The 54,577-nt window shown below is 46.5% G+C and overlaps 2 long non-coding RNA genes across 2 annotated transcripts; one reads left to right on the plus strand and one right to left on the minus strand.

Annotated features, from left to right (window-relative positions):
• Nucleotides 1-22,626: 22,626 nt before the first annotated feature.
• Nucleotides 22,627-44,078, minus strand: LOC140724806 (uncharacterized). Its single transcript, XR_012098190.1, has 3 exons — nt 43,938-44,078; nt 30,021-30,174; nt 22,627-24,874 (listed from the first exon to the last, which is right to left on the minus strand). It is a non-coding gene; the product is annotated as an uncharacterized lncRNA (long non-coding RNA).
• LOC140724807 (uncharacterized) lies at nt 40,172-41,422 on the plus strand. Its single transcript, XR_012098191.1, has 2 exons — nt 40,172-40,648; nt 41,153-41,422. It is a non-coding gene; the product is annotated as an uncharacterized lncRNA (long non-coding RNA).
• Nucleotides 44,079-54,577: the final 10,499 nt, after the last annotated feature.

Below are 54,577 nucleotides of genomic sequence, written 5' to 3' on the forward strand. Positions count from 1 at the left end.
GCCTCAGAATTAGCCTCATTATGATCTTAGTGCAGTGTAGACAGGCAATTTCTCTGTAGCTGTAACATTTTATTCTGCATTCTGTTATTATTTTACCCTGTTTTGCCTCATGTAGTTTTTCACTATATGCTGTTGTACGTGACAATACAAAAACAATTTACCAACGTGACTGTTTAGTTGTGCTCTATAAATACCAATTATTGCTCCATTTCTTGCACAACCTGACAGCATGAACATCGATTCATCCAGCTTCCAATAATTTTTCCCTTCTCTCTTTCTCATTTCCCCCATTCTGGCTCCCCTCTTGCCCCTTCCCTTCTCTTTACCTGCCCATCACTGGCCTCTGGTTCCTCTCCTCCTTCCCTTTCTTCCAAGGTCCACTGTCCTCTCCTATCAGAAATCCTTTTTCGTCAGCCCTTTACCTCTTCCACCCATCACCTCCCAGGTTCTCACTTCATTCCACCATCCCCGTTACCTGGTCTCATCTACCACCTGGCCCAGTTTGTAAACCTTGCCCTCCTCCTACCTTCTTATTCTGGCTTTTTCCCCTTCCCTTTCCAGTCCTGATGACGCATCTCGAACTGAAACTTCAACTGTTTATGCCCCTCCATAGATGCTGTCTGACTAACTGAATTCCTCCAGCATTTTGTGTGTTGCTCAAATTCTGTGGATATTTGCATTGATATAATTAAGGGTGAGTTTGAATTAATAAAGATTTATGTGATTATTTACATAAGCTAAATCAATTGACTGAGGTAGGGGTCAACACTCTCACAGAGACTGATTGGAGTTAGGATGCAATGTGTTATTCCCTTTCTCTGTTTATTTGGAATGCTATAAGCCGGGTTTATGAATTCCCAGAGGCTAGAAAGTATTCAGTGTTCTTTTCAGAGAATAATTTCGGATAACAATCCACAGTTGCTATAGGCAATGGAGCTGGAAGTGGTCACAAAGGGAGACTTTCCTGTGTTGTAAAGTGAGTTCTTAACACAATGAGGGGATACGGGACAAAGGAAGGGAGAACGTAGCATTTTCTCACTGCAATTTACAGTGGGTGGGACAGATTCAAAATACCGATATGGCTGGAGTCAGAATTGTCAGGGAGAGATTACTGAGTGACTCATTCATTTCCATATTTCACTTTTAAATCCTATTCTTCCAGAATACAGTATGCACAATGGCCTGGTCTGAGAACGACCCCATCAAGCTGCTTGTCTCCATGTTAATTGATTGAAAGCAATTTACAGATTCAGGTCCACAGGGATGTGTACAAGGCTGACAATTACAGCCCACAGTGAACTTTCAGTATTGGAACACCAGGTAGATCTGTTGATTCACAGCACCAGAGACCCATATTCAGACTCGATTAAATCTGATCACCTTTATTTGTCATATGTACTTCAAAACATACAGTGAAATGTGCCATTTACGCCAATGACAAACACAGTCCGGGGATTGTGCTGGAGGCAGCCCACAAGTATCTCCATGCTTCTACCACCAACATTGTATGCCCACCACGTACTAACCCTAAACTGTATCTTTGGAATACGGGGGGTGGGGGGGAAGCCAGAGCACTCGGAGGACCCGCACAGTCACATGAAAAATGTACAAACCCTTTACCAACAGTGGTGGGAATTGAACCCCAATCATTGGTGCTGTAAGTTATTAAAGTTCTAAAGTTCAAAGTAAACTCATTATCGAAGTATATATATGTCACCATGTGCAACCCTGTGATTCATTTTCATGTGGGCATACTCAAGAAATTAATATAGAGTAATAACCATAATAGAACCAGAGTGTGACTGCACCAACTTGGGTGTTCAACCAGTGTGCAAAAGATGACAAACTGTGTAAATGCATGCATATATACATACATACATAAATAAATACATAAATAAGAATAAATAGAGAGAACATGAGATGAAGAGTCTTTGAAAGTGAGTCCATAGGCTGTCAGAACATTTCGAAGAAGCGGCAAGTGAAGTTGAATGAAGTCATCCCATTTAGTTCAAGAACCTGATGATTGAGGTGTAATAACTGTTCCTGAACCTGGTGGTGTGAGACCTGTACCTTCTTCCTGATGGCAGCAGTGAGAAGAGCACATGACCTGGGGGTCCCTGATGATGGCTGCTGCTTTCCTGCGACAACGCTTCCTGTAAATGTGCCCAATGGTGGAGAGGGCTTTACCCGTGATGGACTGAACCATATCCACCACTTTTTGTAGGACCTTTTGTTCATCGGCATTGGTGTTTCCATACCAGGCTGTGATGCAACCAGTCAATATACTTTCCACTACACATCTATTCAAGTCTGTCAAAGTTTTAGATGACACACTGAATCTTAACAAATTTCTAAGGAAGTAGAGGTGCTGCTGTGTTTTCTCTGTAATTGCACTTATGTGCTGGGCCCAGGACAGGTCCTCTGAGGAATTTAAAGTTGCTAACCCTCTTCACCTCTGCTGAGGACTGGCTCATAATCTCTGGTTTCCTCCTTCCAAAGTCAATAATCAGCTCCCTGGTCCTCTTGACATTAAGCAAGAGGTTGTTCTGGCACCACTCAGCCAGATTTTCAATCTCTGTCCTATACACTGATTCATCACCACCTTTGATTCGGCCAACGACAGTTGGCAAAATGATCAGGAAACTTGAAAATGGCATTGAGGCTGTGCTTAGCCTCACAGTCATAAGTGTAAAGCAAGTATAACAGAGGACTAACTACACAGCCTTGTGGTGCACTTGTGTTGATAGAGACTGTGGAGGAGATGTTGTTGTCAACCTGAACTGATTGGAGTCTGCAAGTTAAGTTAACTACTGTGCTACCATGCCACCCTATCCTGACCTTGGCTGCCGACTGTGTAGAGTCGCACATTCTTCCTGTCACTGCTTGGGTTTCCTCTGTGTTCCGGTTTCCTTCTACATCCCAAAAGCATGCAGGTAGATAGATTGATAGCTGCTGTAATTGGCCGCTAGTGTGTAGGTGAGTGGTAGAATCTGGAGAATGGTTGGTAAATTAGTAAATTTGGTAAAACATTTAATTATTGTCACATGTACTGATGTACAGTGAAAACCTTTGTTTTGTTTACCATCCGTACAGGTAATTTCACCACATCAGCACAATGAGGTAGTAGTACAAGGCAGAACAGTAAGAATGCAGAATAAAATGAAACAGCTACAGAGAAGGTGCGGTGCAGGTAGACAATAAGGTGCAAGGCCATAACAAGGTAGATTGTGAGGCTAGAAGTCCGTCTTATCATACTAGGGGACTATTCCAACAGTTTTATAACAGTGGAGTGGAAGCTATCCTTGAGCCTGGTGGTATTTGCTTTCTGGCTTTTGTATCCCTGTCTGATGGGAGAGGGGAGAAGAGGGAATGTCCAGGGTGGGTGGTGTCTTTTATTATGTTGGCTGTGGGAGGTATAGATAGAGTCTATGAAATTCACAAAGAAAGATGAGGGGTGGTAAGGCTCTGAAAACTTGTGCCAACCAACTAGCGGGAGTATTCAAGGACATTTTCAACCTCTCACTGCTATGGCGGAAGTTCCCACTTGTTTCAAAAAGGCAACAATTATACCAGTGCCTAAGAATCCAGTCAGAGAGGCAACCATCTAATACCACTCTGTCTTCTCCCTCAAAGCCAATGTCTAATCCAATTTCCAAACGCATCTTGAATGCTGAGCAACTGAACCTTCTTGACAAACCTTGTCAAATGCCTTGCTAAGGTCCATGTAGACAGCATCCACTGTCTTGCCTTCATCAACTTTCCCGGTAGCTTCCTCAAAAAACTCTAAGATTGGTTAGACACGACCCACCAATCACAAAACCAAACTGACTATCCTTAACAAGTCCATGTCTATCCAAATACTTGTATATCCAGTCCCTCAGAATACCTTCCAATAACTTTCCCACTACTGATGTCGCACTCACTGGCCTATAATTTCCTAGTTTAATTTTAGAACCTTTCTTGAACAACGGAACAACATTGGCAATCCTCTGGTACCTAACCTATCACAAAGGATGACTTAATTCTCTCTGCTAGCCTCTTAAAGATCCAAGGGAACACCTTGTCAGGCCCTGGGAATTTATCCACCTTAACTTGCCTCTGGACAGTAAGCACCTCCTCTTTTGTAATCTGTATAGGCTGCATGAAGTTGATGCCACTTTGCCTCACTCCTAGTGACTCTGTGTCTGTCTCCTGCATAAATACAGATGCAAAAAAATGACTGGGCCATTCAGCTTCATGACCTAGTGTGTAGACAGACTATCAAAGGAAGGAACGTTACTGGACCTTGGAGATTATAGCTGGTCATATGGGGAGAAGGTCATTGAGGGAGCATTTTGAAGATAGTGAGTGCAACTCGGAATAAAACTCCAATAATCCAGCAGGTTTGGACTTCGGTGTCAAATTGACTGGTTTTCTCTACTATTTGATGTAATTTGTATTAACATCCGGCACATGTTCAGTTCACATTTTTTTTAGATTTGCATTTCTTTATAATTATCTCTGAGACAGAGGCTCGATGTCTGTGCCAGGGACTGGAGGATGGAGACCTGTCGGTGACCTGTCCTGCGGGTGGAGGTCTGTCTCTGTGTGTGAGTGTGTTGGTGGGGGGGGGGGGGGGGTGGGAGAGAGGAAAGGAGCTGGTTTTACTGTTGTTGTTGTTGTGCTGAACAGTGTAGACATGCTATGCTAGCGATACTTGGCGGGCTGCCCCTAGCACATCCTTCAGTTGTGTTGCTTGCTGAAGCAAACAACACATTTCACTGTATGTTTTGATATAAAGTACATGTGATAAATAAATGAGTCTAATGTGGTTGTGGAAGAGGATAGGAATGGGCCAATAACATAGGACAAGACCTGGCAAAGGGAGCCTGGGAGCATCTACACATGGAAGCCCATGTCTGCACAGTGGAAAGCATTCAAAGGAAGAACGGTGAGAGTTCAGGGCCTGCATGTTCCATAGGGAACTCCAGATGTCAAAAGAGATTGAGGTGTGGATAAAGAGAGGAAAAAAAGGGAATCATTTGGCAGGTGTAAGGAACTAATTATAAGGGGGAGAGGGCTATAAAGTGTGGGGAGGCAACTAAAGTGGAAATTAGGATAGGAAGGGAGGGAATTCAAAACATCACACAGACAGGAATAAGGTAAATGGAAATGTGTTTCTGAAGTACATTAAATGCAAAAGGATAATCAGGGAAAGATTAGTGCCCATTGGGGATAATCAGAATCTGATCTACACACACAAAATGCTGGAGGAACTCAGCTGGTCCAGCAGCATCTATGGAGGGGAATAAATAGCCAACATTTCAGGCTAAGACCCTTCATCAGGACTAATCAGATTTATTAGCACTGATTTACAGAGCATGAAAATTGTTTTGCAGTAGCAATACAGCACCAAGACTTAAATTACCATAAATTACAGAAGTAAATAAATAATGTAAGAAAAGTAATAACAAGTTTGTGTTTATGATCATTCAGAAATCTGATGGTGGAGGGGAAGAAGTTGTTCCTAAATCAATGCACACAAATTACTGGAGGAACTCAGCGGGTCAGACAGCATCCAAAATCATTTAGTGTGGGCCTTCAGGCTCACGTACCTCCAATTCGATGGCAGTCATTAGAAGAGGGCATGTCCCAGATGGTGAGGGTCACCACCTCGTGAAAATGTCCTCAATGGTGGGGAGGGTTGTACCGGTAATGGGTCTACAACCCTCTGCTGATCTTGGGCATTGGAGCCTCCATACCAGACTATGATGCAACCAGTCAGAAGAGATAGATACTTTATTGATCCCAAAGAAAATTACAATGTCACAGTAGCATTACAAGTGCACAGGTATACAAATATTAGAAGAGAAGAAAGAAAGAATAAAAAAATAAGTTAAGTCTAACAGTCTAATAGGAGTGGGGTCATCACTTCCCTGGCTATAGGTTGACTCATTATGGAGCCTGATGGCCAGCGGTAAGAATGACCTCATATAGCGCTCTTTGGAGCAGCGCCGTTGTCTTAGCCTATTACTAAAAGTGCTCCTTTGTTCGGTCAAGGTGGCATGCAGAGGGTGAGAAAAATTGTTCAGAATGGCCAGGATTTTCCACAGGGTCTTTTGTTCCACCACAGCTTCCAGTGTGTCCAGTTTGACTCCTATAACATAGACAGCCTTTCCAATCAGTTTATTCAGCCTGTTGGCATCACCCGTGTTGATACCACTGCTCCTGCACACCACCGCATAGAAGATTGTGCTGGCGACAACAGACTGGTAGAACATGTGAAGGAAAGGGGAAGGTGAAATTCAAGTGCATTTCTCTGGAGAAACAAGTACCTTGATGCCTTAGCCAGATTAAAGATGGATAAATCCCCAGGACTGGAGAAGATTTATCCAGGCTGCTAAGGGGTGGGCAAGGGAAGTCAAAGTAAAGATTTATTATCCAAGTACATATACAGTGCCTATAAAAAGTATTCACCCCCCTTGGAAGTTTTACAACATTGAATCACAATGCATTTAATCTGGCTTTACACTCAAAAACTTCTATAGTTCTACCATGGAGAGCATTCTGACGGGTTGCATCATTGCCTGGTATGGAGGGGCTACTGCACAGGACCAAAAGAAGCTGCAGGAGGTTGTAAATCTAGTCAGCTCCATCTTGGGCACTAGCCTACAAAGTACTCAAGACATCTTTAGGGAGCGTTGTCTCAGAAAGGCAGTGTCCATTATTAAGGACCTCCAGCACCCAGGGCAAGCCCTTTTCTCACTGTTACTATCAGGTAGGAGGTACAGAAGCCTGAAGGCACACACTCAGTGATTCAGGAACAGCTTCTTCCCCTCTGCCATCCAATTCCTAAACGGACATTGAAGCTTTGGACACTACCTCACTTTTTAAAAAATAGTATTTCTGTTTTGTACTCTTTAAAAAAATGTATTCAACATACATAATTGATTTACTTGTTTATTATTATGTTTTTTTCCCCTCTCTCTGCTAGATTATGTATTGCATTGAACTGCTGCTGCTAAGTTAACAAATTTCACGTCACATGCCGGTGATAATAAACCTGATTCTGATTCTGGCTTTTTGACGCTGATCAACAGAAAAGATTCTTTCATGTCAAAGTGAAAACAGATTTCTACAAATTGGTCTAAATTTATTGTGATTATTAAACACAAATAATTGATTGCATAACTACTCACCCTTTCAAGTCAGTATTTAGTCGATTCACCTTTGGCAGCATTTACAGAGTCTATGTGGATAGGTCTCTATCAGCTATGCACATCTGGACACTGCAATTTTTCCCCATTCTTTACAAAACTGCTCAAGCTCTGTCAGATTGCAATGGGATCGTGAGTGAACAGCCCTTTTCAAGTCCAGCTACAAATTCTCAATTGGATTGAGGTCTGGACTCTGACTTGGCTACTCCAGGACATCAACTTTATTGTTTTTAAGCAATTTCTGTGTAACTTTGGCTTTACGCTTGGGGTCATTGTCGGCTGGAAAACAAATCTTCTCCCAAGTTTCAGTTCTCTTGCAGACTGCATCAGGTTTTCCTCCAGGAATTCCCTGTATTTTGCCACATTTGTTTTATCCTCTACCTTCACAAGCCTTCCTGGGCCTGCTGCAGTGAAGCACCTCCACAGCATGATGCAGCTACCACTACGTTTCACAGTAGGGATGGTGTGTTTTTGATGAGGTGCAGTGTTTGTCTTACACCAAACAGCATTTAGTCTGATAGCCAAAAAGCTCAATTTTGGTTTCATCAAACCACAGAACCTTCTTCCAGCTGACTTCAGAGTCTCCCACATGCCTTCTAGCAAACTCTAGCGGAGATCTCATGTGATTTTTTTTTCAACAGTGTCTTTCCCTTTGCCACTCTCCACATAAAGCTGTGACTGGTGAAGCACCCAGGCAACAGTTGATGTCTGTGCTGTCTCTCCCATCTCAGCCACTGAAGCTTGTAACTCCTCCAGAGTTGTCTTAGCTCTCTTGGTGGCCTCCCTCACTAGTCCCCTTCTTGCACAGTCATTCAGTTTTACCATATTTACAGTTTTACAGCTGTTACCATATTCCTTCCATTTCTTGATAATTGTCTTAATGGTACTCCAAGGAATATTCAGTGACTTGGAAATTTTCTAGTATCCATCTCCTGACTTGTGCTTTTCAATAACCTTTTCATGGAGTTGCTTGGAGAGTTCTTTTGTCTTCGTGGTGTAGTTTTTAGCAGGATACTGACTCACCAGCAGTTGGACCTTCCAGATACAGGTGAATTTTTACTACAATCAGGTGAAACACCTTGACTGCACACAAGTGATCTCTATTTAACTAATTATGTGACTTCTAAAACCAATTGGCTGCACCAGTGATGATTTGGTGTGTCATATTAAAGGGGGGGGGGTGAGTACCTGTGCAATCAATTATTTTGTGTTCTATATTTATAATTAATTTAGATCACTTTGTCAAGATCTCTTTTCACTTTGATACAAAAGAGTCCTTTTCTGTTGATCAGTGTCAAAAAAAGCCAAATTTAATCCACTGTGATTCAATGTTATAAAACAATAAAACATCAAAACTTCCAAGGGAGGGTGAATACTTTTTATAGGCTCTATTTGTTGTCACCAACAGGTTCAATAAACCTTATCCAAAATATTTAAGGCTGGAAGTGTTTCAGATTTTGGAATATATAATGAGAAAGCTTGGGATTACTGTAATTTCCAACTCTGAAGTTATGTGCAACTGGTAAATGGTCTTTGTCTCACACTTGTTTATCACACATATGTAGTTAACAGTAAAAATTATTACATACCATTAAGAAATGAAAATATAATGTGTGCAGAGTAACAAAAGCAGCACAGGAGCATTGGGACAGAATACCTGAATCAGCTGTTGAACAAAAGATTACAGCACACTGTATTTGTACGTTCTATATTGTAGTTTATCAGCAGACGCGTTATCTTAAGTTTTTAAAAAATCTTTAAAAATGTAATGCCATGCCTTTTTCTTAAAATTCTGCAACCAGTCTGCTGAATATCCACCATTATCTTCAATCTTCAGTTTGTCAGGATCGACCTTTGTTTGTTTCATTATCGGTGTACTGTTAAGCACCATGTGTTCATGGTGATGATATATAGTTGAGATCTTCATTTTTCACTTTATGCAGCATTTCTCTATTTGTCATTAATATCTGTTCATTACATGTGTGAGGTCACTTCTCAGAACGGTCTGTGATGTGCAGAGACCTTGGCATCACCTGAGAACCTTGTGGAATTTTCCATTTGTGACATCATGTCGGCGCTCAAAAAGATTTTGGATTTCAGAGACTTTCCGATTTTGGATTTTTGGATAAGGGATCTGTACTAAGACTGTACTGCTTTGGGATTCATTTCTGGCAGACATTTACAGGAAAATAAAGAAACATAATTCAATTCCAGTTTAGTTGTCATTTAACCATATATGAATACTCATGAATACAGCCAAACGAGACAGCGTTACTACGGGGTCAGGGTTCAAAGACATATTACCAACCGTCACACACAGAAAGCACACACAAGATCACAATGGCATAATAAGAGTCCCGACACCCACCTTCCTCCCCCTCCTCCACAACACCACAGCTTGATGCATACAAGTCAACAAACCCGTACAAAATATCAGTACAATAGAATGATGCAGAGTATATATATATATATATCCCAGATCTCCCAGCCCACCAATATCATCTGTTGACTGGCCCCCGGTGCCTGCTAAGTGATATAGAACATAGAACAGTACACAGTACAGGCCCCTCAGCTCATGATGCTGTGCCCACCTTTTAACCTATTCTAAGGTCACTCTAACTCCTCCCTTCTACATAACCCTCTACTTTTCTATCATCTATGTGTCTAAGAGTTTCTTAAATGTCCCTACCTCATGTATCTGCCTCTACCACTATCCCTGGTAGCATGTTCCACACACCCATCACTTTCTGTGTAAACAACTTACCTCTCACTGGAATTCAGAAGAATGAGGGGTGACCTAATTGAAAGCCATCGAATGCTGAAAAGCCTCATTTAAGTGCATATGGAGAGGTTGTTTCCTGTGGTGAGAGAGTCTAGGACCAAGGACACAACCTCGGAATTGAGGAACATCCTTTTAGAATGGAGATGAGGAGAAATTTCTTTAGCCAGAGAGTAGTGAAGCTGTGGAATTCATTGTGACAGGTGGCTGTGGAGGCCAAGTCATTGGGTATATTTAAGGCACAGGAGGAGGCAGGAGATTGGGGCTGAGAGGGGAAATGGATCAGCCATGATGGAACAGCAGAGCAGATTCAATGGGCCAAATGGCCTAATTCTGCTCCTGTATCTTATGTTCTATCTGCCCTATACTTTCCTCCAATCACCTTAAAATTATGCTCTGTTGTATTTGCCATTTCTGCCCTAGCAAAAAGTCTCTAGCTAGACACTCTGTCTATCCTCTATAGAAACACACCAGTTATCAATGAAAACTGGTGGACACCTAAAAGTTTGGTCACTACCTCTTGTGTCTTGTGAAAGTTTCAGGCTTCATTGCTGGACTTGCTTGTTTCTGGATGCACTGAAACTCAAAGCCCTTTCAATTTCATCCCTGACAATCAACACCATTCATGGAATAAACCGCTATGATTTCCTTCCATGTCAAACAACACAACACAGAATTCAGTACATTGTACCCACACGTGCTCTTTGTTCAATCATTCCAACAATCCATGCCCTTTTCCCAGACCTCTGCATTTCTCTCTTGTTGGGTATTTAACCAACTTTCTTTTCAGAAAGCACTTTTCAGCCACAACAGCCCAATCATTTGCATTACAAAGACCCTCACTTTCTTTTGCCAGTTATCTTGAATCTGTGAGGACTTCATAATGATTCGTCTCATGACCTCAAATGAAAACATGTTCTCAGTATTATTTATTTACTTGTTTATTTATTATTTTTATTTGCACAGTTTGCCTTTCACACATTGGTTGTTTGTCAGGCTTGGTTTTTCATTAATTCTATTGTACACTCAGTGGCCGCTTTATTAGGTACACCCGCTCGTTAATGCAAAATATCTAATCAGCCAATTATTGTGCAGCAACTCAATGCATAAAAGAGTGCAGACATGGTCAAGAGATTCATTTGTTGTTCAGACCAAATGTCAGAATGGGGAAGAAATGTGATCTAGGTGACTTTGACCTTGGAATGATTGTTGGTGTCTGTAGAGTTTACAGAGAATGGTGCGAGAAACAAAAGGACATCCAGTGAGCGGCAGTACTGTGGATGAAAAAGCTTTGTTGATGAGAAAGATCAGAAGAGAATGGCCTTCAAACTGTTCAAACTGACAGGAAGGCGGCAGTAACTCAAATAACAGGCGTTACAACAGTGAGAACCTCTGAATGCACAGCACATCTAATATTGATGGGCACAGCAGCAGAACACTACAAAACATACACTCAGTGGCCACATTATTAGGTACAGGAGGTACCTACTAAAATGGCTGCTGAGAGTATTTCTTTGTTCTACTGTGAATGCCAGCAAGATAATAAATCTCATTAGTATAGGATGACAGATGCATACTTCGATATTAAATTAATTTTGAACTTTTGATCTTTGAGCATATTCCTTATTTACTCAAACAGATCAATAAATTTGAACTTAACTCTTTAGATTTCTGCACCATTTATTCAGCTGGGCATTGTTACATGGACTGTAGAACAGTACTGCTCAGGAACAGCCCCCTTGAGCTACAATATGACATAGGAGCAGGATTAGGCCATTCAGCCCATCTGTGTCTGTGCCAAACACAAAGACAATTTTTTAAACTTTGTTCTGTCATTTCCTTCCATTCACAGCCTGTTCATCTGCCTGTCTAATTCTGGCATTGGAATTGGTATTGATTTAATATTGTCACATGTACCAAGATACAGTAAAAAGCTTGCCTTGCATACTGCTCATACAGATCAATTCATTTCAGAGCACATTGAGGAAGAAGATAAAACTATGCAGGATAAAGCAAAATAACTATGGTGAAAGTACACTAAGGTAGAAGATCATAATGAGGTAGATTGTGAGGTCAAGAGTCCATATTATCATACAAGCATTCAATAATCACACCGGTGAGGGAGAGAAGAGAGAAAAGCCTCTTAAACACCACTAAATACTGGTTGCAGAGATCTAAGATCCATAGCATTTGGCCAATGCCATCTTCTCCCACTTACTATCAGGCAGAGAGTACAGAAGCCTGAAGTCTCACACCACCAGCTTCAAGAACAACTACCTATTTAGTTCTTGACACCCATAATCACTACACCTTAGCAACACTAATAACCACTTTGATCACCTTGCACTGAGATTCTGCAGATGCTGGAAATCTTGAGCAACACACACAAAATGCTGGAGGAACTCAGTCAGTCAGGTAACACCTATGGAGAGGAATAAACAGTCAACGTTTTGTTATTTTTTGTTCTTAAGAAAAATTGTGCTTAATTTATTTTTAAATCATGTTTCTGATGTGAATGCTGCTGCAAGTAAGTTTTTCATTACAATTGTGCATACATGGACTTTTGCAAATGACAATAAACTCGATTTTAACTTTAACTGTTGTATCAATTTCCACTGCCTCCCCTGGCAGCCCATTCCAAACACCCACCACTCTCTGTGCAAAACAAAATCTTGCCCCACGTTTCTACTTTATGCTTCCCTCTCTCACCTTAGAATATAGAATTTAGAATCTAATTTATTATCATTGACTTATATTCATGAAATTTCTTGTTTGGCAGTAGTCGAGTGTAATACCTTAAATATATGTCCTCTAGTAATTGACATTTTAAAAAAATTTTTTTCGCAGATCTTTCCAATCCAATGCGCCCAATTACATCCATGTGTCCAATTAACCTACCAACCCATATGTCTTTGGAGCAACCGGGAGAAACCCATGTAGTCACAGGGAGAACTCGAGCAATGATGAATGACAATGAACAATCCTGAATCTTGAATATATAGCTTTTTGTAGATTCTATTTTATTTTTTTAATTTCTTGTGAATGCCTGCAAGAAAGTGAATTTCAAGATATGTAGTAATATGTACATACATTGATAATAAATTTGAGTTTGGTTTTGACTTTCCATTTCTTAGCCAGCAGGATTGGATGAGGGGAGGGTGGGAGTTAAGTTGTAGGTCAGGGAGAAGGAGTTCGAGGTGCCAAATGGCCGGGCACTCAATGGAGCTGTGGATTAAGCCGCTGCAATTGTTCAGCAAAGGAATCCCTCACCCAGATGGGAAAACAGAGGATAGGAAACTAGGTTGTTTTAAGCACACACCTCCTCGTCCAGGAAACATGCTGGTACTTTATACAACTATCAATGTTGTGGCACATTTCATCCTGGGTGCAATTTATCAGTGCCACAGCTGCAGAAATCTTTCACTAAAGCCTTTCAGGGTTGCAAGCGCTCTCACAATAACATATTGTTCTGTGCTAACATGTTTATTTAGAAGTAAATCAATTGTATAAAGTCATTTCCGGCTCTTATGCACAGTTTAGCTTTGGACAGGATGCTGTGGGCAGGAGATTAGAAAGGGAGTTTCAGTAATGGAATAGTTTGTCACCAATAGGCTATGTTACAGCAAGTTCAATGTTCAAATTACATTTATTAAGTACTTCACAGTCTACCCTGTCTAAGCCTCACATTATTTTATAAAACTCTGTCAGGTAAATTTATTAACGAAGTATGTATGAATTAAGTACGAGATTAATTTTCTTTCAGACATTTCCAGGAAATAACAAAATACAATATAATTTATTTAAAACTATACACAAACAAAGACTGACAAACAACAAATGTGCGAAAGAAGACAAATTGTGGAATTTTTTTTTAAAAAGTAACAGTGAGAACATGAGTTGTAAAGGGTCATTGAAAGTGAGTCCATGGGTTGCGGGATCAGTTCGGCATTGTGGTGGGTAAAGTTATCCACACTGGTTCAAAGGAGCCTGATGGTTGTAGGGTAATCATAGATACAAGAGGCACTGCAGATGCTATAAATCCAGAGCAATACATGTAATGTGCTGGAGGAGCTCAGCAGGTCAGGCAGCATCTGTGGATGGGAATAAACACTTGACGTTTCGGGCCAAGACCCTTCATCGGGAGTCAACTGTTTATTCCATCCATAGATGCTGACTGACCTGCTGAGCTCCTCAGGCACATTCTGTGTATGGTTGTAGGGTAATAACTGTTCTTGAACATTACAATCATTAATAGTCAGGATAGAAACAGTGGGATGGAGGGGTGGAGGAAGGGGGATATGATGATGGTAAAATCACCTTCCCGCCCTGCCGGAAACCAGGGGGTGTCCATGGCAACGGGTTGCCGCTTCTGTGGGTGGGTCGCCATCACTACCCTAGGCTTGGACAGGGTGAACAGGAATGCCAGCGACAACCAGACGTCCAGTTTAGCGAGACATGGGCCAGACACGGCCAAATGGGTCAGGCTGAGATGGACGCCTTGGTCAGCCTGGACCAGCTGGGCCAAAGGGTCAGAGGGCACAGCGTCAGAACAGAAGGACATCTGAAAAAGGATCTAGTGCTTTCCCAGCATATATGATGAATAAGGTCTATTAGATCTTCCCTATACTTCCAGGATCCTGAAGAAATATCGGATTAATACCATCCACAAACGTGTAAGGAAGCTCAAATCCCAGCTTATGGGGGTCAAAGATGACTTGGGACTCAGGTCGGATGGCGTTTACAGTATTTCCTGTGAATTGTAGACCAGCGTGTGTCAGTCAGATGGGATGCACGGTGGAAACCCACATCAAGGAGCACAGGAGGTACATCTGTTTGGGCTACCCAGATAAATGCGGAACACTGCATTTGCAATGCTGACTTCGACAGCACCAAACTACTGTGCTGCACCAATGGATTTTGGGACCGTCTGGTGAAGGAAGCCATTGAAATAAAACTAGAGAAAAAGAATTTTAACAAAGACGAAGGTAAGAACTGGAATTCAATTGTAAACAAGGTGGGACAGTGGAAACCTGATTGGGTGAGGACTAACCAAACAGGAGGGACGGACTACAGTGGGTATATATACCACTGGACCAGACATGCCCAGGCATCATCCTTGATGAAGATGGCAGAGTTTGTCATTGAAACATGGGTTAAAATTGATGTCCGTACTGGCTGGAAGTCTAAAGAGAGTTTATTCGTAGAAGGATTTCCCTTTAGAACAGTGATGAGGAGGAATTTCTTTAGCCAGAGGGTGGAAAATCTGTGGAATTTATTGCCACAGATGGCTGTGGAGATCAAGTGATTGGGTATATTTTATTAGGTTCCGGATTAGTAAGGGTGTCAAAGGTTATGGGGAGGAGACAGGAGAATGGGGTTAAGAGGGATAATAAATCAGCCATGATGGAATGGTGGAGCAGACTCGATGGGCCAAATGGTCTGATTCAGCTCCTATTTCTTATGGTCTTAAGGCTCTATAACCACTCCCAGTGTTCTCACTCAGTCTGAGCTGTGAGCAGTTTCCCCACAGTAGGGCTGCAATCAAAGGGTTAACAGACTTTGCACCTGTCCACAGCACTGGCCTTGTTTGTTTGGACTTCGGCCTACACCTTCCATCTGAAAACACACTAGTTAACCAGGCCTGACATCAAAGGGAACCCGAAACTGATATCTGTTCCCCACACATTGTTTAGCTTCTCCCCACCCTGCTCCATCACCAGGTCAGGTCACTATTTGTGTGAACGATTTCCATGTTTCTCTCTCCATGAGACTCAGGTCTGCTCCTCAGGCTTCCTGGGCCATGCTTTTCTCTCAACTTCATGAGGATAAGCTGAGCGAACTAAGTCTTTCTTTTTCCTTTTGGAGCGATAGAGGATGAGGGCTGATATGATAGGAGTGTACAAGATGATAAGAAGCATAGATAGGGAAGACAACCAGTGCCTTTCTCCCAGGGCAGAAATGGTTAACATAAGGGGGTGTAATTTTAAGGTGATTGGAGGAAAGTATAGGGGGACGTCAGAGGTAGGGTTTGTTACACAGAGTGTGTGAGGTATGTGGAACACACTGCCAGGGGTGATGGTGGAGGCAGATACATCAGGGACATTTACGGGACTCTTAGACGTGCACATAGATGATTGAAAAATAGTGGGCTTCTGGGGAGAGAAGGGTTAGATGGATCTTAGAGTAGGTTAAAAGGTCGGCACAACATTGTGGCCCAAAGGGCCTGTAGGGTGCTCTACTGTTCTTCGGTCTATGCTTTATGTTCACTGAGGCTTAAGGCACTTTATGGTGCCTTTGATGCAAGGTTGCATCAAGGGAGTCTGCCAAAGGCAACAGCAAGCTAAAAGAATCCTGAGGACTCTGAACAGGCTGGATACGGAGAGGACATTTCCTCTTGTGGGGCTTTACATACCTTCCATATGTCTTGTTTGCATCTATGGATCCTGACTTTCTGTGTGGAGTTTGCACGTGAACCGTCAGGAGGAGATATAAAAGCACGTACCACCAGGTGCAGGGACAGCTTCGATCCAGCTGTTATCAGACTCTTGAACCATCATGTGTGTAGGCTTCTTTCCCTCACAGGCAGGCTGAGACTTGATTAAGGAAATGTGTATAAATAATTGTGTTGTTGTCATGATGGATCTCAACTTCCCGATTATAAGCTGGGACCTTCTTTCTTTCTTTTTCAATCTTTTTATTAAGTTTTTCAAAAGTAAATACATAATAATCATAGTATTATAAAGGGAGTGGGATTACATTGTTGGTAATTACCATATGAAAATAAGCTAAATAGCACCAATATAATTGACCTCCCAAACCCTTGAAACCCAAAATAGAAAAAAATAAAAAGTTGGGGGAAAAAATCCAAACTGAATCGAAAAAAAACTAAACTAAAACAAAACTAAACAAAGCTGGGCTATTCAATTATATCAAATAAAAGCTTCAACGTCGTTAACTCTGCTCCTCTACTCAAGTCAATGAATAAAATAAAGGAATCGGAAAAGGTCAGATTACGTTCTATGGAAGTGTTGAATAAAAGGCCTCCAGGTTTCTTCAAATTTAACCGAGGGGTCAAATGTACCACTTCTAATTTTTTTCTAAATGTAAACAAGATATGGTTTGGGAAAACCACTGAGATGTGGTTGGAGCATTAATCTCTTTCCAATAAACTGGGACCTTCTTAGTGCAAGGGGTTTAGATGGGGCAGGATTTATAATGTGTACCCAGGAGGGTTTATTTAATCAATATGTGGACATTCCAATGAGTGGACCTGGTGTTGGGCAATGAGCCTGGCCAGATGACCAACTTTTCAGTGGGTGAGGAGTTAGGGAAAGGTGACCACCTTTCTCATACATAGCACCATCCAGAGACAGAGAAGCAGTTTCAGCGACAGGTTACTATCGATGCAATGCTCCTCAGACAGGATGAAGAGGTCAATACTCCCCAATGCCATTAGGCTTTACAATTCTACCGCCAGGACTTAAGAACTTTTTAAAAGCTATTATTAATGCTTTTTGAGATAGTGATTTAGATGCATATCATATTTTTTTTACTGAGTTAAGTATTGTATGTAATTAGTTTTGCTACAACAAGTGTATGGGACATTGGAAAAAAGTTGAATTTCCCCATGGAGATGAATAAAGTATCTATCTATCTATCTATCTATCTAACTTTCAGGATAGCTCTAGATATGGATAGGTATGGATGTTGGGGGAGAGTTTTAATTTGGAGTAGGGCAAATTATGAGGGCATTAGGCAGGAACCAAGCAGAGTAAATTGGGAAGACCTTTTCTCTGGCAAGACCACATTAGACATGTGGAGGGTGTTGGAAGATCAATTGCACAGAGTACAGGAAAGGTACTCTGTTAGAAGAAAGGACAGGATTGGAAAGATTAGAGAACCTGGGAGGTCCAGAGAGGTACGCACTCAAAATGCTGGAGGAACTCAGCAGACCAGGCAGCATCTATGGAAAAGCACACAGTCAATGTTTTGGACCAAAACCCTTCAGCAGGATGGCAGGTCTAGAGAGGTGATGAATTTAGTCAAGAAGGAAAAGGAAAAGTATGTAAAGCTTCTGAAGATGGGATCAAATGGAGCAACTGAGGAGTTTAAAGAAACCAGAAAAGAACTAACAAAGGGAATTAGGAAAGCCCGGAGGGGCCATGAAAAGTCCTGGGCAAGTAGGGTCAGGCATTCTACACATGCATTAAGAGTAAGAGGATAATGAGGGAGAGGGTGGGACCACTCAAGGATAAAGAGGGCAACATTTGCTTGGATGCAGAGAATGTGAGTGAGGTATTTAATAAGTACTTTGCTTCAGTATTTACCAAGGAGAAGGATATGGAGGACCAGGAGACAGTGCTGAGTATACAAATGCCAGGGCGTTTCGAGGTCAAGGAGGAGGGTCTTGGGCCTCCTAATGGGTATTAAGGTGGTTAAGTCCCCGGGTTTTACCTGGGCTTATTGAAGGAAGCATGAGATGAGGTTGCTGGGCCCTTGACCAGTATTTTCATGTCCTCTCGAGGACATGAAAGGCGAGGTCGCAGAGGACTGGCACGTGGCTAATGTTGTACGTTTATTCAAGAAGGGAACAAGGGAAAATCCTGGGAACTATGGACCAGGGAGTCTCACGTCAGCTGTAGGGAAATTGCTAGAGAAAATTCTTAGGGATAGGATATATAAGCATTTGGAAATCCATGGCCCAATTGGAGTGAGCCAGCATGGCTCTACGTGGGGCAGGTTGTACCAATATGATTGTTTTTTGACAAGGTGCAGAGAGAGATTGATAAAGGGTAAGACAATGGATGTTGTCTACATAGACTCTAGTGAGGCTTTTGCCGATGTCTTTCATGGGAGACTAATCCAGAAGATTAAGATGCATGGGATCTCTGGCAAATTGTCTGTTTGGATTCAGAACTGGATTGCGCATGGAAGACAGGGTAATCGTTGAAGGGACTTATTTGACCTGGAGGTCTGTAATTAGTGGAGTTCCACAGGGACCTGTGCTGGGACCTCTGCTGTTTGTGATGTATAGAAATGACCTGGATGAAAATGCAGATGGGCGGGTTAATAAGTTTGTGGATGATACCAAGACTGATGGAGTTGTGGATAGTGCAGAAGACTGACAAAGAATACAGGGTGATATAGATCAGTTGCAAATACGGACAGAAAAATGGCAGATGGAGTTTAACCCAGATAAATGTGAGGTGTTGCACGTTGGTAGGGTAAATGTAAGGAGACAGTACACTGTTAAGGGCAAGGTCCTCAACAGTGTACCTGAGCAGAGAGATCTTGGGGTCCAAGATCATAGATCCTTGAAAGTGGCTACACAGGTCGATAGGGTGGTTAAGAAGGCTTATGGAATGCTTGCTTTTATTAGTCAAGGCAGCAAGTTCAAAAGTCGAGGTTATGTTGCAACCTTATAAAACTCTGGCTCGACAACTTCTGGAGAGTTTTGTACAGTTCTGGCTGCCTCACTATAGGAGGGATGTTGAGGCTTTGGAGAGGGTGCAGAAGAGGTTACCAGGATGCTGCCTGTTTTGGAGGGCATGCGCTATCACAAGAGGCTAGAAAACTTGGTTGCTTTCTTTGGAGCGACGGAGGCTGAGGAGAGATCTGATAGAGGTTTATAAGCTTACGAGAGGCATAGATAGAGTAGACGTGGAGTACCCTTTTCCCAGGGTTGAAATGTCGAATACCAGAGGGCATGCATTGTAGGTGAGAGGAGGTAGGTTCAAAGGGGCTGTGAGGGGTAAGTTTTTTTTAACTCAGAGTGTGGTGGATGCATGGAGTGCACCGTCTGGTGTGGTGGTAGATGCAAATACATTAGAGGTTTTTAACAGATGTTTAGGTAGGTACATGAATGTGAGGATGATGGAGGGATATGGGCATTTTGTAGGTAGTAGGGATTATTTTAGGGGGGTTTTGATTTACTTTCAAAAAGGTTTAAAGGTTCATTTATTATCAAAGTATGTATCCCTATTCAGCTCTGAGATTCGTCTTCTCCAGATAGTCATGAAGCAACAAAAGAACACAAAAGTTGTACAGAGAGAAACATTAAACCCACACCCCCCCCCCCCGCCCCCGTACAAGAGAGAACAGCATCCCGATCAGACAGACATACTTTATTGATCCCGAGGGAAACTGGGTTTCGTTACAGCCGCACCAACCAGGAATAGTGTAGAAATACAGCAAGATAAAACCATAAATAATTAAATAATAAGAAGTTAATCATGCCAAGTGGAGATAAGTCCAGGACCAGCCTATTGGCTCAGGGTGTCTGACACTGATACAGTGAAAAGCTGGGATCGCATGCTGTTCATATGCAGTGCATGAAGGTAGAGTAAGATAAAGCAATAACAATGCAGAATAAAGTGTAAAAGCTGCTGAAAAAGTGCAGTGCAGGTAGAAGACAAAGAGCAAGATCATTATGAGGTAGACTGAGGCTGAGTCCATCTTATAGTACAAGAGGTCCATTGATAACAACAGGATAGGAAATGTCCTTGAGCCTGGTGGTACAGGCTGTTGTATCTTCTGCCTGACGGGAGAGGGGAGAAGAGAGAATGTCCGGGGTTAGGTGGGGTCTTCGATTATGCTGACAGTGAGAAGTGTAGACAGACTCCACAGAGGGGAGGCTGGGACGAGCTGAGCTGTGACTGCAACACTGCATTTTCTTGCAGTCACGCACAGACAGACAGCCATGGTACATCCAGACAGAATGCCTTCCATGGTACATCGGTAAATATTAGTAAGAGCTGACAGGGGACATGCTAAATTTCTTTAGCCTGTAGACCCGGAAGATGAGGGCTAGTGACACCCCCCCACCCCCCCACCCCCTCTTCCTAGTTCGGCTTGTGTGTGAATCTGAGAGTCCAGGGCCTGGCCTAGGATTGGAGATCTCTCTGTGTCTGTGCATGTGAGAGGGTGGATGGGTCTCTCTTGTATTGTTTTATTGTTGTTGTTACTTGTATTGTTCTGCTGAAGATTGTGGATGTGCTGTGTTGACCCCAGCACATCTTTAGATTTTGTTGGTTGTACTTGTGATAAATAAATCTGATCATGCGCTGTACTGTTCTACATTCTATGTTCCCTGTGTAGACAGGCAGTGTTCTGGTGCCGGGTGTCTGTCTGTCGTCTCTCAGCCCGGGACGCCGGGCCAGTGAACGAGGCCGTTCCTGGGAGCGTGTGGTCCATCGGCTCCCTCTGCCTGGCCTCTGTAAAACTGCAGGTGGGTCGCCTCGTGTGCTTCCCAGGAGAGGAGGGAGGGGAGTGGGGGAAGGAGGAAGGGAGGGTAGTGGGGAAATGGAGAGAAGGGAGAAAAGAGGAGAGGAGAGGATAAGAGAAGGGGAGGGAGTGAGAGGGTAGGAGCAGGAAGGGATAGGGAGAAGAGGAACAGCAGGAAAAGTTGAGGGATGTGGAGGGTAAAACAGAGGTGTGGGGAGGGTGGATGGGGCAGGGAGAGTGGGGAGGAGAATGGGGAAAGGAGGAGAAAAGAAGAGGAGGTGAAGAGAGAGGAGGTTGAAGGGAAGGGAGGGGAGGTTGAGGAGAGGAGTGAAGGGGGAAGGACTGGGGAGGAGAGGGAGTAGGGAGAGGAAGGGTAGGGAGGAAAGAAGCAGAAAGGGGTGGGGAGGGGAGAAAAGGGGCAGTTTAGATAGGAGGTCGTGAGGGATCGGATAGTGTTCATGTTCAAAGGGAGATGCCAGTGGTTGTACATGTTACAGAAAGTCGACATGGGGTGGCCCCGTAGCGTAGTGCATGTTGTACGGGAGATCCAGGTTCAATTCCCACCGCTGTCTAAGGAGTTTGTATGTTCTCCCCGTGACCACGTGTGTTACTCCAGGTGCTCCGGTTTCCTCCCACACTCCAAAGGCTCACCGATGGGTAGGCTAATTGGGCATGGTAAATTGTCCCTGATTAGGCTAGGGTTAAATCGGGGGTCATGAACAGCGTGGCTTAAAGGGCCACAAGGCCTATTATGTGCTGTATCTCACTAAGTAAAAGACATTCAGGCGAGACAAGTGATTAAGTGGGCAAATGGTATGCTTGCCTTTCGAACAAGAGACTATGATTATCGGAATATGGAAGTCTCATAGCAATTATACAGGCCCCTGGTGAGATCACACCTGGAGTGCTTTGTAAACACAAAGATTCTGCAGATGCTGCAACTCTTGAACAACACACACAAAATGCTGGAGGATCTCAGCAGGTCAGACGGTGTCTATGGAGAAGAATAAACGATCGATATTCGGGGCCAAGACCCGTCATCGGACCGGAACGATGCCAGAATAAGAAGGCGAGGAAGGAGGAGGAGTACAAGCTGGCAGGTGATAGGTGAAACCAGTTGAGGGGGAAGGTGTGGCGGGCAGAGGGAGCTTGAAGTGAGCTGGGAGGTGATAGGTGGAAAAGGTAAAGGGCTAAAGGAGAAGGAATCTGATAGGAGATGACAATCGACCATGGAAGAAAGGGAAGGAGGGTCACCAGAGGGAAGTGATGGGCAGATGAGGAGAGAATGAATTCTTCTGAACTTAGCTTGAAGGAGCAACATCTCATATTTTGTCTGAGTGACCTCCAACCTGATGGTCTGAATATTGATTTTGCTAACTTACGGAAATGTCCCACCCCACCCTCTCCATTCTCTAGTTTCTTGTTCCTCTCTCACCCCCTCTGTTCTCCTCTGCTGCTCACCACCTCCCTCTGCTTTCCTCTGGTGTCTGTCATTTCTACCCCACTGACTGTCTATCTCATCTATCCCTCCCATAATTGTAAAAACTCAATCCGGTCTTCCCTCTGCCTCCGATACTGTAGCAATGAGTTTCTCCAACTCCTCCTTACTGCTCATACCCTTTTATTAGTCAGCATCCTGGTCAGCCTTCCCACCGTCTCCACGTCCTTCCCCAAAATGGCACGCAGTACTCCAACCGCATTCTGACTACGGTTTGACAGAGCTGCAGCACGACCTCCCTTACCCCGATACTCAGCACCCAGACTTTTTCCAGTGTTTGGGTGGGACAACCAGAGGTCACAGGTTAAGGGTGAAAGATGAAAAGTTCAAGGGGAACATGAAAGGAAGCTTCTTCACTCAGAGGGTCGTGAGGGTGTGGAATGAGCTGCCAGGGCAAGTGGTGGGTGTGAGCTCGATTTCAACGTTTGAGAGCAGTTTTGAAAGGTACATGGATGGTGGGGGTATAGAGGGCGATGGTCCAGTTGCAAGTCGATGGGAGCAGGCAGTTTAGGTTTTTTTTGGCATGGACTAGATGGGCCAAAGGGCCTGTTTCTGTGCTGTATTTTCTAGTGTGCCGTCTGCCTTCGTTTTCACCTTATCCACTCGCAGAGTCACTTTCAGTGACCTATGGATGTGGACCAGAGGTACCTCTGCACCTCGAAGCCATTAGGAGGCCCACCATTGACTCTGCACTTTCTCCTTTTATTTCAATAGGTACAGTTATATATATATATACATACATACAACCTGAAATTCTTTTTCTTTGCAAACATTTCAGGTTAGAATCACAATCAGATCCAGATTCATTTATACAGTGATATGTGTCATGTGTGTTAACAACACAACACAATCTGAGGATGTGCTGGGGACAGCCGGCAAGTGTCAGCACACATTCCGGTGCCAACATAGCCTGCACACAATGCTCAGCAGAGCAACACAAAACACAACACACTGCAACACGATAACAACAGCAAAACAAGCCCCATTTCTCTCTCTCTCTCTCTCTCATACACACACACACACACAGACACACACACACACATACATATATACAGACACACAATTGACAGCACAATAACAACAGCAAAACAAGCCCTATTTCTCTCTCACATGCACACTCTCTCTCAAGTACACACACACCCATTCACACTCTCACGCACACACACACAAACGACAACACAATAACAGTAAAACAAGCCCCATTTCTCACACACACATTTTCACGCACAAACACACACATACTCTCACACACACACTCTGTCACACACACATACACACACGCGCGCACACACACACACACACATACACTGTTTCATGCACATGCACACACACACGCACCCACTCACACAAGCACACACACACTCAAAACTTTTCAACTGGGGACAGGCCGTGTTCAGCCTCCAGCAGACTCAGAGATTCACAGAAACACAAAGACCAAGGCTTCTGCAGACTTCCAATTGACCTATGAGCTTTGATCTTTGGTCTTTGACCTCTCAAAGTGCAACACCTCACACTCCTCAAAGGATGACCCCCCATAACCTGCAATCCTGTGCCCTATGCCCTCTATCACGTCCTTAGGTAGGGAAAACATACCTGGTGAAATACTCCAGCTGCTAATCTCAGAAGTCTGGCATATCAATTTCAGTACTCCAAGTTGAGGGATCTATATTGACCAGAGTTCTGCGAGAACATCCCTGGTCTTCCCTTCAACACCCTGGTCTTCCCTTCAACACCCTGGTCTTCCCCGTGTTCAGGGAAGCAGTTGGGTCTTGAATCATACACACAAAATGCTGGAGGAACTCAACAGTTCGGGCAGCATCTTTGGAGGCAAATAAACGGTTGATGGTTTGTCGCGAGACCCTTCATGAATAAGTTACTCACTGCCCGTTATGCCGCTGGCATTTAGGGCAGCAGTGAAGGTCCTCCAACTCTGTCTGTCCTTGGTCATCTTCTCCATTGTGTCCCAGGCGTGGGTCAGGGTCCTCATTTCTGCCCCTACGGTACGGCGCCAAGTTGTCTTTGGTCTTCCTGTGAAGTGCTGTCTTGATGATGGAGTTGGCTCCTCCTCATCACATGCCCAACCCACCCCCTCACATCCTCTTGATGACACTGAAGGGGCAGGGTGTGGTCAGAGATCTTTCGCAGCCAGAAAATACGGTCATGCCTCAGCATTCTGACCTGTACAGGAGTGTGGACAGAACACAGCTTGGGAAAACAGCCAACATAATGAAACACCCCACCCACCCTGGACATTCTCTCTTTGAGCAGAGGATACAGAAACCTGAAAACACCTGCCACCAGGCTCTATCCCACCGTTATCAGAACTCTTAAACAGACCTCTCTGTAAGAGTGGCACTGCACTCTGAAGAATCAGAACTAGATTTATTATCACTAACGTTCGGTGTGGGGTGGAATTTGTTGTTTTACAACTGCAGTACAGTGCAATGCATAAAAAATTACTACGGTTTATAATAAGTAAAATAAGTTGTGTAGGTAGTGTTTGTGTGTTCATTATCCATTCAGAAATCTGATGATGAAGGGGTAGAAGTTGTTCCTGAATCACTGAGTGTGTGTCTTCAGGCTCCTGTACCTCCTCCCTGATGGTAGGAATGAGAAGAGGGCATGTCCTGGGTGGTGAGGACACAACAGACTTTGTATACAGGAATCCGGAGCAACTCAGAAAGCACTAAAGGAACTCCGCAGGTCAAGCAGTGTCTGTGACTCAGATGAACAGTCTCGATCTGAAATGCCAACTGTCCATCTTCCTGCACGGAAGCTGCCCGACCCACTGAGAACCCCAGCATCTTGTGCGCTGCACCATATTCTACATTGTGTTTTACTTTGTACTGCCTTGATGTACTTATATATGGAAAGATCTGTCGGGATGGCATACTAACAAAAGCCTTTCGCTCTGACTTACTACGTATGACACTTGCAGATTTCTAGAGATGAACGGATGCATCGCGACCTGGTGTGGAGGCTCCAGTGCAGGGAACTGTGGGAAGCTCGGAGGCTACCGACTCACCAAGCTCCACCACGGGCACAACCTCCCCACCATCGAGGACATCCGCAAGAGATGGTCCCTCAAGGCAACATCCTTCACGAAAGACCCTCACCGTCTGGAACGTGTCCTCTTCTTCACCATCGGGGGGGGGGGGGGGGCAGGTACAGGAGCCTAAAGACACACTGGATGATTCAGTAATAGCTTCTTCCCCTCTGCCATCAGATTTCTGAATGAACGGTCCAAAAACCCATGAACACTATTTCTTCTGTAATTTACTGTAATTTTATGTCTTTGTACTGCTGCAGCAAAACAACAATTTTTTTGTTGTACAAGACAGTGATAACAAACCTGATTCTGATTCTAAACCAAACCTGGGACCTGGAGAACTGGACAAGTGACCATGTAGTACTGCCTTATGTCCACTGGGTGGTACCAGTGCCCCATTCTATGACCCAGGCAACTCAGAACGCTGGCCTTTATCAGACATTATGTCCTTGGCAAGGCTGCACAGAGTACTGGATGTAGTTTTGGTCATTCTGTTACAGGAAAGATGTGCCTGAACTGGAAGGAGTACAGAAAAAGATTTACGAGGGTATTGCCAGGACTAGAGGGCCTGAGGTGTAGGGAGAGGTTGGCCAGGATAGGTCTTTATTCCTTGGAATGTAGGAGAATGAGGGGACAACCTTACAGAGATGTTTAAAATTATGAGAGGCATGGATTAGCTGAACAGTAACAGTTTTTCCCCAGGATAAGGGAGACCAGATCTAGAGGGCATAAGTTTAGGGTGAGAGGGGAAAGATTTAAAAGGGACATGAAGGGCAACTCACATGGGGGGGGGGGTGAATAAATGAAATGAAATGCCAGTAGAAGTGATCGAGGCAGGTACAAAGGTATCATTTCAGAAGCACTTGCATATGCACAGGGAAGGGAGAGGCTTAGATGTTAATGGCTGCACAGAGTAAATTGGGACTAACTAGGTGGACACCACGATTGGCATGGTCTGGTGGGACCAGAAATGGGTATCACTGAATTGTAGCTGAAAGAAGATTATAGCTGGGAGCTTAACATCCAAGAACACACATTGTTTTGAAAGGACAGGCAGAAAGCCAGAGGGGGGTGTTGTGGTTCCCCGTTGGTAAAAAAAAAGAAATCAAATCATTAGAAAGAGGTGACATGGGATCAGAAGGTGTAGAATCATTGTGGATTGAGTTAAGGAACTGCAAATGTAAAAAAGACCCTGATGGCAGTTATATACAGGCCTCCAACAGTAGCAAAGGATGTGGTCTACAAATTAAAACAGGAGATAGATAATGTGCGTCAAAACGGCAATGTTACGATAGTCATAGGGGATTTCAATATGCAGGTAGATTGGGAAAATAAGGTTGGTACTGGATCCTAAGAGAGGAAAATTGTAGAATGCCTAAGAGATGGCTTTTTAGAGCAGCTCATGGTTAAGCCTATTAGCGAATCAGCTATTTGGGGTTGGGTATTGTGAAATGATCCAGAATTGGTATGAGAGCTTAAGATAAAGGAACCCTTAGGAGACAGTAATCAAAATATAACAGAATTCACCCCACAATTTCAGGAGGAGAAGCTAAAGTTAGATGTATCAGTATTACAGTGGAGTAAAGGGAATTACAGAGGCATGAGAGAGGAGCTGGCCAGAATTGATTGGAAGGGAACACTGGCCAGGATGACAACAGAGCAACAATGGCTGGAGTTTCTGGGAGCAATTTGGAAGGTGCAGGATAGATACATCCCAAATAAGAAGTATTTTAAGGGCAGGATATTTCAACTGTGGCTGACATGGGAAGTCAAAGCCAACATAAAGCAAAAGAGAGGGCATATAATACAACAATTAGTGGGAGGTTAGAGGACTGGGAAGCTTTTAAAAATCAACAGAAGGCAACTAAAAAGGCAATAAAGAAGGAAAAGATGGAATACAAAGGTAAGCTGGCCAATGATATTAAAAGAGATTCCAGAAGTTTAAAGAAGTGTAAAAGACAGGCGAGAATAGATAACAGACCACTGGAAAATGATCCTGGAGAAGTAGTAATGAGGGACAAGAAAATGGCAGATGAACTGACTAAGTATTTTGCTTCAGTCTTCACTGTGGAAGACAATAGCAGTATGACGGAAGTTCCAGAGTGTCAGGGGGCGGAATTGAGGGCAGTTGCTATTACTAGGGAGAAGGTACTTGAGAAACTGAAAGATCTGAAGGTAGATAAGTTAACTGGACCAGATGGATACACTCCAGGGTTCTGAAAGAGGTAGCTGAACTGGACTCTGAAAGGAGGATGCTGTCCAAGTTGCACGCCATCTTGGACAATGACTCCCATCCACTCCATAATGTACTGGTTAGGCACAGGAGTACATTCAGCCAGAGACTTATTCCACCGAGATGTAACACTGAGCGTCATAGGAAGTCATTCCTGCCTGTGGCCATCAAACTTTACAACTCCTCCCTCGGAGTGTCAGACACCCTGAGCCAATAGATTGGTCCTGGACTTATTTCCACTTGGCATGATTAACTTATTATTATTTAATTATTTATGGTTTTATATTGCTATATTTCTTCACTATTCTTGGTTGGTGCAGCTGTAACGAAACCCAATTTCCCTCAGGATCAATAAAGTATGTCTGTCTGTCTGAAGAGACTGTGGAGGCATTAGTATTGATCCTTCAATAATCAATTATTTCTGGCATGGTTCTGGAGTAGTGGAAAATTGCAAATGTCACTCCACTCTTCAAGACGGGAGAGAGGCAGAAGAAAGGAAATTATAGGCCAGTTAGTCTGAGCTCAGTGGTTGGGAAAATGTTAGGATCGATTGTTAAAAATGTGGTTTGGGGGTACTTAGAGGCCCATGATAAAGTAGGGTGAAGTCAGCACTGGTTCCTTAAGGGAAAATCTTGCCTGATAAATCTGTTAGAATTCTTTGAAGAAGTAACAAGCAGGATAAACAAAGTGGTTGATGTTGTCTACTCGGATTTTCAGAAGACTTTTGACAAGGTGCCACACATGAGGCTGCTTTACAAACTATGAGCCCATGGTATTACAGAAAAGATTCTAGCATGGATAAAGCAGTGGCTGATTGGCAGGAGGCAAAGAGTGGGAATGAAGGGAGCCTTTTCTGACTGGCTGCCAGTGACTAGTGGTGTTCCACGGGGTCTTCTGTTTACATTATGTGTCAATGATTTGGATGACAGAGTTGAAGGGATCTGTGGTTAAGTATTCAGAGGATACAAAGACAGGTTGAGGAAGCAGTGTGGCTACAGAAGGACTTAAACAGATTAGGAGAATGGGCAAAGAAATGGCAGATGGAATACAGCATTGGAAAGTGTATGGTCATGCACTTTGGAGGAAGAAATAAAAACACAGTCTATAAATTGAGAGAAAAATCAAAAATCAGAGGTGCAAAGGGACTTGGGAGTCCACATGCAGGATTCCCTAAAGGTTAATTTGTAGGTTGAGTTGGTGGTTAGCGTTCATTTCGAGAGGACTAGAATATTAAAGTAAGGATGTAATGTTGAGTATTGTGAGCAGTTTTGGACCCCTTTCTGAGAAAGGATGTGTTGACATTAGTGAGGGTTCAAAGGAGATTCACAAAAATTATTCTGGGGTTGAAAGGATATGAGGAGTATTTGATGACTCTGGGTCTGTACTCACTGGAATTCAGAATAATGAGGGGGATCTCATTGAAACCTATCGAATATTGAAATATAGACTGGATGTGGAGGTAATGTTTCCTATGGTGGGGGAGTCTAAGACCAGAGGACAGCCTCAGAATAGAGGGATGTCCATTTAGAATGGCAATGAGGAGGGATTTCTTAGCTAGAGGGTGGTGAATCTGTGGTATTCATTGCCACAGGTGACTGTGGAAGACAGGTCATTGCATATATTTAAGGCAGAGATTGATAGGTTCTTGATTGGTCAGGGCATGAGGGAATACGGGGAGAAGACAGGAGTCTGGGGCTGAGAGGAAAATGGATCGGCCATGATGAAATGGTGGAGCAGACTCGATGGGCCAAACAGCCTGATTCTGTTCCTTTATCGTACAGCCTTGTGGAATGGAAAAGCCTACAAAGAGTGGTGGAAACAACCCAGTCCATCACAGGCAAAGTCCTCCCCACCATTAAGCACATTCACACATGAAAGTAACATCTGTCCTCAAGGAGCCCCCCATCCAGGCCACACTGCCTTCTCATTACTGCAAACAGGCAGGAGAAACGGAAACGTTAGGTCCCACACCACCAAATTCAAGAACACTTATTACCCTCCAACCATCAGGCTCCTGAACCAGCATGGACAACTTCACTCACCTCAACCCCGAACCAACTCCAGACTCACTTTCAGGAGCTCAACAACTCATTCTCGATATTTTGTTTTTTCCGCAGCTTGTCTTCTTTTGCACGTTGGTCGCTTGTCAGAAACTCCAATATATTTCTTTAAATGCATTTTATTATCTGCATTTGCCTGAAAGGAAATTAGCTTCAAGGTAGTTTGTGTTGGCATATATGTAATTTGATAAAAGATTTTACTTGGTCTTATTACAGTGCCAGCAACCCGGGTTCAATTCCCCAACTGTTTGTACGAATTTGTGCAACCCCCCCCCACCCCCCCCCCCCCCCGTGACCTATGGGGTCAACCAAAGGTCTTGTTATCTTTTACAATCGCAAGACCCTGTTGAACATTAACTACTGCATGTCTACTCCGTGAAGGAACCGGAGCTGGTGCAGATCCTGCTGCTGCCTGCATCGGAGAGATGTCGGAGTACAAAGGCAGCGTGCACTCTGACAGCGAGCGATCATCATAGTTGCTTCCCTTGTGATCGCAAGGCCAGTTTGGACATTGGCGGTGTGGAGTGCTGCAAGTCTAATCCATTGGCTCATTGATGAATGGTGGGGGAGCTGTGTGGCTTCAGTCATAGCCAGGACTAGGCATCAGACCACGGTGTCGCCTGTTCGCAGCTGCCCGGGGGAGGCATCAGAGTCGGGTGCTCCTCTGGAGTACTGGGGGCAGAGTGGTGTCGGTGCTGCCCCCCAGTGTTTGTTCGGCAGAAGACAAGCTGTATTGCGTTCGACTGCAGACTGCCGCAACATTCATGGTCCCAGGGACTTGGGGATATATCTTTTCTGTGTGACCGGATTTTACTGCGGTCGTGGCTGTGCTATACATGCCTTGAGCCGTGTGTGGCTGTTCTGTGTTTGTCACCTTGGCCATCATTTGGCTGTTATTCATAGGTATTCATCAAACCAAATCAATTTTAATTATTATTCAACCCATACAGAGACACAGCTGAATGAGACAGTGTTCCTCGGGGGCCAAGGTGCAAAACATTCAACATAACAAGCAAACATTCAGAAAGAGTGAGTAACATATTTCAAAACATTAAGTAAAGTAGCATATTCACTCAGAAAAAAAGGCATATATAGAATCCAAGACCCTGAGCGACAATGTCCGGCAATCAATGGGACGGTCTCTTATCAGTGTACACAATTCAGCCTGTCATTCCACTGCTGAAACAGAGGAGGGCAGCACCAACAGGCGACAAATCGATGTTCATACCATCAGGTTGGAGGCTACCCAAATGTAATATAAGGTGTTGTTCCTCCAACCTGAGTGTGGCCTCATCACGATAGTGGAGGAGGCAATGGATGGGCATATTGGAATGGGAATGGGAAGTGGAATTAAAATGGGTGGCCACTGGGAGATCCGGCTTCTTCTGGTGGACCGAGCACAGGTGTTCGGCGAAGCAGTCTCCCAATCTATATCGGGTCTCACCGACGAGCACCGGGAGCACCAAACACAGTAAACGACTCCAACAAGTGTCACCTCACCTGGAAGGATTGTTTGGAGCCCCGAATGGTGGTGAAGGAGAGGGTGTAATCCAACCTGTTGGCATGAACATTGATTTCTCTCCTGCACCATGTCCCATCCCCCTTTTCCCTCTCTCCCCCTTTCTCCTTGCCCACCCATTGACTCCCTCGGGTGCTCCTCCCCACTTTTCTTTCTTCAATGGCCTTCTGTCTCTTTCACCAATCATCTTCCCAGCTCTTTACTTCCTCCCTCCGCCTCCCGGTTTCACCTCGTGTTTCCTTCTGTTTCTCTCCCCCCTCTCCTCACCTTTCAAATCGACTCCTCAGCATTTTTTACCCCCCAGTCCTGCCGAAGGGTTTCAGCCTGAAACATTGACTGATAGATGCTGTCTGGCCCACTCAGCTCCTCCAGCATTTTGTGTGTGTTGCTCGGATTTCCAGCATCTGCAGATTTTCTCTTGTTTCTGAAGTCCTTACTTAGTTTCAAGCACATGTTAATTCAGCAATAATTGAACATAATTTGACCAAAATATATCCATGACAGGAGGCAAAGGGTGTTTAGTTCATTATCCAAGCTTCCTTTTTATTAAATACTATGACCTATGAGCATCAAAATATCCTCGGCTGTGTCGAAGGAGAGTGAGAAATGATTCAACTCCCCGTGACTTTCATCTGGAGTCAAAGCAAACTTCACTGAAAGTGCAGTGCGACTGGTGATATTTCCATCGGAAGCTCAGAATAGAACGTGAATCAGTGACACATGATGTGAAATTTGTTGTTTTGCAGCAGCAGTACAGTGCAAAAATCTATAAATTACTGAAATAAATAAACAGTGCAAAAAAAATTAATGAGGTAATGTTCTTTTTTTTTAAATAGACCATTCATAAATCTGACGGCCGAGGGGAAGAAACTGTTCCTGAACCTTTGTGGGTCTTCATTCTTCTGTACCTCCTCCCTGACGGTAGTACTGAGAAGAGGGCATGTCCCAGATGGTGAGGGGTCCTTAGTGATGGATGCCCGCCTTCCTGGGGCATCGCCTCTTGAAGATGTTGTGCATGGTGGGAGGGTGGTGCCTGTGATGGAGTTGGCTAAGTCTACAACCTTCTGCAGCCATTTGCAACCCTGTGTACTGAGCCTCCGTACCAGGCTGAGATACAACCAGTCAGGATGATCTCTACCATACATTGGTCGAAATTTACCGTCTTCAGTGGCTTACCAAACCTCCTCAGTCTCCTAAAGGACCAAAGCCCTTGCGTGCCATTCTAGTTTACATTCATGTGCTGGGCCCAGAATGGATCCTCAGATTCTGATGCCCAGGAACTTGAAGAAGCTCACCCTGTCCACCGCTAAGCCCTCAGTGAGGACTGGCGTGTGTTCTCCCACCTTCCCGTTCCTGAAGTCCACAATCAATTCCTTTATCTTACAACACCATTTAACCAGCCAATCTAACTTATGCCTACTACTCATCGCCATCTGAGATCCTGTCATTTCTTGGTTCTTGGTCCTCCAAAATATGCATGGAATTTAAACTGGAGGTGGCGGAGGGTGGGCTTAAGAAGATTTATAGATGAAGTTTGAGGTGTGCCTAGCCACACAGTTATGGGTGTAAAAAGAGTAGAGCAGTGGGCTAACACACATCCCTGAGGTGCGACGGTGTTAATTGTCAGCAAAGAGGAAATACTATTTCTGATCTGCACTGACTTTGGTCTCCCAGTGAGGAAGTCGAGGATTCAGTCGCACAGAGAGAGGGGTACAGGGGCCCAGGTTTCGAAGCCCCTTCATTGGCACGGAGGGGCTGATGTCAGGTGTTGAGGATTCCTGAGAGTGGGTTCATCACATCAGGTTAACTCTGCGGGAGTAGCCAGCTTTTTAGTGATGGATTCAGTGGACCACACCAAACGCAAGTGAGCTGGAGCCAGCTGAGGCGAGAGTATCAAGGATCAACTTTATTCACCGTAAACTGTACGTTAACATTGATTAGGAATTTGCAGTGGTGTTTTGGGCAGAGAACACCATGCAACAAAAACACAACATTCAACGATTGTAAATAATCAGAAACCATACAAAAATAAAGTTAAAGGTTGATGTATAAAATGTGCATAAATATATAAATAACAACCTGTATTTACAATGTAAACAGCATTGTAAAAATGGTTTAAGATATTTACAGTGCAGTGATGGGTTAATAGATAGAGGGGGTGGGGTGTTAAATAGAATAGATGATCAGATTAACTGCTGGGGGAAAGAAACTTTTCTGATGGGGTGAAGCTTTTGTTTTGATAGACCTATTGCCCTATTGGTATTGTAACTGGTTTATTATTGTCATACATACTGAGATAGAAACGTAGAAACACAGCACAATACAAACCCTTCGGCCCACAAAGCTGTGCCAAACTTGTCCTTACCTGAGAACTACCTAGGCTTTACCCATAGCCCTCTATTTTTCTAAGCTCCATGTATCCATCCAGGAGTCTCTTAAAAGACCCTATCGTTTCCACCTCCACCACTGCCACTGGCAGTCCATTCCATGCACTCACCACTCTCTGAGTAAAAAACTTGCCCCTGACATCTCCTTTGTACCTACTTCCAAGCACCTTAAAACTGTGCCTTCTTATGCTAGCCATTTCAGCCCGGGATAAAGCCTCTGACTATCCACATGATCAATGCCTCTCACATCTTATACACCTCTCTCAAGTCACCTCTCATCCTCCATCGTTCCAAGGAGAAAAGGCCGAGTTCACTCAACCTGTTTTCATAAGGCATGCTCTCCAATCCAGGCAACATCCTTGTAAATCTCCTCTGCACCCTTTCTATGGTTTCCACATCCTTCCTGTAGTGAGGTGACCAGAACTGAGCACAGTACTCCAAGTGGGGTCTGACCAGGGTCCTATATAGCTGCAACATTACCTCTTGGCTCCTAAACTCAATCCCACGATTGATGAAGGCCAATACACCATATGCCTTCTTAACCATAGAGTCAACCTGCACAGCAGCTTAGAGTGTCCTATGGACTCGAGCCCCAAGATCCCTCTGATCCTCCACACTGCCAAGAGTCTTACCATTAATTCTATATTCTGTCATCATATTTGACCTACCAAAATGAACCACTTCACTCTTATCTGGGTTGAACTCCATCTGCCACTTCTCAACCCAGGTTTTGCATGTTACCAATGTCCCACTGTAACCTCTGACAGCCCTCCACACTATCCACAACACTCCCAATCTTTGCATTATCAGCAAATTTACTAACCCATCCCTCCACTTCCTCATCCAGGTCATTTATAAAACTCATGAAGAGTAAGGGTCCAAGAACAGATCACTGTGGCACACCACTGGTGACCGACCTCCATGCAGAATATGACCCGTCTACAACCACTCTTTGCCTTCTGTGGGCAAGCCAGTTCTGGATCCACAAAGCAATATCCCCTTGGATCCCATGCCTCCTTACTTTCTCAATAAGCCTTGCATGGGGTACCTTATCAAATGCCTTGCTGAAATCCATATACACTACATCTACTGCTCTTCCTTCATCAATGTGTTTAGTTACATCCTCAAAAAATTCAATCAGGCTTGTAAGGTATGACCTGCCTTTGACAAAGCCATGCTGACTATTCCTAAACATATCATGCCTCTCCAAATGTTCATAAATCCTGCCTCTCAGGATCTTCTCCATCAACTTACCATCCAGTGAAGTAAGACTCACTGGTCTATAATTTCCTGAGCTATCTCTACTCCCTGTGCGACTGAACTGGGAGAACCACTACAGCGCATCTTCAACATGAGTCTAGATCAGAGAAGAGTACCCAGACAGTGGAAAACATCCTGTATTGTCCCGGTACCGAAGAAACCACAACCAAAGGAGTTGAATGACTTCAGACCTGTTGCCTTGACGTCGCACGTGATGAAGACCATGGAGCGGCTGATAATACAGAATCTGAGGCCACAAACCAGGCACGCCCGGGATCCGCTTCAGTTTGCGTATAAGGAGAAGGTGGGAGTGGAGGATGCTATCACGTATTTGCTGCACAAATCACTCTCTCACCTAGATGGGGTCAGTTGTGCTGTGAGGATTACATTCCTTGACTTCTCTAGTGCCTTTAACACCATCCAGCCCAAGATCTTAAAGCACAAACTAACGGAGATGGGAGTAGACTCTCACATGGTGGATTGGATAGTGGACTACTTGACAGATAGACCTCAGTATGTGCGGTTGGGAGACTGTAGGTCTGACACGGTGGTCAGCAGCACAGGAGCGCCACTGGGAACCGTACTCTCTCCGGTCCTGTTCACCCTGTACACATCTGACTTCCAATATAACTCGGAGTCCTGCCATGTGCAGAAGTTCGCTGATGACACGGCCATAGTGGGGTGTGTCAGGAATGGACAGGAGGAGGAGTATAGGAAACTGATACAGGACTTTGTGATATGGTGCAACTCAAACTACCTGCGTCTCAATGTCACCAAGACCAAGGAGATGGTGGTGGACTTTAGGAGATCTAGGCCTCGTATGGAGCCAGTGATCATTAATGGAGAATGTGTGGAGCAGGTTAAGACCTACAAGTATCTGGGAGTACAGTTGGACGAGAAGCTAGACTGGACTGCCAACACAGATGCCTTGTGCAGGAAGGCACAGAGTCGACTGTACTTCCTTAGAAGGTTGGCGTCATTCAATGTCTGCAGTCAGATGCTGAAGATGTTCTATAGGTCAGTTGTTGAGAGCGCCCTCTTCTTTGTGGTGGCGTGTTGGGGAGGAAGCATTAAGAAGAAGGACGCCTCGCGTCTTAATAAGAAGGCGGGCTCTGTCGTGGGCAAAGTACTGGAGAGTTTAACATCGGTAGCTGAGCGAAGGGCGCTGAGTAGGCTACGGTCAATTATGGAAAACCCTGAACATCCTCTACATAGCACCATCCAGAGACAGAGAAGCAGTTTCAGCAACAGGTTACTGTCGATGCAATGCTCCTCAGACAGGATGAAGAGGTCAATACTCCCCTATGCCATTAGGCTTTACAATTCAACTGCCAGGACTTAAGAACTTTTTTTTAAAGCTATTATTAATGCTTTTTGAGTTAGTGATTTAGATGCATATCATATTATTACTGAGTTAAGTATTGTATGTAATGAGTTTTTGCTACAACAAGTGTATGGGACATTGGAAAAAATGTTGAATTTCCCCATGGGGATGAATAAAGTATCTATCTATCTATCTATCTATCTATCTACCTCCAATCCTCTGGAACCTCTCCCGTACCCATTGATGATGCAAAGATCATCGTCAGATGCTCAGCAATCTCCTCCCTCGCCTCCCACAGTAGCCTAGGGTACATTCTGTTCAGTCCCGGTGACTTATTCAATTTGATACTTTCCAAAAGCTCCAGCACATCCTCTTTCTTAATATCTACATGCTCAAGCTTTTCAGTCCACTGCAAGTTATCCCTACAATCGCTTAGATCCTATTCCGTAGTGAATACAGAAGCAAAGTATTCATTAAGTACTTTTGCCATCTCCTCTGGTTCCATACACACTTTTCCACTGTCCCACTTGATTGGTCCTATTCTTTGATTGTCTTATCCTCTTGCTCTTCACGTACTTGTAGAATGCCTTGGAGTTTTCCTTAATCCTGTCAGCCAAGGACTTCTCACGGCCCCTTCTGGCTCTCTTAATTTCATTCTTAAGCTCCTTCCTGCTAGCCTTATAATCTTCTAGATCTCTATCATTACCTTGTTTTTTAACTACTCCTTTTCTTCTTGACCAGATTTACAATTGCCTTTGTACACCACAGTTCCTGTACCCTACCATCCTTTCCCTGTCTCATTGGAACATATCTGCGCAGAACCCCATGCAAATATCCCCTGAACATTTGCCATATTCCTTCTGTATGTTTCCCTGAGAACGTCTGTTCCCAATTTATGCTTCCAAGTTCCCGCCTGATAGCCTCATATTTCCCCTTACTCCAATTAAACATTCTCCTAACTTGTCTGTTCCTATCCTTCTCCAATGATGTTATGGTAAAGGAGATAGAATTGTGATCACTATCTCCAAAATGCTCTCCCACTGAGAGATCTGACTCCTGACCAGATTTATTTTCCAACACCAGATCAAGTACAACCTCTCCTCTTGTAGGCTTATCTACCTGTCGTGATACAGTAGAAAGTTTTAATCTGCATTCCGTCCAAACAGGTCATTCCATACGTACGTACATCAGAGTTGTAAAAAGGAAGCAGAAAGCAGAATATACCTTTACAGGGCTGTATTTTGGCAGCGCCATAGAGCATAACGTCTTACAACCCCAGTGATCTGGGTGCTATACCATCTCTGTCTGTAAGAAGTTAGTACGTTTTCCCCAGTTTCCTCTGGATGCTCCTGTTTCCTTCCCCAGCCCATTGCTGCACGAGTGCATAGTTGGATGTATCAGCAAGGGAGATGAGGCTGAGTACAGGGCTACGGTGGGAAACTTTGTCACATGGTGCGAGCAGAACCATCTGCAGTTTAATGTGAAAAAGACTAAGGAACTGGTGGTGGACCTGAGGAGGGCTAAGGCACCGGTGACCCCTGTTTCCATCCAAGGGGTTAGTGTGGACATGGTGGAGGATTACAAATACCTGGGGATATGAATGGACAATAAACTGGACTGGTCAAAGAACGCTGAAGCTGTCTACAAGGGTCAGAGCCGTCTCTACTTGCTGAGGAGACTGAGGTCCTTTAACATCTGCCGGACGATGCTGAGGATGTTCAACATGTCTGTGGTGGCCAGTGCTATCATGTTTGCTGTTGTGTGCTGGGGCAGCAGGCTGAGGGTAGCAGACAACAACAGAATTAACAAACTCATTGGTAAGGCCAGTGATGTTGTGGGGGTGGAACTGGACTCTCTGATGGTGGTGTCTGAAAAGAGGATGCTGTCCAAGTTGCATGCCATCTTGGACAATGACTCCCATCCACTCCATAACGTACTGGTTAGGCACAGGAGTACATTCAGCCAGAGACTCATTCCACCGAGATGTAACACTGAGCGTCATAGGAAGGCATTCCCGCCTGTGGCCATCAAACTTTACAACTCCTCCCTCGGAGTGTCAGACACCCGGAGCCAATAGGCTGGTCCTGGACTTAATTCCACTTGGAATAATTTACTTATTATTATTTAATTATTTCTGGTTTTATATTGCTATGTTTCTACACTATTCTTGGTTGGTGCGGCTGTAACAAAACCTAGTTTCCCTTGGGATCAATAAAGTATGTCTGTCTGTCTGTTAGTGGATTAAACAGCTGATGTAAATGCAGTACTCTCAGTACCACCCCTCCCACAGTCGCCGCTCCCACAGTGTGACCCTCCCTCAGTACCGCCCCCACAGTGTGAACCTCCCTCAGTACTGCCCCTCCCACAGTGTGACTATCCCCTCAGTACCACCCTCCCACAGAGTGACCCTCCCTCAGTTGCCCCTCCCACAGATGAGCCTCCTTCACTACTGACTCTCAGACAGTGCAATCTCCTTTATATACCACCCCTCCTGCAATACGAAACTCCTTCAGTACAGCACTCCCTCTGTACCTTTTACTTTGTTAGCCTATAGTTCAGTCAGCAAGGTCCTGATGCAGGGTTCCTCATCCCCTTTCCCCACCCCACAGACGCTGCTCAGTCCGCTGGGTTCTTCCAGCAGACTGTCTGTTGCCCCAGATTCTGGCATCAGCCATCTCCCGTGACTTCACAAGTCTATGTCACTGGTTTGAATCAACACATTTTGAAGTCAGCTGCTGACACTATTAGAGTCATAGAGCACTACAGTACCAAAACAGGTCCTTCAGCCCATCTAGTCCATGCCAAGCTGTTATTCTGCCTAATCCTATCGATTTACACCTGGACCACAGCCCTGCATACCCCTCACAACCATGTACTGATCCAAACTTCTCTTAATTCTTGCAATTGGACCCACTTCCGCCTGCAGCTCATTCCACACATTCACCACTCTCTGAATGAAGAAGTTCCCCCTCTGGTTCCCTTTAACCATTTCACCTTTCACCCTTAACCTATGACCCTATCTCACCAATCTCAGAGGGAAAAAAGCCTGTTTGCATTTACCCTATCTATACCTTCATAATTTTGTAAACCTCTATCAAATTTCCCCTCATTCTCCTGTGCTCCAGAGAATAAAGTCCTAACCTACTCAAATTTTCCCTATAACCCAGGTCCTCAAGTACTGGCAAAATCCTTAGAAATACAATACTTCAAATTTAGGCTCGTGAAGACCTTATAAATTCATACATAACACCCCAACTGTGTTTTATGAAGGCCTTTGTGCCAAAGACTCTCTTTACGACCCTCTCTACCTGTGACGCCACTTTCAAGGAATTATGGACCAGTATTCTATTTAATTCTATCTTTATTTAATGAGCCAGTGTTGTTGGGGGTATTTCTGACCGGATCCGCAGACTCCCGTCTCACCCAGCAGAGGGCGCTGGCAGCCTCTGCAATGATAGCCGCGAATTCCGTCAAATGGTTACTGTGATCTGACACCCCCGCAGTGTCCCAGCAGGAGCTCAGATGTACACCTACTGGAGTTAGAAACAGTGGCTTTTTCTCTTTCTGTTGGGAAGTTGAGAGTCAGAGGCCAGATCAGGTTGGTGGGGTGGGGGGGTGGTGGTTGTCTCTTTGTGGAATTGGAATTGTTTTGTTCAAGATTGTTTACTGTTATTCTTCAGTAAACACGTGTAAAGGAGAACAAAATTCTTGTTACACTGGATCCAATGCAGCAGAAGAAACACAATAAATATGAATAAGTACAAGAGATTCTGCAAATGCTGGAATTCCAGATTAACTCCAGGGAAATCCAGCTTAAGATCCTGCTGGTGGAAAATGAAACAAACAAATTATAAATTACTGTATTAATCACACTTTTTCCTCGGAAACGATTACTGCAATCAGTTGCTGTAACTCCCTTTTGGAGCTGAGCTTTTAAACCTCCTGTTACAGCCTGGCATGTTTACAGTGTGAACTGAAGTCTCGAAGGTGCAGGATGGTTGCAGTGTGGTGGGTACGGGCCGAATCGAGGTGACGGGGCCTGGGCCCAACAGGAGGAACGAGCCTACATTTAACCATTACTGGAGCGGACTTGGAGGCGGTTCAATGCCACAAAACCAAGGCAAGGCTTAGCTGAGGCAGGTCCCAGGCACGGGCCTGAGAGCAAGGAAAGACGAGGTTTAACTGATTTCAGTGCCAGGCTGAATCGAGGCGACTGGGCCTGGCCCCAGGAGCATATCAAAGCTGCAAACCTGGGTTCAAGGTCGAGGAAGGATCTGAGTTTGAAATGATTTCAGCACTGGCCCAGACTGAAAACGTCAGTGTGTCAGGGCCAGAAGCAAGGGATGCCGGTTCAGCTTGCTCGTCTCTGCTCTGTGGCCTGCAGCTAATGGGCTCCTGAACAGGTTGCAGTGACGACCGACTTCGTGGCCGTGCACTTGCTTGCGTGAACTTCAGTTCTGAATGTTATTTGCTTACTTTTATTGTTTGTGCGGTTTGTTTTATTTTCTGCACACTGGGTGTTTGTCTTCTTTATTTAAATGGGTTCTATTAGGTTTACTGTTTTGTGGCTGTCTGTAAAGAGTCAAACCTCAAGGTTGTATAAAGTATACATTGTTGTTCTCAGCATCCATCTGTCTCGAAGGACAAAGGGTGATGATGATCATCAGGAACCTGGGTGGAAGGTATGGAGATCCTGAGATGCCCAGTCATCAAGGTCCCTCTCTCAGCCTCACCAGTGTAATGCAAAGGAAAGCTTATGAAGCAAATCATAGTTCAGTCTAGTTTTTGTACTGTGTCATGTAACACCATGGTCCTGAAAAACGTTGTCTCATTTTTACTATGTACTGTACCAGCAGTTATGGTCGAAATGACAGTAAAAGTGACTTGACTTGACTCTTGTTGGAATCTCCCCTACTCTCAATGGAAAAAGCCTATCCATGTCAATTCTATCTATCCCCCCTCATAATTTTAAGTACCTCTATTTCCTAGTACGTAGCCCTAAGCTCCATGTACCTATCTAAGAGTCTCTTAAAAACCTGCTGTATCCACCAAAAGACCTTATTGTGTCCGAATAAAGTGTCACAGCGACAGAGAAAGTGCAGTGCAGGTAAACAATAAAGTGCAAGGTCATAACGAGGTAAACTGTGAGGGCAAAGCGTCTGTTCAGTTGTCTGATTGCAGAGGGGTAGAAGCTGTCCTTGACCTTGGGGGTACATGCTTTCTGGCATTTGTATTTTCTTCCTAATGGGAAGGAGAGAGAAGGGAGAATGCCCGGGGTGGGTGGGGTACTTGGTTATACTGGCTGCTTTACTGAGGCAGTGAGAAGTGTAGACAGAGTCCCTGGAGGGGAGAGGGATGTGCTGAGCTGTGTCCAAATCTCTCTACAGCCTCTTGCAGTCACAGGCAGAGCAGTTGCCGTGCCAAGCTGTGATACCATTCAGATAAGATGCTCTCTGTGGGCATTTGTCAGGGTTGACTGCCCAGTGCCAAATTTGATTTTAAGCCTCCTGACGAAGTAGAAGTGTTGGTAAGCTTCCTTGGAAAGGATGGTGCTGAGGGAACCCTGTGTCAGACCCCTCATGCACCGAAGACAAACTCTTACTCTATCTCACTGTGCTTCTTTGTACAGGAATTCCACTTTCTCCGTCCCTGGAACACTTTGAACGCATGACAGTACAAACGATTTACCAACTTACCGCTAGACTTTGCCTTCTGTAACACAGGAGATTCCGCAGATGCTGGAAATCCAGAGCAACACACACAAAATATTGGAGGCACTCAGCAGGCCAGGCAGTGTCTATGGAGGGGAATAAACAGTTGGTGTTTTGACCTGAGATCCAACATCAGTACTCGTGATTCAGCATTTTGTTTTCTTTTCCTACGTCAATAAGGTTGAATAGATGAGGCCTTGTTTCCTGGAGCATATGAGATTCAAGAAGGATTTGATAGAGTTCTTCAAAATGACGAGGGGGATAGATTGTTACAAGAGCGTAGGAAGCGAACCCAAGTGCAGGACACAGGCACGGAGATTGAGTCTGGATGCTGACATGGGTGTAAATGCCGAACAGTAAACAGGAGGAATCTTGACTCTGAGCCCTGATATGGAACCTTGACGCAGAGCCTTGGCTCAGAGAAATGGAGTCTCATAGGTAAACCTTGAAACGGGAGCTAAACTTAGAACAAACAGTTCAAAGCAGTCAGGGAACATAGTTATCTCACAGGAAAAAGACCAACAAACTGGCAACTAGTGGTTGTGATGTCGGGGTTCTTATACTGAGTCTCTGATGGAAACCAGGTGTGTCATCATTAAAGAGAATTGGAAGCAATTAGAGAATTTAATGATTGGGACCATGGCATAATCAAAGAAATTTAGGGGCAAGACAGGGAATTAACGATCAGGACCATGACAGCGATATGGTAGGGTAAATGCAAGCAGGCTTTTTCCACTGAGTTCAAGTGAGACTAGAACCAGTGGTTCAGGGTGAAAGGTGAAACATTTAAGGGGGACAGGAAGGGGATCTTCATCACACAGAGGGAGGTGAGAGTGTGGAGGGGCTGCCAGCACAAGTGGTGGATGCAGGTTCGACTTCAAATTTAGGTAAGTACAGGGACAGGAGTGGTATGGAGAGCCTAGAGGGGCCAAAGGGCCTGTCGGTGTTGCAGCGCTCTGATTCTATGTATAGAATTATCAGTCAGATGGTACGGTGGCAAAAGCTGTTCACTGTATCTCAGTACACATGACAGTGATAAACCAGTTATCAAAACCTTTCCCAATTCGGAACAATCCAACCCAGCTCGTTCTACAATTTCAGCCTATTGAACCGGGGTGGAGAGTTGTTATTGTTTCCTATGCTTGCCAGTATTTTATATAATCACCTATATACATGTGATTTAATTTCCCAGCAATTACAGTAGTTATTTCTGTATTTTTCTAGAAACTTCTTAGTTTTCAGTAGACAATAGACAACAGACTGTAGGTGCAGGAGTAGGCCATTCAGCCCTTCTAGCCAGCACCGCCATTCACTGTGATCATGGCTGATCATACACAATCAGTACCCCGTTCCTGCCTTCTCCCCATATCCCTTGACCCCGCTATCTGTAAGAGCTCTATCTAACTCTCTCTTGAATGCATCCAGAGACTTGGCCTCCACTGCCTTCTGGGGCAGAGCATTCCACATATCCACCACTCTCTGGGTGTAAAAGTAGCAGGTTTCACGTCAAATGAATCTGACTATTTTATAAGTAAGTTGTCATCAATGGAATTTGTTGTATTATCTCTTCTCCCAGAATGAAACAACCACGACTGACTTCTCCTTTGTCGTTTCTTTATTCTCTCACCTTTCTCTTGTTCGTCTCTCATTCTTGTAACATTAAATAAACCGGTCAGAAGTAACAATTTAATCTCTCACCTCTTGACTTCTGAAGAATCTTTCGATCACAAAAGTATCAGGATCCAACCTATTTCGCCTGAAGGCAGCAGCGAGTGGGCGTGAAGCTGCTCCAAGCTGTGACACTCAGTGTGTAACACTCAAACACACTCACACACACTCAAACACACACTCACACTCACTCACCTGTAAACACACGGAGTGTGTTCATGAGTGGGGGTGCGGGGATACGCAGAGTGAGATGAACACGGGATTCCGAACATTCCGTCAGTCGATCCACGCAGCCGAGGCTGGAATCCGGATCATGCTTCGGATGCCTTTGTGGTGTGTGGGCAGGGACGCCACTCAGAGCCGGAGTCGCTCCGAACTTTACCAACAATGGTCTCCGTAGTCAGACAGATCAGACGTCTTAACCTCGCATTCTACAGCCGAGTAAGAGGAATTCCCACGGGCTGCAGTTTACAATGTGGTCACTCGGGTAGTGCAGCAAGCACAGGGCAAACAGCAAATTGACAATAAACTCTCGGCCAGGGGGCTGATACTGACACAGGACTGTGGGTAAAGAATGGGGCAGTGGGATCTGACACAGGACTGTGGGGAGAGAGCGGGGCAGTGGGATTAGTGTGGGGACTGACACTGGGCTGTGGGGAGAGAGGGTCAGTGGGATTAGTGTGGGGACTGACACTGGGCTGTCGGTGAGTGGGACAGTGGGATTAGTGTGGGGACTGACACTGAGCTGTGGGGAGAGAGCGGGGCAGTGGAATTAGTGTGGGGACTGACATAGGACTGTGGGGAGAGAGCGGGGCAGTGGGATTAGTGTGGGGACTGACACAGGACTGTGTGTAGAGAGCGGGGCAGTGGGATTAGTGTGGGGTCTGACAGGACTGTGTGGAGAGAGCGGGGCAGTGGGATTAGTGTGGGGACTGACACAGGACTGTGGGGAGAGAGTGGGACAGTGGGATTAGTGTGGAGACTGACACAGGACTGTGTGTAGAGAGCGGGGCAGTGGGATTAGTGTGGGGACTGACACAGGACTGGGGAGAGAGTGGGGCAGTGGGATTAGAGTGGAGACTGACATAGGACTGTAGGGAGAGAGCGGGGCAGTGGGAACTGACACTGGGCTGTGGGGAGAGAGGGTCAGTGAGATTAGTGTGGGGACTGACACTGGGCTGTGGGGAGAGAGGTCAGTGGGATTACTGTGGGGACTGACACTGGGATGTGGGGAGAGAGGTCAGTGGGATTACTGTGGGGACTGACACTGGGCTGTGGGGAGAGAGGGTCAGTGGGATTAGTGTGGGGACTGACACTGGGCTGTGGGGAGAGAGGGTCAGTGGGATTAGTGTGGGGACTGACACTGGACTGTGGGGAGAGAGGGACAGTGGGATTAGTGTGGGGACTGACACTGGGCTGTGGGGAGAGAGGGTCAGTGGGATTAGTCTGGGGACTGACACTGGGCTGTGGGGAGAGAGTGGGGCAGTGGGATTAGAGTGGAGACTGACATAGGACTGTGGGGAGAGAGTGGGGCAGTGGAAACTGACACAGGACTGTGGGGAGAGAGCGGGGCAGTAGGATTAGTGTGGGGACTGACACAGGGCTGTGGGGAGAGAGCGGGGCAGTGGGATCAGTGTGGGGACTGACACAGGGCTGTGGGGAGAGAGCGGGGCAGTGGGATTAGTGTGGGGACTGACACAGGACTGTGTGTAGAGAATGGGGCAGTGGGATTAGTGTGAGACCGATACAAAGTTCAAAGTAAATTTATTATCAAAGTACATTTTTGTCACCATGTACAAGATTCGTTTCCTTGTGGGCATTCACAGTAGATCCACAAAACGCAATGGAAGCAATGAAAGGCCACACCGATCAGAACGGACAGACAACCAATGTGCAAAAACAACAAACTCTACAAATACAACAAGAAATAATAATAGTAGTCAATAAATAAGCAATAAATATCAAGAACATGAGATGGAGTTCTTGAAAGTGAGTCCATAGGTTGTGGGAACAGTTCAGTGATGGGGTGAGTGAAGTTATCCCCACTGGTTCAAGAGCCTGATGATTGAGGGGTAATAACTGTTCCTGTACCTGGTGATTTTGCTCCGGAGGCTCCTATACCACCTTCCTGATGGCATCAGCGAGAAGGGAGCATGGCCTGGATGGTGGGGGGGGGGGGGGGTCATTGAGGTTGGGTGCTGCTTTCCAGTGACAGCGCTCCGTGTAAGCATGCTCAATGGTGGGGAGGGCTTTACCTGTCATGGACTGGGCCGTAACCATCACTTTTTGTAGGATTTTCTATTCAAGGCATCGGTGTTTCCTGATGCAACCGGTCAATATACTCTCCATTACACATGGAGAGGTTTAGATGCCATGCTGAATCTTTGCAAACTTCTGAGGAAGTAGAGGCACTGCTAATGGTACCTCTCTTCCTAATCCTCTGAAAACACTGACCCCCTCCACTACTAATCCTCCGATGAGGACTGGCTCATGGACCTTTGGTTTCCTTCTCCCCAAGTCAGCTCCTTGGTTTTGCTGATATTGAGTGAGAGGTTGCCAGATTTTAAATCTCCCTCATGTATGCTAAATCATCACCACCTTTGATTTGGCCAATCACAGTGGTGTTGTCAGCAAACTTAAATACGGCATTAAATATGGCTTAGTATAAAGCGAGTTGAGCAGGGACTAAGCACACAGCCTATTGGAGCACTTGTGCTGATGGAGACTGTGGAGAAGATGTTTTTGCCAGTCGGACAATCGGAACCGACTGGAATCTGAAAGTGAAGATACAAAGGATCCAACTACACAGAGAGGAATTCAGGCCAAAGGTCTTGAACAGGGCTGTGGGAGAGAGTGGGGCAGTGGGACTGACACAGGGCTGTGGGAGAGAGTGGGGCAGTGGGACTGACACAGGGCTGTGGGAGAGAGTGGGGCAGTGGGACTGATAGTGCTGTGGGGAGAGAGTGGGGCAGTGGGACTGACAGTGCTGTGGGGAGAGAGTGGGGCAGTGGGACTGACACAGGGCTGTGGGGAGAGAGTGGGGCAGTGGGACTGACACAGTGCTGTGGGGAGAGAGTGGGGCAGTGGGACTGACACAGGGCTGTGGGGAGAGAGTGGGGCAGTGGGACTGACACAGTGCTGTGGGGAGAGAGTGGGGCAGTGGGACTGACAGTGCTGTGGGGAGAGAGTGGGGCAGTGGGACTGACACAGGGCTGTGGGGAGAGAGTGGGGCAGTGGGACTGACACAGTGCTGTGGGGAGAGAGTGGGGCAGTGGGACTGACAGTGCTGTGGGGAGAGAGTGGGGCAGTGGGACTGACACAGGGCTGTGGGGAGAGAGTGGGGCAGTGGGACTGACACAGGGCTGTGGGGAGAGAGTGGGGCAGTGGGACTGACACAGTGCTGTGGGGAGAGAGTGGGGCAGTGGGACTGACACAGTGCTGTGGGGAGAGAGTGGGGCAGTGGGACTGACAGTGCTGTGGGGAGAGAGTGGGGCAGTGGGACTGACACAGGGCTGTGGGGAGAGAGTGGGGCAGTGGGACTGACACAGGGCTGTGGGGAGAGAGTGGGGCAGTGGGACTGACACAGTGCTGTGGGGAGAGAGTGGGGCAGTGGGGACTGACACAGTGCTGTGGGGAGAGAGTGGGGCAGTGGGACTGACACAGTGCTGTGGGGAGAGAGTGGGGCAGTGGGACTGACACAGGGCTGTGGGGAGAGAGTGGGGCAGTGGGACTGACACAGGGCTGTGGGAGAGAGTGGGGCAGTGGGACTGACAGTGCTGTGGGAGAGAGTGGGGCAGTGGGACTGACACAGGGCTGTGGGAGAGAGTGGGGCAGTGGGACTGACAGTGCTGTGGGAGAGAGTGGGGCAGTGGGACTGACACAGGGCTGTGGGAGAGAGTGGGGCAGTGGGACTGACAGTGCTGTGGGGAGAGAGTGGGGCAGTGGGACTGACAGTGCTGTGGGGAGAGAGTGGGGCAGTGGGACTGACACAGTGCTGTGGGGAGAGAGTGGGGCAGTGGGGACTGACAGTGCTGTGGGGAGAGAGTGGGGCAGTGGGACTGACACAGGGCTGTGGGGAGAGAGTGGGGCAGTGGGACTGACAGTGCTGTGGGGAGAGAGTGGGGCAGTGGGACTGACACAGTGCTGTGGGGAGAGAGTGGGGCAGTGGGACTGACAGTGCTGTGGGGAGAGAGTGGGGCAGTGGGACTGACACAGTGCTGTGGGGAGAGAGTGGGGCAGTGGGACTGACAGTGCTGTGGGGAGAGAGTGGGGCAGTGGGACTGACACAGGGCTGTGGGGAGAGAGTGGGGCAGTGGGACTGACAGTGCTGTGGGGAGAGAGTGGGGCAGTGGGACTGACACAGTGCTGTGGGGAGAGAGTGGGGCAGTGGGGACTGACACAGTGCTGTGGGGAGAGAGTGGGGCAGTGGGACTGACACAGTGCTGTGGGGAGAGAGTGGGGCAGTGGGACTGACACAGTGCTGTGGGGAGAGAGTGGGGCAGTGGGACTGACAGTGCTGTGGGGAGAGAGTGGGGCAGTGGGACTGACACAGGGCTGTGGGGAGAGAGTGGGGCAGTGGGACTGACACAGTGCTGTGGGGAGAGAGTGGGGCAGTGGGACTGACACAGGGCTGTGGGGAGAGAGTGGGGCAGTGGGACTGACACAGTGCTGTGGGGAGAGAGTGGGGCAGTGGGGACTGACACAGTGCTGTGGGGAGAGAGTGGGGCAGTGGGACTGACACAGTGCTGTGGGGAGAGAGTGGGGCAGTGGGACTGACACAGTGCTGTGGGGAGAGAGTGGGGCAGTGGGACTGACAGTGCTGTGGGGAGAGAGTGGGGCAGTGGGACTGACACAGGGCTGTGGGGAGAGAGTGGGGCAGTGGGACTGACACAGGGCTGTGGGGAGAGAGTGGGGCAGTGGGACTGACAGTGCTGTGGGGAGAGAGTGGGGCAGTGGGACTGACAGTGCTGTGGGGAGAGAGTGGGGCAGTGGGACTGACACAGGGCTGTGGGGAGAGAGTGGGGCAGTGGGACTGACACAGTGCTGTGGGGAGAGAGTGGGGCAGTGGGACTGACACAGTGCTGTGGGGAGAGAGTGGGGCAGTGGGACTGACACAGGGCTGTGGGGAGAGAGTGGGGCAGTGGGACTGACACAGTGCTGTGGGGAGAGAGTGGGGCAGTGGGACTGACACAGTGCTGTGGGGAGAGAGTGGGGCAGTGGGACTGACACAGTGCTGTGGGGAGAGAGTGGGGCAGTGGGACTGACAGTGCTGTGGGGAGAGAGTGGGGCAGTGGGACTGACACAGGGCTGTGGGGAGAGAGTGGGGCAGTGGGACTGACACAGTGCTGTGGGGAGAGAGTGGGGCAGTGGGACTGACACAGGGCTGTGGGGAGAGAGTGGGGCAGTGGGACTGACACAGGGCTGTGGGGAGAGAGTGGGGCAGTGGGACTGACACAGGGCTGTGGGGAGAGAGTGGGGCAGTGGGACTGACACAGTGCTGTGGGGAGAGAGTGGGGCAGTGGGACTGACAGTGCTGTGGGGAGAGAGTGGGGCAGTGGGACTGACACAGTGCTGTGGGGAGAGAGTGGGGCAGTGGGACTGACACAGTGCTGTGGGGAGAGAGTGGGGCAGTGGGACTGACACAGTGCTGTGGGGAGAGAGTGGGGCAGTGGGACTGACACAGGGCTGTGGGGAGAGAGTGGGGCAGTGGGACTGACACAGGGCTGTGGGGAGAGAGTGGGGCAGTGGGACTGACACAGTGCTGTGGGGAGAGAGTGGGGCAGTGGGACTGACAGTGCTGTGGGGAGAGAGTGGGGCAGTGGGACTGACACAGTGCTGTGGGGAGAGAGTGGGGCAGTGGGACTGACAGTGCTGTGGGGAGAGAGTGGGGCAGTGGGACTGACACAGTGCTGTGGGGAGAGAGTGGGGCAGTGGGACTGACACAGGGCTGTGGGGAGAGAGTGGGGCAGTGGGACTGACACAGGGCTGTGGGGAGAGAGTGGGGCAGTGGGACTGACACAGGGCTGTGGGAGAGAGTGGGGCAGTGGGACTGACACAGTGCTGTGGGGAGAGAGTGGGGCAGTGGGACTGACACAGTGCTGTGGGGAGAGAGTGGGGCAGTGGGACTGACACAGGGCTGTGGGAGAGAGTGGGGCAGTGGGACTGACAGTGCTGTGGGAGAGAGTGGGGCAGTGGGACTGACACAGGGCTGTGGGAGAGAGTGGGGCAGTGGGACTGACAGTGCTGTGGGGAGAGAGTGGGGCAGTGGGACTGACAGTGCTGTGGGGAGAGAGTGGGGCAGTGGGACTGACACAGTGCTGTGGGGAGAGAGTGGGGCAGTGGGGACTGACAGTGCTGTGGGGAGAGAGTGGGGCAGTGGGACTGACACAGGGCTGTGGGGAGAGAGTGGGGCAGTGGGACTGACAGTGCTGTGGGGAGAGAGTGGGGCAGTGGGACTGACACAGTGCTGTGGGAGAGAGTGGGGCAGTGGGACTGACAGTGCTGTGGGGAGAGAGTGGGGCAGTGGGACTGACACAGTGCTGTGGGGAGAGAGTGGGGCAGTGGGACTGACACAGTGCTGTGGGGAGAGAGTGGGGCAGTGGGACTGACACAGTGCTGTGGGGAGAGAGTGGGGCAGTGGGACAGGGCTGTGGGGAGAGAGTGGGGCAGTGGGACTGACACAGGGCTGTGGGGAGAGAGTGGGGCAGTGGGGACTGACACAGTGCTGTGGGGAGAGAGTGGGGCAGTGGGGACTGACACAGTGCTGTGGGGAGAGAGTGGAGCAGTGGGGACTGACACAGTGCTGTGGGGAGAGAGTGGGGCAGTGGGGACTGACACAGTGCTGTGGGGAGAGAGTGGGGCAGTGGGACAGGGCTGTGGGGAGAGAGTGGGGCAGTGGGACTGACAGTGCTGTGGGGAGAGAGTGGGGCAGTGGGACTGACACAGTGCTGTGGGGAGAGAGTGGGGCAGTGGGACTGACACAGTGCTGTGGGGAGAGAGTGGGGCAGTGGGACAGGGCTGTGGGGAGAGAGTGGGGCAGTGGGACTGACACAGGGCTGTGGGGAGAGAGTGGGGCAGTGGGGACTGACACAGTGCTGTGGGGAGAGAGTGGGGCAGTGGGGACTGACACAGTGCTGTGGGGAGAGAGTGGAGCAGTGGGGACTGACACAGTGCTGTGGGGAGAGAGTGGGGCAGTGGGGACTGACACAGTGCTGTGGGGAGAGAGTGGGGCAGTGGGACAGGGCTGTGGGGAGAGAGTGGGGCAGTGGGACTGACAGTGCTGTGGGGAGAGAGTGGGGCAGTGGGACTGACACAGTGCTGTGGGGAGAGAGTGGGGCAGTGGGACTGACACAGTGCTGTGGGGAGAGAGTGGGGCAGTGGGACTGACACAGGGCTGTGGGGAGAGAGTGGGGCAGTGGGACTGACACAGTGCTGTGGGGAGAGAGTGGGGCAGTGGGACTGACACAGGGCTGTGGGGAGAGAGTGGGGCAGTGGGGACTGACACAGTGCTGTGGGGAGAGAGTGGGGCAGTGGGACTGACACAGGGCTGTGGGGAGAGAGTGGGGCAGTGAGACATACAGGGCTGTGGGGAGAGAGCGGGCAGTGAAATTCCTATAGAATGTTCTAGATGATCTCTCTCTTGAGACAGGAATGACCCTATAATCAAGTATGGAGTTGCCATTATTGACAAATGATATGAAGAACGCCTTAAGAACAGATTGTGTAAATTGCAGGCGACAGATTTCCACTTAAACAGCGTAGAATGGAGAACAGGTTGTAGTTTGTGAGTGGCCCATAAGTTAATGATAAAGGACAACAAACTGTGCCTCCAATGTTACTGGGAGTGTCACCCTTGAATAGGAACAGGCGGGCAGCAGACTGAAGGCAGTCAGCGGTGTGATCTGCGCCCAGTGTATGTCGGAATGCTTTGTGTGGTGGGTGTGGATCTGCGTTTGCACCGACAGATGGGCGCTCCATCGGGGGTGGGCTGGAGAGCAGGACGGACCCAGCCCACTCGTCAGGGACAATGCACACTCCTCATTGTGAGCCGGGCCTACCGGTGAGTTATAACCGCTCTGCTCTGAGAGGTGTTAACAGCAGCGGTTTCTACTGCTGAAATCAGACTCCTGAACAGACCTCTCACACGCTGCAGATGAACTATTACTCTTGTTCGTCACCGTGGCCTCTGCGCTTTGTAATCGCACCACCATAGCGGCACCGTAGTGCCGCGTTTAACGCAGTCACCTTACATTGCCATCGGGGGTCAAATTCCCGTCGCTGTCTGTAAGGTCTTGGTACGTTCTCCCTGTGACTGTGTGGGTTTCCCCCACATTGCAAAGACAGGTGGGTAAGGTTAGTGAGCTGTCGGCCTGCCATGTTGGTGCCGGAAGTGTGGTGACTCTTGCGGGCTGCCCCCAGCATGTCCTTGCTGATTTGATTTGATGCAAACGAAGCATTTCAATGTAGGTGTGACACATGAATCTAATCTTTATATTCCATGTTCCGTTTTATTTCCATACTATCTCAATATACTTCTGTATGGTAAATCATTTTTTATTATTGTCACATGTACAGTGATAAATGTTGTCTTACATACCATCCATACAGATCACATCAGTGCATTGAGGTGGAACAAGGGAAACATTCACAGAATGCAGAATAATATATGGTAACTTCATCCAGATTGTTGTACCTTCCCTTCCCCGCCCATATTCCCTCACCTTCACTCTCTCTCATTCCTCTTCCTCGCTATTTCTCTTTCCCCTTCTGTCTGTCTTTCTCTCTCTCTCACTTTCTCCCTCCCTCACCTCTCCCACTCTTTCTCTCTCGGTTTCTCTCTCTCCTTTTCCCTCTCCTGCTCCTTCTCTCTTTTCCTCTCATCCTCCCTTTTTCCTTCCCCCTCTCTGTCCCTTTTTCTCTCCCTCCCACCTCTCCCTCATCCCCTCTCTGCCTCTATATCTCTCTTTCCCTCCCTCACCTCTTTCCCTATCTATCTCCCCACCTCTCCCTCGCTCTCTGTCTCTTCTCCCTCCCCCTCTCTGCCTCCCTCTCCTCTCTCTTTCACCCATCTCTCTCTCTACCACCTCTCTCACCAACCCCCTCGCTCTGGAGTGCAGGACGGAGAATCAACTTATAATGAGCCCTAACAATTGTCTGTTGGAGAACATCTCCAGCTTCGGTCTTTAACACCAGCCAGTACCTCCCTTTATTAGAAGGGAATGCAGGGGCTGACGCTTCGGATTCGAATCATTCTGTTACGGGAGTGCAGTCTATGGCAGCAGCTCATTTCACAGAGCCTCTGATGTGGAGTCCGAGTCAGACCGAGAACAATGCATACAATAAGGCAAACGACTATAAGACACGGAAGCAGATTTAGACCATTCTGCCATTCCATCACAGTTAATTTATTATCCTTTTCAACCCCATTCTCCTGACTTCTCCCCATAACCCTTGTAGCTCTTACTAATCAAGAACTTATTAATCTCGGCTTTAGATATACCCGATGACTTGGCCTCCACAGCCACATTGAAGTCCACAGAGTCACCACCCCCAGCTAAAGAAACTCCTCCCCATCTCTCGTCTAAATGGATGTTTCTCTTTTCTGTGCCCTCTGGTCCTAGATTCCCCCACTAAAGGAAACATCTTCTCCATGTCCACTCTATCTAGGTTTCAATGAAATCCCCCTTCATTCTTCCAAACTCCAACAAGTACAGGGTCAGAGCCATCAAACACACCATATACATTAACCCTTTCATTCCCAAACCTCCACTGTCTAATGGCAGTACAGTACATCCTCTGTCCGATAAGAAGCCTGGTCATTGCCATATAAAGCCTCAGCATTAAAGCCTTCCTTTTATAGTCATAGAATTATAGAAAATACAGCACCAAAACAGGCCTTTCAGCCCATCTAGTCCATGCTGAACTATTTAAACTGCTGACTCTCATTGACCTGCACCCAGAAAAATAGCCCTTCATACCCCTACCATCCATGTACCTATCCAAACTTATCTTAAACATTGAAAACGAGCTTGCATGGACCACTTGTGCTGGCAGCTTGTTCCATATTCTCACAACCCTCTGAGTGATGACATTTCCCCTCATGTTCCCCAGAAACTTTTCACCTTTCATCCTTAACCCATGACCTCTAGTTGTAGTCCCACCAAACCTCAGTGGAAAAACTCTGTTTGAATTTACCCTGTCTACACCTCTCATAATTTTGAATACCTCTATCAAACCTCCCTTCCATCTTCAACCTTCCAAGGAATAAAGTCCTAATCTATTCAATCTTTCCTTATAAGATTGGTTAGACCCGACCTACCAGGCACAAAGCCATGCTAATTATCCCTAATCAGCCCATGTCTATCCAAATGCTCATATCTCCAGTCTCTTAGAAAACCTTCCAATAAATTTCTCACTACTGGTGTCAGGCTCACCAGCCTATAATTACCTGGTTTATTTTTAGAGCCTTTTTTAAACAGTGGGACAACATTAGCTATCCTCCAAACCTCCAGTGCCTCACCTGTCACTAAGGATGATTTAAATATTTCTGCTAAGGCTCCTGAAATTTCTGCACTTGCCTCCCACTGGGTCCAAGGGAACAATTTGTCAGGTGCTGGCGATTCATCCACTGTAGTTTGCCTCGAGGCAGCAAACACCTCCTCCTCTGTCAT

This window comes from Hemitrygon akajei, chromosome 3 (assembly GCF_048418815.1).
Source record: "Hemitrygon akajei chromosome 3, sHemAka1.3, whole genome shotgun sequence".
NCBI lineage: Eukaryota > Metazoa > Chordata > Chondrichthyes > Myliobatiformes > Dasyatidae > Hemitrygon > Hemitrygon akajei.